Genomic DNA, 72089 nt, shown 5'->3' with positions numbered 1-72089 from the left:
TCTTTGGAAAGGGTCAGGGACTTTTCTTCCCTCAGCAGATTGCAACACGCCTAGGTGCAGGGGTGGACTGACCATTTGGAAACTCGGGCACTGCCCGAGGGCCCGGGGTAAGTAGGGGGCCCCATCTGCCCCTGGTACCTTTTTCATAGGCTTTTTTGAGTTTGGGCAAGGACATAGGGGCCCCATGATCCCCTATTGCCCAGGGGCCCCATTAGTTGTCAGTCCGCCCCTGGTAGGGGGCCCCATGAGATGCCCCTGGTACCTTTTTCATAGGCTTTTTTGAGTTTGGGCAAGGACACAGGGGCCCCATGATCCTCTATTGCCCAGGGGCCCCATGAGTTGTCAGTCCACCCCTGCCTAGGTGCAAACCAGACCTTAGGCCCCATTCACACCTGGGCATTTTGATTCATAGGCAGAAAATGAGCAGGAGCTTCTTTTGGACGTCAAGCCTCGCGCAATGCGGTTTGCCACAATTGCAGCTCGGCAGGACTGCACTGCGTTTTTAGGGGTCATTAAAATTCGCGTTGTGTAATTTGTCGTTTTAGCAGAGCATTTTGAAATTGCGGGCAGAGTCACGCCCAGATGGGAACGGGACCTTACTATCTATTACTATCTATTTGGGTTTGGGACCACACTATGAGGGCGAGCCTTTGGCCTCAACACCACCCACCTTTTTTTTTGCACTTCACCTATTGGCCAAGACTGGGACAATAAGCCCTGGTCTCGGTCAATGCCTAGCCATTGTATCATACACTGGCTTTTTATCTGTTTTTCTCCTCATGTGTACCACTTGCCCTTTTTCTACGTGTCTTTTCACTCCACTGGACGGTAGGGTGTGGGTCTTTGGGACTACCATGAAGTCTAAGGGAAGGATGTATGGCCCTTAGGTCCTTTCCACCCTACCTGGGGGTTTCTCTTTGGGAGAGTCCCTAACCTAGACCTAGTGATCAGTTTCTGCTAGCCACGAGAAGAGGGGTCCACTGGGTCTTTTAGTTAGGTGGACCAGAGTGTCCTTGTCCCTGTCAGGAGCCTTGTGCTCCAGGGGGTCAGAGAAGGTCCTCCTTCAGAAGGTCCATTTACACACCCAATGTTTTTTGCATGCTGCACCACAGGCTCGAGTACTAGAACCGGAGTTCAGCTTTAGCACTGATAAAAGTAGAAGAAAACTATTTCTGATCTTAAAACTTCACAGTGATGAAGCCATTTAGTTGGAACTACTTTTCGGCTATTACCCGGGCTGGAGAATCACAAGTAGGTTCCTCGGTGTTACCTGACAGCAGCACTTCACAAACCTGGCCGGTCAAATAGACTTCATCTGCATGTGATTGCAAAGGTTCCAGTGCCAGTTCTATCACCTCCTGCGTCATGTCAGCAGATTCCTCTCTACATAGAAAGTTTCACAGAGAAAGGCATTCTTCACTGCCGGTGCGGCCGATGGACCTGGACCAAGAGAACCATTGCCAGATAGACAAATTCTGGAGGAGAAGAGAGTGTGATTCCCGGAGCTGGCAGAACACCTGGAAATTCAGATTAGCAGCCAGCAGAGAAATATTTGGAGAGGATTCGGCTCTCCTAAATCTGCTACCGACTGCGTCGGGGCCACCAGGGTGGGCGCACAACATGAGAAGGTGGAGGCGAGCAGAACCTGGTGACTATCCCTATCTCCTATTAAAGAGTGAGAAAGAGAGATGGCCAACAAAACCCAGCTCTGTGGGGAATTCAGTGCGTGGGGTCCAAGTGTTGTTTATGACACCTCTATGTTTCTGGTCTTCAGAACCTCTGAAAAGGACACTAACATTTTCTGGTATCTGTACTATGGATAACGCCAAGCACTGCTGTCAGTAAATATATTTGCGAATCTGCAAAACTTGCAATATTTGGAGAGGATTCGGCTCTCCTAAATCTGCTACCGACTGCGTCGGGGCCACCAGGGTGGGCGCACAGCATGAGAAGGTGGAGGGGAGCAGAACCTGGTGACTATCCCTATCTCATATGAAAGAGTGAGAAAGAGTGATGGCCATCAGAACCTAGCTCTGTGGGGAATTAGGTGCGTGGGGTCCAAGTGTTGTTTATGACACCTCTATGTTTCTGGTCTTCAGAACCTCTGAAAAGGATAATAACCTAACTCTGTGGGGAATTCTGTATGTGGGGCCAAAGTGTTGTTTATGACACCTCTATGTGTCACGTACCTGGTTGGGGAACCTGACATGGAGAGAAGGCGTCCTCTTACGACTCCCGCTCGGAGCCCCTGATAGTGGGAACAGAGGGCGCAGAACCAGGAGCGGCACGAGTGCCGGGTGGATCTGGAGCTGGCGGCAGGTAGCTGAAGACCCAGGGAGATCCGGATGCAGGCCAGGTGCGGGTGCAGGAACGTAGGTGCAGCAGCAGGCAGGTATGGCGGCAATCAGAATGCAGATTGGGACTGGACACTGGAGCGTGGATGCAGTAGCAGGCAGGTATGGCAGTGACCAGGATGCAGGCCAGGTGCAGGACCGTGGGTGCAGTAGCAGGCAGGTATGGCGGTGACCAGGATGTAGGCCGGGTGCAGGACTGTGGGTGCAGCGGCAGGTAAGTATGGCAGCTGTCAGGATGTGAGCCAGATGCAGGTGCAGGTAAGTGGATGTAGCAGAGTCAGACAAGCCGGGTCAGTATTAAGTGGGCAGATCAAGTACAAGGGAGCAGGCAAGCGGATGGTCAGGGATAGCCGAGGTCGGTGCAGGCGGAGTTCTTTCTTAGCCAGGGTCAGATCAGAATACAACAACAGGATCAGGTATTATGTGCAGGAACGTTGTAGACCAGAAGGCATTGATTGTACTGTATTGCAGGTTTATATAGCCCGCCTAGCGGTGACGTGGACCCTACTGCGCATGTGAGCACTTCCGCACGCTCCCACACACGCGCACCGCCGCGACCTGAAAGGATCTGTCGCCGTTGCACGGCTGCACGGCGACAGTGTCCCTGACGCTATGTTTTTGGTCTTCAGAACCTCTAAAAAGGATACTAACCCAGCTCTGTGGGGAATTCAGTGCGTGGGGTCCAAGTGTTGTTTATGACACCTCTATGTTTCTGGTCTTCAGAACCTCTGAAAAGGATAATAACCTAGCTCTGTGGGGAATTCTGTGCTGCTTATCCTTGTTGCCTCATCAGTGCAGCCTATCAGTGCCCCTCAGTGCTGCCTATCCATGTTGCCTCATCAGTGCCCATCAGTCTAGCCTATCAGTGCCCATCAGGGCTGCCTATCAGTGCCGATCAGTGCAGTCTGTCAATGCCCATCAGTGCTGCCTATCCGTGTTGCCTCATCAGTGCAGCCTATCAGTGCCCACCAGTGCTGCCTATCCGTGTTGCCTCATCAGTGCCCATCAGTCTAGCCTATCAGTACCTATCAGTGCCCATCAGTGCTGTCTATCAGTGCCCATCGGTCTAGCCTATCATTGCCCATCAGTGCTGCCTATCCGTGTTGCCTCATCAATGCACATCGGTCTAGCCTATCAGTGCCCATCAGTGCTGCCTATCCGTGTTGCCTCATCAGTGCCCATCGGTCTAGCCTATCAGTGCCCATCAGTGCTGCCTATCCATGTTGCCTCATCAGTGCCCATCGGTCTAGCCTATCAGTGCCCATCAGTGCTGCCTATCCGTGTTGCCTCATCAGTGCAGCCTATCAGTGCCCACCAGTGCTGCCTATCCGTGTTGCCTCATCAGTGCCCATCAGTCTAGCCTATCAGTACCTATCAGTGCCTATCAGTGCCCATCGGTCTAGCCCAGGGGTGGGCAAACTTTTTGACTTGAGGGCCGCAATGGGTTCATATATTGGACCCGGGGGCCGGACCAAGAGTAGATGAATGATGTGTATGTGTCATCCATAGTAAGTATAGTAATATTCCCCCATAGTAAGCATAGTAATTCATCCCCCATATAGTAATTCATCCCCCATAGTAATTCATCCCCCATATAGTAATTAATCCCCCATATAGTAATTCATCCCCCATAGTAATTCATCCCCCATATAGTAATTCATCCCCCATATAGTAATTCATCCCCCATAGTAATTAATCCCCCATATAGTAATTCATCCCCCATAGTAATTCATCCCCCATATAGTAATTCATCCCCCATATAGTAATTCATCCCCCATAGTAATTCATCCCCCATATAGTAATTCATCCCCCATAGTAATTCATCCCCCATATAGTAATTCATCCCCCATATAGTAATTCATCCCCCATAGTAATTAATCCCCCATATAGTAATTCATCCCCCATAGTAATTCATCCCCCATATAGTAATTCATCCCCCATATAGTAATTCATCCCCCATAGTAATTCATCCCCCATATAGTAATTCATCCCCCATATAGTAATTCATCCCCCATAGTAATTCATCCCCCATATAGTAATTCATCCCCCATAGTAATTCATCCCCCATATAGTAATTCATCCCCCATATAGTAATTCATCCCCCATATAGTAATTCATCCCCCCTATAGTAATTCATCCCCCATAGTAATTCATCCCCCATAGTAATTCATCCCCCATATAGTAATTCATCCCCCATAGTAATTCATCCCCCATATAGTAATTCATCCCCCATATAGTAATTCATCCCCCATAGTAATTCATCCCCCATATAGTAATTCATCCCCCATAGTAATTCATCCCCCATATAGTAATTCATCCCCCATAGTAATTCATCCCCCATAGTAATTAATCCCCCATAGTAATTCATCCCCCCTATAGTAATTCATCCCCCATAGTAATTCATCCCCCATAGTAATTCATCCCCCATATAGTAATTCATCCCCCATAGTAATTCATCCCCCATATAGTAATTCATCCCCCATAGTAATTCATCCCCCATATAGTAATTCATCCCCCATATAGTAATTCATCCCCCATAGTAATTCATCCCCCATATAGTAATTCATCCCCCATAGTAATTCATCCCCCATAGTAATTAATTCCCCATAGTAATTCATCCCCCCTATAGTAATTCATCCCCCATAGTAATTCATCCCCCATAGTAATTCATCCCCCATATAGTAATTCATCCCCATAGTAATTCATCCCCCATAGTAATTCATCCCCCATATAGTAATTCATCCCCCATAGTAATTCATTTCCCATATAGCAATTCATCCCCCATAGTAATTCATCCCCCATATTAAGTCCCCAAGTCCCCCCTGTGTCAATTCACTTACCTTTGCTCCGCGCGTTCCTCTCGCCGTGTTCCCGCGCCGTTCCGGTGTAGCATGAAAATCTGTCTCCTATGAGGATCTGTCCCCCTCGACGTATCTGAGCATGTGCCAGTTTCAGGCATTAGCAGCCGATCGGCGATCTCCGGCACATGCGCAGATACGTCGAGGGGGACAGATCCTCATAGGAGACAGATTTTCATGCTACACCGGTCTTCAGGGCGGACTGTGAGAGGAGCCTAGTGGGAGCCTAGCTCCGCGGGCCGGATTAAAAGGTCCGCCGGGCCGTATACGGCCCGCGGGCCGTAGTTTGCCCATTGCTGGTCTAGCCTATCAGTGCCCATCAGTGCTGCCTATCCGTGTTGCCTCATCAATGCCCATCGGTCTAGCCTATCAGTGCCCATCAGTGCTGCCTATCCGTGTTGCCTCATCAATGCCCATCGGTCTAGCCTATCAGTGCCCATCAGTGCTGCCTATCCGTGTTGCCTCATCAATGCACATCTGTGAAGGAGAAAAAGTTAACTGTTTGCAAAATTGTATAATACAAACAAAGAAAACTTTTTTTTCTCTTTTTTAATTTATAGTGCAAAAAATAAAACACTCGGTGGGGATTAAATACCACCAAAAGAAAGCTCTATCTGTGTGAAAAAAATTCCATATGGGTACAGTGTTGCATGACCGCGCAATTGTCATTCAAAATGCGACAGTACTGAAAGTTAAAAATTGGCCTGGGCAGGAAGGGGCGACAGTGCCCGGTAGGCGAGGGGCTAATGTCACTGATGATGTCAGTGGCAGTTAGTCCCCCCCCCTCCCCAACATCAGTTAGTGTCAGATTGCCCGCCACACTATCACAGTCCCATTATAAGTCATTGATCTCCACCATTAGTAGTATAGTGACTCAGGAGCACTCAATACAGCGGAAGCGGCGGGATCTGTGAAAGATTCAGCCAGCAGGGAACTCTGCTGCAGACCCCTCTGCTGCACATCTGCAAATCAAAGAGGACCTGTCACCTCTTCACATAATTCACATTTCGTTTGGTGAGTACACAGCCACAAGGGAAAGCAGCGTGCGTCTTTATAACCCCATAAAGCGGCAGAATCAGAAGACGTCTTTTTTTTCTCTGTGCATAGCCGTGGCTCAAACGCACCTCTGATTCAGACGCCGCGCGCTGTCGCTGGTACACCCGTAGATCTGCACCCGCAGGTCAGAGGATGAGATGAGCGATAAGGTACTCTCTGATCTTCCATGTAGCCCCCCCTCGAGATATAATTTAATCAGCCATATGACATGAGAGGTAACGTCACATTCCTGCGCAAGACGCGCCGCGGGCTTTAATCCTCGCCGCCATCACGAGCCTCGTACTGGAATTAACAGCAGCTAAAAACTCCCTTGATGTCAACAGAATTCTCTGCCTGCAGCTTCTGCCGCTGGGATTAAGTAAAGACTCATAACCAGATTCTCCTCGCTGTGTGAAATGGAACGCGGCGTAACCATATTATGCCAAATAGACACTTCCAGGCGCAAAGACATTGAAAGAGCTCTGCCTATGGGGAAGGCTGGGGCGCCCTCACATGGACACTTTGAGAAACACACAACTCTCTACCGTACGCTATACAGTGTACATTCAGCTGACGCATCCGGGGTGATTTACTAAAACCGGAGACTGCAAAATATGATGCAGCCAGGGCCGCTGTTAGAATCCACGGGGCCCCATACAGAAAACTTGACAGAGCCCCCCCCCAAAAAAAAACAAAACAGTTTACAATGCTTTAGTTATGAATGAACACAGTGAATGATCAGTACTGAGCACTCATTGTATTCATGCAGGAAAGACACTTCCAGGTGCAAAGACATTTAAAGAGGTCTGCCTATGGGGAAGGCTGGGGCGCCCTCACATGGACACTTTGAGAAACACACAACCCTCTACAGCAGTGGTTCTCAACCTTTCTAATGCCGCGACCCCTTAATACAGTTCCTCATGTTGTGGTGACCCCCAACCATAAAATTATTTTCGTTGCTACTTTATAACTGTAATTTTGCAGTGGGAGGACAAGCGCCCCATCACTGATGTCAGTGGGATGAATAGTGTCCCATCGTTGGTATCAGTGGCAGGAATAGTACCCCATCATTGGTGTCAGTGGGAGGAATAGTGTCCCATCATTGGTGTCAGTGGGAGGAATAGTGCCCCATCATTGGTGTCAGTGGGAGGAATAGTGCCCCATCATTGGTATCAGTGGGAGGAATAGTGCCCCATCATTGGTGTCAGTGGGAGGAATAGTGCCCCATCATTGGTGTCAGTGGGAGGAATAGTGCTCCATCATTGGTGTCAGTGGGAGGAATAGTGCCCAATCATTGGCGTCAGTGGGAGGAATAGTGCCCAATCATTGGCGTCAGTGGGAGGAATAGTGCCTCATCATTGGCGTCAGTGGGAGGAATAGTGCCCCATCATTGGCGTCAGTGGGAGGAATAGTGTCCCATCATTGGTGTCAGTGGGAGGAATGGTGCCCCATCATTGGTGTCAGTGGGAGGAATAGTGCCCCATCATTGGTGTCAGTGGGAGGAATAGTGCCCCATCATTGGTGTCAGTGGGAGGAATAGTGCTCCATCATTGGTGTCAGTGGGAGGAATAGTGCCCAATCATTGGCGTCAGTGGGAGGAATAGTGCCTCATCATTGGCGTCAGTGGGAGGAATAGTGTCCCATCATTGGCGTCAGTGGGAGGAATAGTGTCCCATCATTGGTGTCAGTGGGAGGAATAGTGTCCCATCATTGGTGTCAGTGGGAGGAATAGTGTCCCATCATTGGTGTCAGTGGGGGGAATAGTGCCCCATCATTGGTGTCAGTGGGGGGAATAGTGCCCCATCATTAGTATCAGTGGGAGGAATAGTGCCCCATCATTGGTGTCAGTGGAAGGAATAGTGCCCCATCATTGGTATGAGTGGGAGGAATAGTGCCCCATCATTGGTATCAGTGGGAGGAATAGTGCCCCATCATTGGTATGAGTGGGAGGAATAGTGCCCCATCATTGGTGTCAGTGGGAGGAATAGTGCCCCATCATTGGTGTCAGTGGGAGGAATAGTGCCCCATCATTGGTATGAGTGGGAGGAATAGTGCCCCATCATTGGTGTCAGTGGGAGGAATAGTGCCCCATCATTGGTATCAGTGGGAGGAATAGTGCCCCATCATTGGCGTTAGTGGGAGGAATAGTGCCCCATCGTTGGTGTCAGTGGGGGGAGGAATAGTGCCCCATCGTTGGTGTCAGTGGGGGGAGGAATAGTGCCCCATCGTTGGTGTCAGTGGGGGGAGGAATAGTGCCCCATCGTTGGTGTCAGTGGGGGGAGGAATAGTGCCCCATCGTTGGTGTCAGTGGGGGGAGGAATAGTGCCCCATCGTTGGTGTCAGTGGGGGGAGGAATAGTGCCCCATCGTTGGTATTAGTGACACAAATGATGGGGCACTATCCCTTCCACTGACACCAATGATACTTACCTTGCTGACTCCTGCTCCAGCCTGGGCTCGCTCTCTCCCTCTCCCATCTACAGCCTGTATACCTGGCTGCAGCAGCAAAATTTGCACTTACCTGTCAGCTGTCTTCCTTCTCTGGCCTCTCTCTTCACTCGTTCCTGCAGCTCCCTCGATCTTCTTCGATCTCCGCGCGCTGCCGCTCGGCTCCTCCTCTCCAAGCTCCACCTTCTCGCCGGTGATTGGCCGCCTGTGTGCCTCTCCTGAGCTACAGTTCCGGTGGCCAATCAGCGGCGAGGAGGCGGTGACAGGGGCAGCATATCATCCCGCCCACACATCGCTGGAGACAGCAGCGGTGTCTCGGTTCCTAAGACCATCGGAAATATGTGTTTTCCGAAGGTCTTAGGCGACCCCTGGGAAATGGTCGTTCGACCCCCAAAGGGGTCACGACCCCCAGGTTGAGAACCGCTGCTCTACAGTATGCTATACAGTGTTCATTCAGTGGACGCATTGGGGGTGATTTACTAAAACTGGAGACTGCAAAATATGGTGCAGCCATAGCTGCTGTTAGAAACAATGGGGCTCCATAAAGCCAACTTGACAGCCCCCCCAAAAAACAGTTTTCTATGCTTTAGTTATGAATGAACACAGAGAGTGATCAGTACTGAGCACTCATGGTATTAATGCAGGAAAGACACTTCCAGGCGCAAAGACATTTAAAGAGCTCTGCCTATGGGGAAGGCTGGGGCGCCCTCACATGGACACTTTGAGAAACACACAACCCTCTACAGTACACTATACAGTGCACATTCAGCTGACGCATTGGGGGTGATTTACGAAAACTGGAGACTGCAAAATATGGTGCAGCCAGGGCTGCTGTTAGAAACCACGGGGCCCCATACAGACAACTATTCATTTTTATTTTTGTCTGGAGTTTTGCTTTAACCACACAGCTCCGGAAGACTTTACGCCCTTGACCAGGCCATCTTTTGCTCTTCGGCACTGCCCTACTTGCAACACTGTAATGAAATTTAGATTTTTTCACACAAATAGAGCTTTCTTTTGGTGAATGTTTTTTGCAATATAAACAAAAACAGACCCAAAATTTTGAAAAAACAAACAATTTTACTTTCTGCTATAATACATGTCCGATTCAAAAATTTCAAAAATCTACTTTCTTCTACATGTCTTTGGTAGGAAAAATCCCAATAAGTTTCTATTGATTGGTTTTTGTGAAAGTGATAGTCTACAAACTATGAGATAAAAACTGGAATTTGTATTTTTTTATACTAGTAATGGCAGCGATCAATGACTTATAATGGGACTGTGATAGTGCGGCGGGCAATCTGACACTAACTGACGCTGAAGGGGGGGGAGCACTGACTGACTGCCACTGATATCACCAGTGACATTAACCACTTCCCTACTGGGCACTTTTACCCCCTTCCTGCCAAGACCAATTTTCAGCTTTCAGCGCTGTCGCACTTTGAATCACGATTGCGCGGTCATGCAACACTGTACTTATGTGAAATTTTTTGCATTTTTTCCACACAAATAGAACTTTCTTTTTGTGGAATTTAATTACCACTAAGTTTTTCTTATTTTTTTTTCCGTTGATGAAGCTGCACTGATGGGCACTGATAGGCAGCACTGATGAGTACTGATAGGTAGCACTGATGGGCACTGATAGGCAGCACTGATGGGCACTGATAGGCAGCACTGATAGGCAGCACTGATGGGCACTGATAGGCAGCACTGATGGGCACTGATAGGCAGCACTGATGGGCACTGGTAGGCTGCCCTGATGAGCACTGATGAGGCAGCACTGATGGGAATTGATAGGCTGCCCTGATGGACACTGATGAGGAGGCACTGATGAAGCTGAACTATATGCGGCACTGATGGGCACTAATAGGTGGCATTGATGAGCACTGATAGGCAGCACAGATGTGCACTAATGAGCAGCACTGAAGAGCACTGATAGATGGCACTGACTAGCAGCACTGATGGGCACCGATTGCCAGCACTGCTTGGCCCTGATGGGCACTGTTGGGGCTGCACTGATAATCAGTGTAGATGTCTCCATTCACACTTGCCGGTTCTCGGCAGTCCTTTCCTGACGCTGTGACAGTGTGAGATAAGTACTGCTCATAACCGCAAAGTGTGTTGACATCGTGATCAGCTGTGATTGGCCCTTTACCTTGACATGTGATCAGCTGTGATTGGCCCTTTACCTTGACATGTGATCAGCTGTGATTGGTCCTTTACCTTGACATGTGATCAGCTGTGATTGGCCCTTTACCTTGACATGTGATCAGATGTGATTGGTCCTTTACCTTGACATGTGATCAGCTGTGATTGGCCCTTTACCTTGACATGTGATCAGCTGTGATTGGCCCTTTAACTTGACATGTGATCAGCTGTGATTGGCCCTTTACCTTGACATGTGATCAGCTGTGATTGGCCCTTTACCTTGACATGTGATTAGCTGTATCCGAAGGACACAGCAATCACAGAGAATGCCGGGTGCGTGCTGCAGTGAGTGCGGTTCTGGGAGGACGTCATATGACGAGCGGGAAGGTGGGTGAGCAGGCGATAGCGGGCAGGCGAGTGGGCTCTAAGTTGTAAAGGAAATGTAACCTCTAACTGGATGATGTTATGTACCCCATCGTTGGTGTCACTGGAAAGAATTGTGGCCCATCATTGGTGTCATTGGGAGGAATTGTGCCCCATCATTGATGTCATTGGGAAGAATTGTGCCCCATCATTGGTGTCATTGGGAAGAATTGTGCCCCATCGTTGGTGTCATTGGGAAGAATTGAGCTCCATTGTTAGTGTCATTGGGAAGAATTGTGCCCCATTGTTATTGTCATTGGGAAGAATTGTGCCTTATCATTGGTGTCATTGGGAAGAATTGTGCCCCATCGTTGGTGTCATTGGGAAGAATTGAGCTCCATTGTTAGTGTCATTGGGAAGAATTGTGCCCCATTGTTATTGTCATTGGGAAGAATTGTGCCCCATCCTTGGTGTCATTGGGAAGAATTGTGCCTGCACATTGGTATTAGGAGGGAGGACATATGCCCAACTGTTGGTGTCAGTGGATGGAATAGTATCCCAGGGGCCGTATAAAAGCAAGCAAAGAGCCACATCTGGCCCCCCGGGCCACAGTTTGGAGACCACTGCTCTAGAGCAACTGCTTTTGCAGAGTGCACAGTCTATTTGTCTTTAGTAAATCAACCCGGAAAGGTTTCATTGTCACCGCGGATTCCCTGAAAATGGAATTATGAATATAAAATGTTGTCACGTGGCTTCAGCTCACTCCTAGTGCGGGATCTTGCCTTGTTCTATGTGCACAGAACACTAAAGGGCCCCTTTACAAGCCAAGAGGACCATGGCCCGCTGGTGACACCTAATGGTCAGGCTGTACTGTCTGCACCTTTAACCTCTGACCCCGCTCTGTGCCCCTGGCCTATTGACCATGCCATGCACCTGGGGTCAGCAGCCATTTGTCTGGCATGTGCAGGACTCAGAACAAAGACATCACTGGCCTGGGGTGACAAAGTGACATCCCCCTTCCTGTGCAATCAATGACATTTACATCATGTTCTGCCTCAGCATACGGCTCAGATCCCGTTATATTATCACATCTTTATTACATCGATTAGATAATAAAAGTCGGGTTTAATTCTTCCCTTCACCATTGATTTACATACAAAAAAAAATGAACAAAAAAGGTATTCTATAAGATTTATGTGACTAACATAACTATATCTAAATGTAACATCAAACGTTGTATACAGTATCCCCCAGAAGTGAGTCCACCCCTCCCCCCACCTATATATATATATACATATATACAGTATCCCCCAGAAGTGAGTCCACCCCTCCCCCCACCTATATACATATATACAGTATCCCCCAGAAGTGAGTCCACCCCTCCCCCCACCTATATACATATATACAGTATCTCCCAGAAGTGAGTCCACCCCTCCCCCCACCTATATATATATATATATATATATATATACAGTATCTCCCAGAAGTGAGTCCACCCCTCCCCCCACCTATATATATATATATATATATATATATATATATATATATATATACAGTATCCCCCAGAAGTGAGTCCACCCCTCCCCCCACCTATATATATATATACATATATACAGTATCTCCCAGAAGTGAGTCCACCCCTCCCCCCACCTATATATATATATATATATATATATATACAGTATCTCCCAGAAGTGAGTCCACCCCTCCCCCCACCTATATATATATATATATATATATATATATATATACAGTATCCCCCAGAAGTGAGTCCACCCCTCCCCCCACCTATATATATATATACATATATACAGTATCTCCCAGAAGTGAGTCCACCCCTCCCCCCACCTATATATATATATATACATATATACAGCATCTCCCAGAAGTGAGTCCACCCCTCCCCCCACCTATATATATATATATATATACAGTATCTCCCAGAAGTGAGTCCACCCCTCCCCCCACCTATATATATATACAGTATCTCCCAGAAGTGAGTCCACCCCTCCCCCCACCTATATATATATACATATATACAGTATCTCCCAGAAGTGAGTCCACCCCTCCCCCCACCTATATATATATATATACATATATACAGTATCTCCCAGAAGTGAGTCCACCCCTCCCCCCACCTATATATATATATATATATATATATATATATATATATATACAGTATCCCCCAGAAGTGAGTCCACCCCTCCCCCCACCTATATATATATATATATATATATATATATATACAGTATCCCCCAGAAGTGAGTCCACCCCTCCCCCCACCTATATATATATATATATATATATATATATACAGTATCTCCCAGAAGTGAGTCCACCCCTCCCCCCACCTATATATATATATATATATATATATATATATATATATATACAGTATCCCCCAGAAGTGAGTCCACCCCTCCCCCCACCTATATATATATATACATATATACAGTATCTCCCAGAAGTGAGTCCACCCCTCCCCCCACCTATATATATATATATATATATATATATATATATATATACAGTATCTCCCAGAAGTGAGTCCACCCCTCCCCCCACCTATATATATATATATATATATATATATATATATATATACAGTATCCCCCAGAAGTGAGTCCACCCCTCCCCCCACCTATATATATATATACATATATACAGTATCTCCCAGAAGTGAGTCCACCCCTCCCCCCACCTATATATATATATATACATATATACAGCATCTCCCAGAAGTGAGTCCACCCCTCCCCCCACCTATATATATATATATATATATATACAGTATCTCCCAGAAGTGAGTCCACCCCTCCCCCCACCTATATATATATATACAGTATCTCCCAGAAGTGAGTCCACCCCTCCCCCCACCTATATATATATACATATATACAGTATCTCCCAGAAGTGAGTCCACCCCTCCCCCCACCTATATATATATATATACATATATACAGTATCTCCCAGAAGTGAGTCCACCCCTCCCCCCACCTATATATATATATATATATATATATATATACAGTATCCCCCAGAAGTGAGTCCACCCCTCCCCCCACCTATATATATATATATATATATATATACAGTATCCCCCAGAAGTGAGTCCACCCCTCCCCCCACCTATATATATATATATATATATATATATATACAGTATCTCCCAGAAGTGAGTCCACCCCTCCCCCCACCTATATATATATATATATATATATACAGTATCTCCCAGAAGTGAGTCCACCCCTCCCCCCACCTATATATATATATACAGTATCTCCCAGAAGTGAGTCCACCCCTCCCCCCACCTATATATATACAGTATCTCCCAGAAGTGAGTCCACCCCTCCCCCCACCTATATATATATATACAGTATCTCCCAGAAGTGAGTCCACCCCTCACATGTTCGTAAATATTTGATTCTCTTTTTCATGTGACAACACTGAAGAAATGACACTTTGCTACAATGTGACGTAGTCAGTGTACAGCTTGTATAACATGTAAATTTGTAGTCCCCTCAAAATGACTCAACACTCCGCCATTAATGTCTACACCGCTGGCAACAAAAGTGAGTCCACCCCTAAGTGACAAGGTCCAAATTGGGCCCAAAGTGTCAATATTTTGTGTGGCCGCCATTATTTTCCAGCACTGCCTTAACCCTCTTGGGCATGGAGGTCACCAGAGCTTCACAGGTTGCCACTGGAGTCCTCTTCCACTCCTCCACCCTGCCATCCATCCGTCCATCCATCCTGCACGGATCCAGTCACTGCTGCCCAGGTATATCCGCCTCTTCACATCAGGCTCTGTTCCAGTACATCCCTCTACCACGGGCAGGTGCACTCAGGGGCCACGACTTGGTCACAGCCTGTTCCAAGTCCATCCCCACCATCAGGGGCTCTGGTGAAAAAGCAGACTGGGACTTAGACCCCGCGCCCTGGGGAGTCCTGTCCTGTGGGTTGCTAGAGATACCGCCAGGCGGTACATGACACATGTTGAACTTCCAGTGACCAGTATGAGAGAGTGAGAGCGATAACACCAAATGTAACCCCCCCCCCCCCATTCACACCTGAGACCTTGTAACACCAACGAGTCACATGACACCAGGGAGGGAAAATGGATAATTGGGCCCAATTTGGACCTTGTCACTTAGGAGTGGACTCACTTTTGACAGTGCTATAAGTGCCTGTAATATTAATGATGGGGGGGGGCTATTAACATCTCATGTAAGGGGGGGGGTTGCTCTGGACATCTAGTCTAACAGATACAACCACCCTTTGGGGCAACCATAATTCTGATGAGGCCCGTGATTATGTTGACTTTGACCACCCTGCCCTACAGGTACCGACATCCCAAGGATGCACCACATAGGAGCACCATCAAAAATCTGGACTTTCATGGCACTGGAAAACCAAGACCCTAAAATCCAAGACCATGAAAGTCCCAATTCCAGATGTCATTCTTTTTTTTTGAAAGGTTGGGTGTAGAGAATCCCATCCAGGACTCTGTATGACACCATCCATGACAAGGCACACTGGGGAATGCTGCATACAATCCAGGAGATGACAATCAATAATTTCCCTCTCTGTGTCCATTAAGTGTGGTGGCTTGTCTTCTAATCAAGGAGGACATCAGTCACATTGGTACATAAGTTTCTGTAATAATAATGATTGGGGGGGCTATTAACATCTGATGTAAGGGGGGGTGCTCTGGACATCTAGTCCTACAGATACAACTGCCCTTTGAGAGCAACCATAATGCTGGTGAGCCCCGTGATGATGTTGACTTTGACCCCCTGCTCTACAGGTATCGATACCCCAATAAGGCACCACAAAGAAGCACAATCAACAATCGGGACTTTCATGGCACCGGAAAACCAAGACCCTAAAATCCAAGACCATGAAAGTCCCGATTCCGGATGCCATTCATTTTTTTGAAAGGTTGGGTGTAGAGAATCCCATCCAGGACTCTGTATGACACCATCCATGACAGGGCACACTGGGGAATGCTGCATACAATCCAGGAGATGACAATCAATAATTTCCCTCTTTGTGTCCAGTAAGTTTGGTGGCTTCTCTTCTAATCAAGGAGGACATCAGTCACATTGGTCACGGTTCTCCATCCTATGGCTGGTCCCATCTGCACCCCCCCCCCCCCCAGTTAATGGCGAAGGTACATTACCATATGATCAGAGGGCCACCTGCAGAAAGACGCAGGAGGCAAGACGGGACAATGGAGGAGCACAGGGAACCTTCACTGTTATCTGCCAGAGTATTGATCGTGTATTGATAGGAGGTCACCACCACATCTGCTCTCCAGAATACACCGTACTTCCAGAAAAATGAAAATGTGTGAAACCTTAAATCTATTTTCCAGTATATTCGACTGATCGAGCTTAGGGTTGTGTTCAGACTGAACCTTGGTGGTCCGGACCAGGGGCGGACTGACAACTCATGGGGCCCCCGGGCAATAGGGGATCATGGGGCCCCTGTGTCCTTGCCCAAACTCAAAAAAGCCTTTGAAAAAGGTATCAGGGACATCTCAAGGGGCCCCCTACTGACCCCGGGCCCTCGGGCAGTGCCCAAGTTTCCAAATGGTCAGTCCGCCCCTGGTCCGGACACTTGGTATGACTTCTCCCATCATACATGAGACCTTCCTTATGTCAGGGACTGCTGAAGCAGTATGAACCCCGTCGCTGCCAGAGCCGTTTTTTCCTTTTTTTTGTTTTCACACACGTTTAAAAAATAATTTTAGACCCGAAGATGACACAAAAACCCCCAAAACGTGATATATTGTCTGAAAGCAGACACCCTAGAGAAGAAAATAGCGATTTTTTTATGTCACAAAGGTCGAAATGCCAGTCAAAAACACACTAAAGTTGAATTCAGTCCTCTGTAGGTCGATCATTTCCATCAAACGATGGGGTGTCCTTATGATCCTAACACATCACCCCATCCATGTCAGTATAGAGATCCAGCAGGAGATTCCTCCCCATTGAGATCTGATGGGTTTTCAAAGTGTTCCTTTCATTTTCTTGAGCAGTATGTATATATATATATGTGTGTGTATTGTACCCAGTCCTGGGAGGATTTGTGCAATGTGATTTGTTAGGTTTTCTCCTTCGATACGACCCGCAAGTCTCAGGATTCCCCATGGCTGAGGCTAAAGCTTGTGTGTTCCATTAACATTGTAGAGGTTTGAGTTAACGGTGTCTTACCAATATCTGCCAGCAGAGGGCAGGCTAAGCCCACTATTGAGTGCTGATTGCCTATCCTACCCTTGGCTGGCTCAGGTGCATTGTTATATTTGCAGTGATCGCTCGCTATAATGTGGCTTTTTGGTTTTATTCATTTTCGGTGGAATCTTAACACACTCATATTCCTTCCGACTTAATTAAATGTCATTTTGCTGCCTCCTCCCCCTCCCTCTCTAACATATGGATACACATTTCTTTTTTGAAGTTAATGGATTTTTTTTGCACCAGGGGCGGACTGACCATTTGGAAACTCGGGCACTGCCCGAGGGCCCGGGGTCAGTAGGGGGCCCCATGAGATGCCCCTGGTACCTTTTTCATAGGCTTTTTTTAAATTTGGGCAAGGCCACAGGGGCCCCATGATCCCCTATTGCCCGGGGGCCCCATGAGTTGCCAGTCCACCCCTGCTTTGCACCTAAGTGAGAATGACATTGGTGGACACCCCTCCCCGGACTTCAGGTATCAGCACAGCCCTGCGACAGATCTCCGCACATATGGGTTTCCCGCACATCTGTGCATGCGCAAAGATGGGCTGCTATGGGAGTTCCCCGAAGGCTGAGCAGAGCCCTTCAGTACATCTACACACGTGACACGCATCACATTTATACGCAAATGGCGACCCTGGAGGGGGTGGAGCCAAATGAAAGGGTACTGAAGTTACTCTTTAAAGTGTTCCTAAACCCACAACAGTACAATCAGTCTGTAGATGCAGTAAAGCATGCTTGTTATACTCACTGTAGAACCTAAGGGGTTAATCCTCTGCATTGTGTAAAAAGGCTGTTTGATCCTGTCTTCTCTGATCCTCCCTTTCTTTCACTGTCCCAAATCCATCTGCTGCTCTAGTACAGAACTCTAGGAGTCACTCTGCACATGCTCAGTTTGGTGTGTATTGCTAGAGAGCTCTTTTATTCTTTGGGAGGGGGCATGTGATCAGCACAGGGCCAAACAGAACTGTCTAGACAGCTCTGGGGTTCTGCATCCTCCAAGAGCAGAATGGAAACTCCTGCTACAAGCTGTTACCAGTGCTCTGCTGGACACTGATAGAGGTCACAAGACTGCTAAATACGTCTGATGAGAAAAGAGATTTAGTAGTTTATATTTACTAAAATAATTGATTTTCCATGTTCTGTGTACTGTAGGAGACCAGATATAGTGAATGCGGGGTCCGGGGGGAGAGCGGATATAATGAATGCCGGGTCCGGGGAGAGCGGATATAGTGAATGCGGGGTCCGAGGAGACCAGATATAGTGAATGCGGGGTCCGGGGAGAGCGGATATAGTGAATGCATGGTCCGGGGAGAGCGGATATAGTGATAGCGGGGTCCAGGGAGAGCGGATATAGTGAATGCCGGGTCCGGGGAGAGCGGATATAGTGAATGCGGGGTCTGGGGAGACCGGATATAGTGAATGCAGGGTCCGGGGAGAGCGGATATAGTGAATGCGGGGTCCGGGGAGAGCGGATATAGTGAATGCGGGGTCCGGGGAGACCAGATATAGTGAATGCGGGGTCCGGGGAGAGCGGAGATAGTGAATGCGGGGTCCGGGGAGAGCGAATATAGTGAATGCGGGGTCCGGGGAGAGCGGATATAGTGAATGCAGGGTCCGGGGAGAGCGGATATAGTGAATGCAGGGTCCGGGGAGACCGGATATAGTGAATGCAGGGTCCGGGGAGACCAGATATAGTAAATGCGGGGTCCGGGGAGACCGGATATACTGAATGCAGGGTCCGGGGAGAGCGGATATAGTGAATGCGGGGTCCGGGGAGAGCGTATATAGTGAATGCGGGGTCCGGGGAGAGCGGATATAGTGAATGCAGGGTCCGGGGAGACCAGATATAGTGAATGCAGGGTCCGGGGAGACCAGATATAGTGAATGCGGGGTCCGGGGAGACTGGATATAGTGAATGCAGGGTCCGGGGAGAGCGGATATAGTGAATGCAGGGTCCGGGGAGACCAGATATAGTGAATGCAGGGTCCGGGGAGACCAGATATAGTGAATGCGGGGTCCGGGGAGAGCGGATATAGTGAATGAAGGGTCCGGGGAGACCGGATATAGTGAATGCAGGGTCCGGGGAGACCAGATATAGTGAATGCGGGGTCCGGGGAGACTGGATATAGTGAATGCAGGGTCCGGGGAGAGCGGATATAGTGAATGCAGGGTCCGGGGAGACCAGATATAGTGAATGCAGGGTCCGGGGAGACCAGATATAGTGAATGCGGGGTCCGGGGAGACTGGATATAGTGAATGCGGGGTCCGGGAGACCAGATATAGTGAATGCAGGGTCCGGGGAGAGCGGATATAGTGAATGCGGGGTCCGGGGAGACCGGATATAGTGAATGCGGGGTCCGGGGAGACTGGATATAGTGAATGCAGGGTCCGGGGAGACCGGATATAGTGAATGCGGGGTCCGGGGAGAGCGGATATAGTGAATGCGGGGTCCGGGGAGAGCAGATATAGTGAATGCGGGGTCCGGGGAGAGCGGATATACTGAATGCGGGGTCCGGGGAGAGCGGATATAGTGAATGCAGGGTCCGGGGAGAGCAGATATAGTGAATGCGGGGTCCGGGGAGAGCAGATATAGTGAATGCAGGGTCTGGGGAGAGCGGATATAGTGAATGCAGGGTCCGGGGAGACCGGATATAGTGGGGCATTATTCCTCCCACTGACACCAATGATGGGGCACTATTCCCCCCACTGATACTAATGATGGGGCACTATTCCTCCCACCGACACCAATGATGGGGCACTGTCTATTCCCACTGGTATACTCCCAATAGCCAAGGTTCGTCCCCCCCCCCCTAAAGTCTGAAGGACAGTAAACTGACCCTTTGTTTAGACAGTTAGGAGACCCCTGATCTCTCCGGATTACACCTTTGGACTTTTCCAACGATCTCCGAGGACTTATGCTTGCCACGTTTCTATGGTCAGTTCTGGATTGTTTCTAACAAGTACCTGCTCTGACTCGACCAGCTTTGCGCCATTATTCCGTTTGCGGTCATTTCATTGCGTTTTCACCACAATTATTTATTTATTTAAGGTACTTATATAACGTCATCAATTTACGCAGCACTTTACATATATATTGTACATTCACATCAGTCCCCACCCCCGAGGAGCGTACAGTCCACAGCCCACAGTACTTTGGTGTAGTTTCAGTGCAACAACAAAAAAAAAACATTGGCATTTTTGAATGTTGACCCTCCCTCTGCGCCAGCCTCATTGCCCATCCTGCTTGGGCATGCCATTGCTATACCCCTCCCCCCCAATAGGAGTCCTGGACAGGCCTGTTTCCTCTCTCTTGTAATGGGCCTGGGGGGCTCTCAACTGCTCCGGAGTCTTTCGCCTTTCGCCACCGTGAGCCTCTCTCTAAATTCAAGCGGCGGCGGCCGTTTCCTACCCATTGTCACCTCAGGTAGCTGAAATCATCTCCGTATGTATGAGCAGGGGGGACAAGGACTCATCAAGACTGCTTTGGTATGGTACGTGAATTTGGTAATTTTTTTGGGTGTGTTGTCCACATTCACATCAGTCCCCGCCCCCAAGGAGCGTACAATCTAAGGTCCCTAACCCTCAAGGAGCGTACAATCTAAGGTCCCTAACTCACATTCATACATACACATACTAGGACCAATTTAGACAGGATCCAATTCACATACCAGCATGTCCTTGGAGTGTGGGAGGAAACCGGAGTACCCAGAGGAAACCCACGCAGGCACAGGGAGAACATGCAAACTCCAGGCAGGTGGTGCTGTGGTTGGGATTCGAACCAATGACCCGAGTACTGCCAGGGGGAAGTGCTAACCATTTAGCCACTGTGCTGCCCAATCAACTGTGATTGGCCCCTTACCCCCATCTGTAATCAGTCATGATTGGCCCCTTACCCCCCATCTGTAATCAGCCATGATTTGCCCCTTACCCCCATCTGTAATCAGTCATGATTGGCCCCTTACCCCCCATCTGTAATCAGCCGTGATTGGCCCCTTACCCCAATCTGTGATCAGCTGTGATTGGCCCCTTACCCCTACCTGTGATCAAACAATCACACTCGCGCCTCCTTATTCCCCTTCGCCCCGTCCAATCAAAACACAGCACGCGGTAAAACACGTCACGAAAACTTCCGAGCAGCCCTGTTATTTTTTTTTCTTTTTTATTAAATATTCACATAGACCTCACTTTAGAACTAGACAGGAAATTCAACGGTTTTATTTGGAAAAAAACAAAAAAACAAAACAAAAAAAACAAAAGAGACAGAAAACTAACGACAAAAAAGAACTGTTACTGGGTCAGAAATGACGTCACTGTTAAAATGTAAGGAATGGTCCAAACGTTTTTTTTTTTTGTTTTTTTTTGTTTTTTGTTTTTTTTAATCATAGCACCACTTGGTTTTTCTTACGTTTTAGTCTACACAGTGAGAAACTACTTCTTAATTTTTTTTTTTGTCAGTCAGATTTCAGAAATATAAGTCGATTATTTTTTTTTTAATTTGAATTTTTTTTTTTTTTCCGGGAAAAGGGATGTTCGGTAAACAGGTTTCGGCTACCTTGTTCAATAATAGATATATTTCTATACGTATAATACATGCATATTGGTTAAAATAACAAAAAATATACACATATACTGCAAATCTCCTTCAGAATGACTAGGAGTTCTCCGTTTAGGAACTCGGCGTATGTTCTGTTGGTACAGTCCCTCTCACTTTCTGGTGCTGCAAACAACAAAAAAATTCACTAGCTCCGCTGGCCATAGAGAGTCACTGAATTAAAAAAAAAAAGCGCGAGAAAGCGGAAACGCAGCACCAAAAAAAAAAAATGAACGTTTGGCGCTGCCTCCACCTCAAGGTGGTCTCGACGCTTTCTCCTAAATGCCCGCAAAAAAATTTTCTTGCAATCTCCAAATGAAAAAAAAAATCTTTTGGATTTTTTTTTTTTCCCCCACAGTACTTTGGTGTAGTTTCAGTGCAACAACAAAAAAAACTGGCATTTTTGAATGTTGACCCTCCCTCTGCGTCAGCCTCATTGCCCATCCTGCTTGGGCATGCCATTGCTATACCCCTCCCCCCCCAATAGGAGTCCCAGACAGGCCCGTTTCCTCTCTCTCGTAATGGGCCTGGAGGGCTCTCAACTGCTCTGGAGTCTTTCGCCTTTCGCCGCCGCGAGCCTCTCTCTAAATTCAAGCGGCGGCGGCCGTTTCCTACCCGTTGTCACCTCAGGTAGCTGAAATCATCTCCGTATGTATGAGCAGGGGGGACAAGGACTCATCAAGACTGCTTTGGTACGGTACGCAAATTTGGTAATTTTTTGGGTGTGTTGTCCGCGTACAAAAAATTTTTTATTTTTGTAGCGGAATCGAATACAATTTTTTTATTTTTTTTATACCTTTTGGTTTTTTTTAGCTTACGGAAGCTAGGAGGTCAAAATAAGCAAACGATACTATGTACATATATGTAAAAAGTGTTATAAATAGGTTTTTAAACCACAGATACTATTTACATCTTCAATGAACACAGGAACCTCCCCCACCGTCCTCTCTCATTTTAGGTGTGGGGAGGTTGAAATGTTTTGGTTTTTATTCGATACTTTTAGGATCCCCTTTAGACTTTGTATTTCAGCGTTTTTCTTTTTTCTTTTTCTTTTTTCCTCTCTCTCGTTCCTTCCCGGCGTTGGCGGCGGGCCGGGCATCCTATTCGCGTTTCCTCAGGATGACGTAGATGATGCCGCTGATGACGGCCAACGGGAAGGCCACCCACGCCAGGATGTAGGCGAATCCGAAGCTGGCCGGGTCCTTATGCCAATCCGTGTGCCGCACGGTGAAGATGGACGCTCCGGCTACTATGCACAGCGCTAAAAAAAAAAATACGGAAGCGTTGTTAGGGGAGATATAGTCAATGCAAAAAAAAATTTTCAAAACAGCTAAATGATACATGGAGTAGACATGTGCGGCTCGATTCGTTCAGATCCAAAATTCAAATGAAATTTTCAGTATTCAGAGATTTGAAAGTATCCAAATTTCTGCATTACAATAGTAACAAATTTAAATGAATCAGAAATAACGAAATGAAATTTCATCCAAAATTCAAAATGAATCAAATTCCAATCGGATTCTAAAACAAATTCAAAATATAAACATATTGCTGAGTGTTGCTGATTTCCTTCAAAGACTGTGTGTATTAGCATCTTTCAAAATTCAAATTTCCAAAAGAATAGAAAAGAAAAAATAGAATAGAAAATAAAAGAGAAGAATAAAATAGAATATAAAATAAAGGAAAAAAACTGAAAAGAATAGAATAGAATATAGCTGCCTTCCAAAATTCAAATTTCGATAACAACAGAATAGAATAAGGGGGGATATGATCTCCATGTATAATACATAAGGGGGGATATGATCTCCATGTATAATACATAAGGGGGGATATGATCTCCATGTATAATACATAAGGGGGGGATATGATCTCCATGTATAATACATAAGGGGGGGGGATATGATCTCCATGTATAATACATAAGGGGGGGATATGATCTCCATGTATAATACATAAGGGGGATATGATCACCATGTATAATACATAAGGGGGGATATGATCTCCATGTATAATACATAAGGGGGATATGATCTCCATGTATAATACATAAGGGGGGATATGATCTCCATGTATAATACATAAGGGGGGGATATGATCTCCATGTATAATACATAAGGGGGATATGATCTCCATGTATAATACATAAGGGGGGATATGATCTCCATGTATAATACATAAGGGGGGATATGATCTCCATGTATAATACATAAGGGGGGATATGATCTCCATGTATAATACATAAGGGGGGATATGATCTCCATGTATAATACATAAGGGGGGGGATATGATCTCCATGTATAATACATAAGGGGGGGATATGATCTCCATGTATAATACATAAGGGGGATATGATCACCATGTATAATACATAAGGGGGGATATGATCTCCATGTATAATACATAAGGGGGATATGATCTCCATGTATAATACATAAGGGGGGATATGATCTCCATGTATAATACATAAGGGGGGGATATGATCTCCATGTATAATACATAAGGGGGATATGATCTCCATGTATAATACATAAGGGGGGATATGATCTCCATGTATAATACATAAGGGGGGATATGATCTCCATGTATAATACATAAGGGGGGATATGATCTCCATGTATAATACATAAGGGGGGATATGATCTCCATGTATAATACATAAGGGGGGATATGATCTCCATGTATAATACATAAGGGGGGGGATATGATCTCCATGTATAATACATAAGGGGGGGATATGATCTCCATGTATAATACATAAGGGGGGATATGATCTCCATGTATAATACATAAGGGGGATATGATCTCCATGTATAATACATAAGGGGGGGGGGATATGATCTCCATGTATAATACATAAGGGGGGGGGATATGATCTCCATGTATAATACATAAGGGGGGGATATGATCTCCATGTATAATACATAAGGGGGGGATATGATCTCCATGTATAATACATAAGGGGGGATATGATCTCCATGTATAATACATAAGGGGGGATATGATCACCATGTATAATACATAAGGGGGGATATGATCTCCATGTATAATACATAAGGGGGGGATATGATCTCCATGTATAATACATAAGGGGGGGATATGATCTCCATGTATAATACATAAGGGGGGATATGATCACCATGTATAATACATAAGGGGGATATGATCTCCATGTATAATACATAAGGGGGATATGATCTCCATGTATAATACATAAGGGGGGATATGATCTCCATGGATAATACATAAGGGGGGGTATGATCTCCATGTATAATACATAAGGGGGGATATGATCTCCATGTATAATACATAAGGGGGGATATGATCTCCATGTATAATACATTCGGGGGGGGGGGGTATAATGGTATTTTTAACATTTCACTTGCACTGGATGATGTCCATAGCAGGATCACCGGGATTGTTTTTAATGAAAGCTGCACATTTAAAGCAGAACTCCAGCCAATAACAACAGGATATAAATAAATAGCCCCTGCTGCAATATTCTGCATCAGTACTTTTTTTCTGCCATTAGATGGCCAGCATCATGTTGCACAATTCCTCTGAGTCCAGGTCATCCTGAACCCACCTCCAGACTGTGACTGAACAGTGAAAGGAGAAGCAGCACAGTAAAGAGCGCATCTCTCTGTCACTCTGCTCTCTCCTCCTATCAGCATGTCCCTTGTCAATGCATGAACTGATTGTAATGGACATTCTTCCCACTGATCATCAATGTAAGGGACATTCTTCCCACTGACCACCAATGTAAGGAGCATTCTTCCCACTGACCACCAATGTAAGGGACATTCTTCCCACTTACCCCCCAATGTAAATAACATTATTCCCACTGACCCCCAATGTAAGGGACATTCTTCCCACTGATCACCAATGTAAGGGACATTCTTCCTACTGGTCACCAATGTAATGGACATTCTTCCCCCTGACCCCCAATGTAAGGGACATTCTTCCCACTGATCACCAATGTAAGGGACATTCTTCCCCCTGACCCCCAATGTAAGGGACATTCTTCCCACTGATCACCAATGTAAGGGACATTCTTCCTACTGGTCACCAATGTAAGGGGCATTCTTCCCACTGATCACCAATGTAAGGGACATTCTTCCTACTGGTCACCAATGTAAGGGACATTCTTCCCCCTGACCCCCAATGTAAGGGACATTCTTCCCACTGATCACCAATGTTAGGGACATTCTTCCTCCTGACCCCCAATGTAAGGGACATTCTTCCCACTGATCACCAATGTAAGGAGCATTCTTCCCACTGATCCCCAATGTAAGGGACATTCCTCCCACTGACCACCAATGTAAGGGGCATTCTTCCCACTGATCACCAATGTAAGGGACATTCTTCCCACTGACCACCAATGTAAGGGACATTCTTCCCACTGACCCCCAATGTAAGGAACATTCTTCCCACTGACCCCCAATGTAAGGGGCATTCTTCCCACTGACCACCAATGTAAGGGACATTCTTCCCACTGACCACCAATGTAAGGGACATTCTTCCCACTGACCACCAATGTAAGGGACATTCTTCCCACTGACCACCAATGTAAGGGACATTCTTCCCACTGACCACCAATGTAAGGAGCATTCTTCCCACTGATCACGAATGTAAGGAGAATATTTCCCACCGACCATCAATGTAAGCTGATTTTCTTCCAAAGACCCCCAGGTTTCCTCTGGGTTGAAAATCCTGAGAAGGTCCAGTCTATACATTTCCGAATTCTGAACTGTGTAGGATTTGAATTTTGGAAGACCTTTAAGTTTCTCATCTCACTCACACTGTGTTTCCATGACCACCATTGTCCCATTGAATGGATTTTGCCCCTGTAGTCATTCCTCTATAATTGTGTACAGAACGGTCCACCAGACACCTACAGTGATCTCCGCTTACACTGTTCACTTTGTTCGAGAAAATGCAGCGGTGGGCATTCTCCAAACGTGCCAATTGTCTCCACCGGGCCAAACCTCCTACTCGCAGTGCAACGACATTTAAAGACAAGGAAGACCATGTGAGCGCCTTTTTGTCAGAAACAACAATATCTGAAGGCCGTGCCAAGACTGCAGCTGTGGAGACACGACCAACAATTCTAAGTGTGGCATTTCAATCAGCGTGTCTTCTATCCAGGAGCCTGAACACTCTGAGTCTGGCTTCACAATGGGTTCTTGTTTGGTCCCACCAGTCTCAGCTTGTCAGGTAAGATTTAAAATATACAAAGAACCTAAATCTATCTTTCACTATGTTCGGCATCAGAGGTTTCTTCAGCAAATCAAGCATTGTGAACCTGTTGCAAAGTTTCTGATGTGGAGATGCAGCTATTAATAGCACTTCCTGTTGCAAACCGACAACGTTGACAGGCGGCTCAGTGGCCAACCACCGTGGACTTTCCACTTTCCTACTCCTAGAGAGACCTTCACTATGGACTTTCCACACTTCTACATCTGGAGAGACCTCCACCATGGACTTTCCACACTTCTACATCTGGAGAGACCTCCACCATGGACTTTCCACACTCTTACTTCTTCTGGAGAGACCTCCACTATGGACTTTCCACACTCTTACTCCTTCTGGAGAGACCTCCACTATTGACTTTCCACACTCCAACTCTGTCTGGAGAGACCCCACCATGGACTTTCCACATTCTTATTCCTTCTGGAGAGACCTCCACTATGGACTTTCCACACTCCTAATACATCTGGAGAGACCTCCACCATGGACTTTCTTCACTTACTCCTTTTGGAGAGACCTCCACCATGGACTTTCCACACTCCTACTCCCTCTGGAGAGATACCCACCATGGACTTCCAAACCCCTACCACTCCTGGAGATAGGAGCACATGGCAGGCCGACAACGCTGCCACTATGGACTTTCCACACTCTTACTACATCTGGAGTGACCTCCACCATGGACTTTCTACACTCTCACTCCTTCTGGAGAGACCTCCATTATTGACTTTCCACACTCTTACTCTCTCTGCAGAGACCCCCACCATGGAGTTTCCACACTCTTACTCCTTCTGGAGAGACCTCCACTATTGACTTTCCACACTCCAACTCTGTCTGGAGAGACCCCACCATGGACTTTCCACATTCTTATTCCTTCTGGAGAGACCTCCACTATGGACTTTCCACACTCCTAATACATCTGGAGAGACCTCCACCATGGACTTTCTACACTTACTCCTTTTGGAGAGACCTCCACCATGGACTTTCCACACTCCTACTTCCTCTGGAGAGATACCCATCATGGACTTCCAAACCCCTACCACTCCTGGAGATAGGAGCACATGGCAGGCCGACAACGCTGCCACTATGGACTTTCCACACTCTTACTACATCTGGAGTGACCTCCACCATGGACTTTCTACACTCTCACTCCTTCTGGAGAGACCTCCATTATTGACTTTCCACACTCTTACTCTCTCTGCAGAGACCCCCACCATGGAGTTTCCACACTCTTACTCCTTCTGGAGAGACCTCCACTATGGACTTTCCACACTCCTACTACATCTGGAGAGACCTCCACCATGGATTTTCCACACTCTTATTCCTTTCTGGAGAGACCTCAACCATGGACTTTCCACACTCCTACTGCCTCTGGAGAGACCTTCCACCATGGACTTCCAAACTCCTACCACTCCTGGAGATAGGAGCACATGGCAGGCCGACAACACTGCCGCTTATTTCGAGGCAGTGACTTAGCGTTGTCAGTCTATGTTTCGTAAACCTGCTGCAAAGTTTCTTACTTGGGGATCCAGCCAGTAACTGTGTTTCCTTTTTCAGACTGACAACACTAATAAGCACCCCAAAAGGCCAACCAATGAAGTGCCTATGGCAGGCCGACAACACGGCTGGTAAATACAGGCTCAGTGTTGCCAACCTGAAACATAAAATGAGGTTACTGGTAGGATCTCCAGGTAAGAAATTTTGCAACAGATTCACAAAACCACTGACATCACTGCCTCATAATTAGCAGCGACATTGCCAGCCTGCTGTGTGCACTTTTTCAGTTGGTCGTTGGCCTGCCTAGCAGCGTTATGGGCCTTAAACAGGAACTGCCAATATTGGCGGGATCTCCAGGTCAGGAACTTTGCAACAGGATCAAAATATATGCATTTATAAACACAACTAGTGTAATCAGTATCTGTTTGCTGTAATCAGTAACATGAGCGGACAGCCCCCCTCCCCCCCTGCTCCATCCGACAACGCAGCAAGCATAGAGAATGCTGCATTGATAGCTGCCACTTATCTCTAAACATTTGCATCAGATATCCATAGGCAAGAGGAAGGCAGTGCGATGAGGATGGGAGGATAACCCCCCTCCCCCACTCTGCATTCCTCTTGCCGTTGCTTGTCTGGAGAGTACATGTACTTGGTACCAGAGATATCAACACAGCCATCTCCTTGATAGCTGCATTGTTGGGTGGCCATGGAAGCCAAGGAGAAGCACCAGCTATCCGCACAGGCATATTTTGCTAGCTGCTTTGTCAGGTGGCCATGGAAGCCAGGGAGAAGCGCCAACTATCAACACAGCCATCTTCTTGCTAGCTGCGTTGTTGGGTGGCCGTGGAAACTGAGCAGTAGCACCAACTATTAACACAGCCATCTCCTTGGTAGAAGTGTTGTCTATTGGCCATGGAAGCCAAGGAGAAGCACCAACTATCAACACAGCCATCTCTTTGTTAGCTGCGTTGTCTGGTGGCCATGGAAGCCAAGGAGAAGCACCAACTATCAACACAGGCATCTCTTTGCTAGCTGCATTGTCTGGTGGCCATGGAAGCCAAGGAGAACCACCAACTATAAACACAACCATCTCTTTGCTAGCTGCCTTGTCTGGTGGCCATGGAAGCCAAGGAGAAGCACCAACTATCAACACAGCCATCTCTTTGCTAGCTTCCTTGTCTGGTGGCCATGGAAGCCAAGGAGAAGCACCAACTATCGGCACAGGCATCTCCTTGCTAGCTGAGTTGTTGAGTGGCCACAGAAGCCAAGCAGTAGCACCAACTATTAACACAGCCATCTCCTTGCTAGCTGCATTGTTGGGTGGCCATGGAAGCTGAGCAGTAGCACCAACTATTAACACAGCCATCTCCTTGGTAGAAGTGTTGTCTGGTGGCCATGCAAGCCAAGGAGACAGATCAACTATTAACACAGGCATCTCTCTGCTAGCTGTGTTGTCAGGCGGCCATGGAAGCCAGGGAGAAGCACCTGCTATCAACACAGCCATCTCCTTGCTAGCTGCATTGTCAGATGGCCATGGAAGTCAAGGAGAAGCACCAACTATCAACACAGCCATCTCTTTGCTAGCTGTGTTGTCGGGTGGCCATGGAAGTCAAGGAGAAGCACCAACTATCAACACAGCCATCTCTTTGCTAGCTGCCTTGTCTGGTGGCCATGGAAGCCAAGGAGAAGCACCAACTATCAGCACAGGCATCTCTTTGCTAGCTGTGTTGTCGGGTGGCCTTGGGAGGAGTGGAGTCTCGTGTCTGATCACTTCTGATCAGGGGTCTTGTGTCTGATCGCGCTAGCTTTCCGCACCACGTAGGAAGACAGGATGAAGTACTGAATATACTTTGTCCCCTGGGTAACATAACACATTCATAAAAGAGGAAAGGAGTCTTCTTTAATTGGGAGCGGGTGTGCTGCTTGCTCATGTGCTGACCCTGAATATGCTGACAGGAGAGGGTTGAGCTGATTAATGTGCCGCTGCCGCTCCTTTACTATCCTATTATAGGTTGGATGGGGGGTGGAGAGGTGACCTATCTTTATTACCCAAATGCAGTAGAGAAAAGCCAGGTCACCTCCCCAGCAGGCTATGTACATCTAATAACTTGATAAACAGAGATATAAATCTGTTAGCATGTTAATCAGCTACTACATATACAAGTCAATGGTGTGTGTAGCTGTTTGCCTGGATTTCAGCTTTAAAGGTCGTTCCCGGAGAACAGTTGCAGTAACAAAAAAGGATACAATGAAAATACCGATTGAACACGTACTAAATAAATATAACCAACGTCTTCCCTGTGAGGTTTTTACAATGGAGAGGCCATGTAACATTGCACCGTGGTTGGAGCTGTCAGAATACAAATGACAATCCAGGAGCGGTCGTTCCGGGGGAACAGTTGTCCAATTAATAACTCAGTATGAGTCAGCGGCCAGCTATGCCGCAGCACACAGAACTGGTAATCCTCGGCTCAGCCCGCCGGGCCGCTCTGAATGGGACACTGAATGAGCACTAATCTCCACCCTACCGGGGCAGACTCTGCAAATTTTAGCTCAGCTGCTTCATTTTGGCCAGGCGCTGGGGAGGCCCCATGCTGTGGTTCAGAAAATGTTCTCGTTTAGACCTGGTGCCGATAGAACACATATGGGGATGTGTTTGTAGGAAAAAAAAAATCTGCATAGAAATTTGCCCAGTAAATGTGAATGTACATTCATTCTGTGTGAATCAGGAAAAAAAAAAAACCCGAATGTTATTAGGCTATAGCCTGTGCTGATCGAATGTTTTTTTTCCGCTGAAATAAAATATAAAATATTGCTTTCAGCTCCAGATGCTGCTAAGTATGATAGACATTTTCTATGAGACGTAGAGCCATTTAGTGGCCAAATGTGGTATTTTCTATTTTAAATCAATTAAAACATTCGTCCTACACAGGAAATAACCTAATAACATTTTTTTAATGAATGTACATGCGCTTTCCCTGGACAAATTACTATGCAATTTTGATTTACTAATTACAGTACATTTGCTCTTTTCGGCCTCTCTCAATGAACACACATCAGCTGTGCGCCCAGGTTATAAGCCATTTTTTGGGGAACTTTGATCATTTTTTAAAAAGTTTCAGACAAAGTGGGGGTGGAGCTAGAACCTCTGCCAGGTTTTTCCTGCAGTAAATGTCCCCACATTGGAGGTCCACCCTTGCTTCCTGTGCAATCACCGGGGTCAGAAGTGAGCGGAACCTCTACTACAGGAATACAGAGAGCAACAAGGACCTGGAAGAGGGTCTAACCCTTCTCCATTCAAAACTCCAAAACTAAGACGGAGTTGGGGTTCTACATAAAAATATCATGTTGTGTGTTTTGGGCACCTTACCTGCAAGAAGCTGGAAGATTCCAGTTAGGTAGAAGCGTCCACCCTTTGTAAGCGTGAACAGCTGGCAGAAGAAGAGAAACAAGGACAGGACGCTGAAGATGATCGACAATATCATCATAGCCTGGACGGACTGGAGCCATTCTGTCAATGAAATAAAATTTACAAAAAAAAAATCAGAACCATCATCGTTAATTATTCATAATCTCTGAAGAGGAAGCACTTAACTGGCCTGTGCAAAGTTTTATAGATGCCGCTGGGTGTGAGAGGCTGGAGCATAGTGTACATCGGATGCATCACTCTGAATGTTCATTGATTCAGTGCAATAAGACATTCGGATGGGGCTTGGCTGGGACAGAGAACATTAATCTAAATCTAAGATCTGGGAACTTAGCCCATTCATTAACTGAAGACCAGTGACATCACCGAGACCCTTCATATTCATGAGAACGCAGCCTATCCAATCACTAGAGACCAGTGACATCACCGAGACCCTTCATATTCATGAGAACGCAGCCTATCCAATCACTAGAGACCAGTGACATCACCGAGACCCTTCATATTCATGAGAACACAGCCTATCCATCACTAGAGACCAGTGACATCACCGAGACCCTTCATATTCATGAGAACACAGCCTATAAAATTCACTAGAGACCAGTGACATCACCAAGTACCTTCATATTCATGAGAACGCAGCCTATCCATCACTAGAGACCAGTGACATCACCGAGACCCTTCATATTCATGAGAACACAGCCTATAAAATTCACTAGAGACCAGTGACATCACCAAGTACCTTCATATTCTTGAGAACACAGCCTATCTGATCACTAGAGACCAGTGACATCACCGAGACCTTTCATAGCTATGAGAACGCAGCCTATCCAACAGCTATAGACCAGTGACATCACCGAGACCCTTCATATTCATGAGAACACAGCCTATCCATTCGATAGAGACTAGTGACATCACCAAGACCCTTCATATTCATGAGAACACAGCCTGTCCATTCACTAGAGACCAGTGACATCACCGAGACCCTTCATATTCATGAGAACGCAGCCTATCCATTCACTAGAGACCAGTGACATCACCGAGACCCTTCATATTCATGAGAACGCAGCCTATCCATTCACTAGAGACCAGTGACATCACCGAGACCCTTCATATTCATGAGAACGCAGCCTATCCAATCACTAGAGACCAGTGACATCACCGAGACCCTTCATATTCATGAGAACGCAGCCTATCCATTCACTAGAGACCAGTGACATCAACAAGACGCTTAATATTTATGAATTAGTCAACCTAAACCATCAGTTGGTGGTAAGCTGAGCTCCTGGGTCTGAACACCTGCTCTCTCCTTCTTGAATTCTTCCCTTTATTTTAAGCTATGAGGAATATATCAGGAGAAGTGGGAACACCAGAAGGGCAGGAACTGTAAAGGTTTACAGTTCCTGCCCTTCTGGTGCCAGAACTCCATGAAGCACTTAAATCAGACTTGCAACATTTATTTGTACATAAGACATTGCAACCTACAGTTGGTTCACAAGTGCATTGCGGGGAGTTGAGTCGCGGTAATGAATGGCACCACTCCTCACTGTTTTTCACACATTTCTGTGCTTTCATTACCTTGTGGTGCTGGAATGCATTTATATGAAGTAGCCTGAAATATCCAAGATGTGTGAGAACAGAGCTGGCCTCTATGGCAGTGTGATCTGGCGGATAGATTGTCCAAGAGATGTAAGAGGCCCATGGGTGGTGTAGCCCACAAGCCTCTGCCTCTAACTAAAATATCAGCTTAGGTGCACAAAACCTTGAAAAAAAACCTTTAAACCTAAAAAATAGATTGTCTTCTCGGCACTCTGTATGTTCTCCATGTACAAGTAATAATTCTTTCTCAATGACCCTTCAATAATTCAATCTTACAATCTGCTATCTTGATACAATATCAGCATTCCATGTTTTATGAATAACATAACCTTCTCATCTCCATTCATGGAGATTTTTTTAATACAGCCAAGGCCAATGTGCGAAGCAGGCCTCGCTGATCTGTCCCGGATACGCTGACATCCGGTTGGCTGCTAGGGGGTTACAGAACAGTCACTTTTGGATCACCCTGAGTAAACCCCAAAGTGTCTGCACAGCTGTAGAATTCCACGTCTGTGATCAGTCCTAGAAGAGTTTCTGAAGAGCAACCAAATGACTCAGAAGTAATTTTCCACCAAATGAAACAATCTGGGACCAAGTGAGACTTGTATTTAGGGACCTGTAGCTCCATCAGGTGCAGTTATACACAATGGCCAAAAGAGGGAGCCCAAAGCTAAGGCTTCTCCCCAACCTTACGCTCCATGGGGCTCCTCTGAAACGGGAGAAGAAGGGCCCATAGGAGCCCGACTATAACTCTATTTTTATCCGGGTTATATCCAAACTATTTGAGAACCCAAAAGGGCACGAGGCAGAAATAACCTCCAAAGCGATTCACATATTACAGTTTTGGCGCCCAACTTTCGTCTTCATTGAGGGGCAACAGCCAAACACATTCAGTTCAGATTTTGTGACGCATGTGCTACTATTATTGCTGTCAATGTGTTCCCTTTTAAATCCAGTTTTTTCTGCCTTGCAGGGGTCTCCAAACTATGGCCCTCCAGCTGTTGAAGTACTATAAGTCCCATCATGCCTCTGCCTCTTGGAGCCTTGCCTGTGGCTATCAGAGTCTTGCAAGGCCTCATTGGACTTGCAGTTCCTCATCACCTGTAGGGTCATAGTTTGGAGACCCCTGCCTTAAAGGGTCAACGGTTGGGCAAACCCCGGCTCTCCAGCTGTTGCAGAACTACAAGTCCCATGAGGCATTGCAAGATTCTGTCAGCCACAAGCATGACTCCAAGAGAAAGAGGCATAATGGGACTTGTAGATCCACAACAGCTGGAGGGCCATAGATTGTCCACCCTGACTGTTTCCTAGATAAATCAGCCCAAGGTAGCAGAAGTTGACTGTCTCTGTTTACTTCTTATACACAGCACATAGATCCCCAACTGTCACTGCTGTAGTCCAGTGTTCTCCAAACTGTGGCCCAGAGGCCGGATGTGGCCCTTTGCTTGCTTTTACCTGGACCTTGGGGCACTATTTCATTCACCAACACCAATGATGGGGCACAGTTCCTCCCAATGACACCAACAATGTGGAACATTTCCTGCCATTGACACCAACAATGGAGCCCATGATACCAGTGATGGGGTACAATGCCTCCCAATGGCACCAGTGATAGGGTACAATTCTTCCCAATGACGCCAATGATGGAACACAATTCCTTACAATTACACCAGTGATGAGACACAATTCCTCCCAATGACAACAATGATGGGGCGCAGTTCCTCCCAATGACACCAATGATGGAGCACAGTTCCTCCAAATGACACCAACAATTCCTGCCAACGATACCAACAATGAGGTCCATAATACCAGTGATAGGGTACAATTCTTCCCAATGACACCAATGATGGGACACAAATCCTCCCAATGATGCCAATGATGGGACACAAATCCTCCCAATGAAAACAATGATGGGGCATGGTTCCTCCCAATGACACTAATGATTGGGCACAATTCCTCCCAATGACACCAGTGATGGGGCATTATTCCTTCCAATGACACCAATGATGAGGCATAATTCCTTCCAAAGGCACAAGTGATACGGCACTATTCCTCCCAATGACAAAAATAATGGGGCACAATTCCTCCCAATCACACCACAATGATGGGACACGATTCCTACCAATCACACCAATAATGGGGCACTATTCCTCTCAATGACAACAACAATGGGACACAATTCCTCCCAATGACACCAATGATGGGTACTATTTCTCCCAATGACAATGATGGGGCACAATTTCTCCCAATGATACCAATGATGGGACACTATTCCTACCAATGGCAACAATGATGGGGCACTATTCCTCCCACTGATACCAATGATGGGGCACTATTCCTCCCACTGATACCAATGATGGGACACTATTCCTACCAATGGCAACAATGATAGAGCACTATTTCTACCAATGACACCAACAATAGGGACAGAATTCCTCATAATCATACCAATGATGGGGCACTATTCATATCAATGACACCAAAGATGGGGCATTGTTTACTCCAACTGATGCCGGGACATTTTCTACTCCTGATGTCTACACTGGGTCCCCCCTAAATTCTGAAGGACAGTAAACTGGCCCTTTCTTTAAAAAGTTTTGAGACCCCTGGTATAGATGTAAATGAAAACTCAGCTAAGATAGCATATTTAAGCCTTTTTATGTCCAAATAAATGGTAGAGATGCAGCTTCTAGAGTCTGAGACTGGATCACGATGAAGGCATGACTAATATCAGTGCTTAGTTCCTCCGTCTCATTTTCCAGGAGTACATTGGCACCTCCTTTGTTTTTGTTTTTTCTCTCCTCTTCTCCCTATAACATAGGTGGCCTTTTTATGAGCTTCTAGAGTTTATTTTTTGTAATATTTGGAAAGGATCCCAAACCATTGAAAGAAAAAATCTCCAAGCTGCCTTAGATATGACCTTGCAGACCTCAACCCAGGAGGACTTACCGCTGCTGGAGGCGTTGAGGCAGTTCCATGTATTGGCGGCGCCCTCGGTGCAGTTCTGCCACAAGTCCGCCGAATAGTTGTTGCCGACCAGCCAGCTCTGGAGAAAGAATAAAATCCAAAGCGTTAGTATGAAGATGGAGATGTAAGGCCCTTTAATGTTGTTGATCGCTTCTTGATTGACTCGAACCATGTCAACTGGTTTTACTGCCAAAAAAAATCCATCAAATAGATCTCTTGAGGACGCCTTACTTACCAAACGATTTTGCACACGGGCATTTTTTCTAAAGGCCAGGAGGTGGCGCTATAAATCTGCAGTCGTCACACCCGTGGCCTACACCCACGTCCAACGCCCATCAGGCAAGGAAAACTCTTTCCAAGCCGTTATAATGACTTCAGGTTACCCGTTATCTGGAGCGGACTAACCACTCGAGCACTCGGGCACTGCCCGAGGGCCCGGGGTCAGTAGGGGGCGCCATGAGATGCCCCTGGCACCTTTTTCATAGGCTTTTTTGAGTTTGGCCAAGGACACAGGGGCCCCATGATAACCCTATTGCCCGGGGGCCCCAGGAGTTGTCAGTCCGCCCCTGCGGGCCGTTATAATGACTTCAGGTTACCCGTTATGATGACTTCAGGTTACCCGGCACATCTTTCTTTTTTTTTTTCTGTCCTGCCAATCCCTCCTTTTGTTTCCTCTGTGATCTACAGCAATGAAGTCCGAGACTCCCATTTTCTAACGCCTCAATATCCTCCCTTAGAAATGTACCCACTGACCTTGGTGTGAGCCCCAAGGCTGCCTAAACAACCCACCCCTTCACACCTATGCAGGTTGCGTTTGAGCCGTTTCTGAATTGTGTTTTTGCAACTGCATTTTTGCCGCCTTTTTGATGCGTTTTGTGGGGTTTTTGTCATTTTTTAATTTTTCTTGTTGCTGGGCAGATTTAAAAAGCAAAACGCATCAAAACCGCTGCAAAAACACATCATAACCGCAGCAAAGACGAACTACATGCTTTTCTGCAGCATTTCCATTGAAGTCTATTGATCCAAAAATGCAACTTTTTGCGTTCAAAAAAGTCCCTGAACCTTTTCAAAAAACGCACCGGGGTGAAAACGCGGAGATGTGAACATGTCCTGTAGGAAATCATGTGAAACGGTTGTGAGCCCCAAGGCTGCCTAAACAACCCACCCCTTCACACCTATGCAGGTTGCGTTTGAGCAGTTTCTGCATTGCGTTCTGCTTGCATTTTGCAGCTGCATTTTTGCCGCCTTTTTGACGCATTTTGTGTTTTTTTTTTAATTTTTTAAATTTTTCTTGCTGCTGGGCAGAATTAAAATACAAAACGCATCAAAACTGTAGCAAAGATGCACTACATGCTTTTCTGCAGCATTTCCATTGAAGTCTATTGATCCAAAAATGCAACTTTTTGCATTCAAAAAAGTCCGACCAAAAAATGCACCGGGTGAAAACGCGGAGATGTGAACCTGTCCCGTAGGAAATCATGTGAAACAGTTCTGAACCCCAAGGCTGCCTAAACAACCCACTCCTTCACACCTATGCAGGTTGCGTTTGAGCAGTTTCTGCATTGCGTTCTGCTTGCATTTTGCGGCTGCATTTTTGCCGCCTTTTTGACGCATTTTGTGGGTTTTTTAAATTTTTTACATTTTTCTTTTTGCTGGGCAGATTTAAAAAGCAAAACACATCAAAACTGCTGCAAAAACGCATCAAAAACACAGCAAAGACGCACTCCATGCTTTTCTGCAGAGTTTCCATTGAAGTCTATTGAAAAACGCAACTTTTTGCGTTCAAAAAAAGTCCCTGACCCTTTCCAAAAAAACGCACCGGGTGAAATCGCTGAGATGTGAACCTGTCCCACAGGAAATCATGTTTAATGGACTGTACTGCATTTCTGCAAAACGCTGCGGAAAACGCTTAGGTGTGAACCCGGGGTAATCGCATGCAATATGGGGTTGCTTCAGCTGCAGAAAGGAAGCCATTGCCCTTTGCCATTTTCAGAATGCCTTAAAGGGCATATCGACAAAACGTATTTTTCTTTAGTTTTGGATAGAGCAGGGAAGGCTCAGAACCCCCCTTCAGTTCTAAGTGCCGCCCTGGGGCTCTATGTGAAAGAATTCCCTCCCAATTCTACTTCCTGTCCCGGTGACAACGGTTTTATCAGACAGGAAGTGAGAATCTGCAACGAGGGTACAGAAAACTGTCGGAGGTTCTAGCCTTCCTCTACTTTACTAAAAAGGGGTTTTGTTTTTTTCAATCTCTGTCTGAGGCTGTTGGAGAGTTCCTCTCAACGTTGTCAGCAGGACAGGAAGTAAGGGGAAATCTCTCTAGGGGCCGCGTCATATGAGTGATTTTGTAGCAGAGATTAATTGCTAATCCCTGGGATTGCATCTGGTTTGTAATTAGGGATTTCATTACTACAGAAGCAATTTGCCGCTGCTACGGTATTAAACCCCAAACCAAAAATGTCATATATTGCAGATTACTAATTATCAGATGCGGTGGCTGCATTCGTTTTCTTTTTTTTCTTTCCTTCTGCTTTCACCTGGTGATCTGGCCAGTAGCACACCTCCTGTATTAGAGTGCCCCCACTCTGGATGAAGGAGCATAGGGGGCACCTTTGGACAGCAGCATTGTCAGTCTGGGGGAGGGGAGATTTAGCAGATTTAAATACACTAGCAAATCATTATTATTACAGGTACTTATATAGCACCATCAATTTTTGCAGCGCTTTACACATACACACATTTTATATATATATATTACATTCACATCAGTCCCCGCCCCCGAGGAGCATACAATCTAAGGTCCCCAACCCTCAAGGGGTGTACAATCTAAGGTCCCTAACCCTCAAGGGGTGTACAATCTAAGGTCCCCAACCCTCAAGGGGCGTACAATCTAAGGTCCCCAACCCTCAAGGGGCATACAATCTAAGGTCCCCAACCCTCAAGGGGTGTACAATCTAAGGTCCCCAACCCTCAAGGGGTGTACAATCTAAGGTCCCTAACTCACATTCATACATACACATACTAGGGACAATTTATACAGGAGCCAATTTACATACCAGCATGTCTGTGGAGCAGGGGCGGACTGACCAATTGGAAACTCGGGCACTGCCCGAGGGCCCGGGGTTAGTAGGGGGCCCCATGAGATACCCCTGGTACCTTTTTCATAGGCTTTTTCGAGTTTGGGCAAGGATACAGGGGCCCCATGATCCCCTATTGCCCAGGGGCCCCATGAGTTGTCAGTCCGCCCCTGCTGTGGAGTGTGGGAGGAAACTGGAGTACCCAGAGGAAACCACGCAGGCACAGGGAGTACAAGCAAACTCCAGGCAGGTGGTGCTGTGGTTGAACTCTAGCTCACACTTTATCAGCAGTTACAGCAACATTTTGTTCCTTTTAGGATAAAGGATTTACCCAAATAAATCTGATCATTGTGAGCACCCCTGTCAGTGGTAAATGGTTTGTCTCCTCCCTGTAACTGACACATCTGCAGGAGAGCTTGTCATTTTGAAAAGCAAAAGACTCAATGGCTGGATCACCAGGTGAAAATAGAAGAAAGAAAGGCTAAAAAAAAAAAAAGAAAACAAATGCAGCCGTCACTTCTAAGACTTGGTAAGCTTCAGTATAATAAATGTTTGCTTTTGGGTTAACCCTGCCAGCCACATTTTCCATTTCAGCTGGTGTGTTGGTAATGAGGATGATACAGGGTTAAACCAGGACTAAGTAGTCAGAAGGAGGGACCTTTTATTTTTACTTTGGGTTCTGGTGGCCTTATCACAGAAGAAATTTAATTCTATGGTGGCCACCTAAATCAAAAACAACTTCCATAATAACGAAATAATAATATATAATATAAATATCTTCTATAAAAATAATACCTATAAATATCTTCTATAAATCTAATATCTGGAAATATCTTCTAGAAATATAATATATTTAAATATCTTCTATAAATATAAATCTAATACCTATAAATATCTTCTATAAATATAAAAATAATATCTGTAAATATCTTCTATAAATATAAATCTAATACCAATAAATATCTTCTATAAATGTAAATATAATACCTATAAATATCTTCTATCAATGTAAATATAATACCTATAAATATCTTCTATAAATATAAAAATAATATCTGTAAATATCTTTTATAAATATAAATCTAATACCAATAAATATCTTCTATAAATGTAAATCTAATATCTGTAAATATCTTCTATAAATGTAAATATAATATCTATAAATATCTTCTATAAATATAATATCTGTAAATATCTTCTGTAAATGTAAATATAATATCTATAAACATTTTCTATAAATATAATATCTATAAATATATTGTATAAATGTAAATATAATACTTATAAATATCTTCTATAAATATAATAACTATAAATATCTTCTATAAATGTAAATCTAATATCTATAAATATCTTCTATAAATCTAATATCTATAAATATCTTCTCTCTCTATAAATGTTTAGAGATGGAATCTGAATGTGGGGGTAGAACTTTGATTTTGCTCAGTCTGCGCTGTTCCTGCTTTGATTCCACTTGCAGTGAGATCCATCTGGAGGACTTTCAGTCCATGATGAATAAGTGAGCCGAGGTCGGCCGTCCTCCGAGGACTGTGACTGTCAGTGTGCGGAGCTCAGTTGCTACAAATGGATACTTTTAATACTCCACAAGCCTGTTATTGATCCTATAGTATGGAAGTGACTGAGTTTGTAGCAAATAGGTGATACCTGGCACAAACAATGGCTCCATGGTGGCGAATGCGGAGGTCCTGCGTTTGGATGCACAGGTGCCGTTGCAAGAAAGCATTGGCATTTCCAAGAGCGCGGCCACGTATGGCCCATGAGCGTACCATTCCCTCGTATGGCAGGCTGTATATGGCACATGCGGCTCCGCGGGAGCAGAAACGCGCCGGTAAAGCACGTTAAGGCATACCAAACGCCTTTTCATGTGCGTGAACCCTTAACTATCAAGTCTAAAGGGTTCATTTTTTAAAGGCAAATAGACCGGGCACTTTGCAAGGGCGGTTACTCCAAGGCTTAGTAAATGAGGGGGAGCTCTGCTGACTTCCATCATCCAATCATGTGCAAGAAAAAAATGCTGTTTTTTTTTTTTTTTTGTAGTTTCATTTTCCTTTCATGGTATTGGGTATTCTTTGTAAAGAGACGTTTGACCTCGTTTACTCTCTGGAGCAACTGCACTTCCAAAGTGCACAGTCTATTTGCCTTTAGTAAATTCAGCCCTGACTAAAGACAACCGTGCTTCATCACAAGAAGTGCATGTTGTGTTATGGAGCGATTACCAGGAACAAGTGACACCAAGCAGCTCCGTCTGACACCCAGCAAACCTGCAGCTGGAACTGGAACTGCAGCTTCTCCATGGGCTTAGCGAAGAGGCCGTGTGGCCTCAGCACTGGATCTCACTGCATCGCAGATGGGTGCTGATAACACCAGGAAGGGAGTTTTTTAACAATAAGGGTCACTGCGCCAAATGTACCCTTTAAGGTATAACTAAAGGCAAAACTTTATTTTTTTGTTTTGGACGGAGTGGAGAGGGAACGGAACCCCTGCCGGGTCTTTATGCCATCTGTGTCCCCATTAGGGAGATTTGCCTCTCTATTTGCTCTGGTGACTGTTATCAGAAAATCCCAGATTTTGGGTTGTCACCAGAACAGGAATAGAGGGGAAATCTTCCAATAGGGACACTAGTTCTGGTGACAACCAGGGATCCACTCACTTCCTGATGCGGCTATGGGACAGGATGTGAAGGGAAAACTCCCCCCCAAAAAAAAAACTGACAGGGGTGCTAACTCCGCCAAAATGTAAAAAGTTTGGGCTTTAAGTAGCTGATTTCACTTAAAGTGAACTTCACCCAAAAGCAGAAGTTCTTCTTCTCCACCTCCTCCCCCCTCCTTGACCATTTTTGGATTTTTTTTTCTCTGGGGGAGGGGGGCAAGTACCCAGTTTTGATAGGTAACCTCTCCAAATTTCACTACCTAGGCGATCTGCGTGGAAGTCCCCCCCCCTCTTCTTGTAGCCTTCTGGGACACGTGGCAGGTCCCAGAAGGCTGCGTGACCATTCACACAAGTGCAGTGCGGCTTACGCATGCGCAGTGGGAGGTCGGCTGCAAAGCCGCAAAAAAAGTTACCATGCCAGCAAGGCCGTCTTAATGGCATCATGGGCCCCTGGGCAAAGTAATGCACTGGGGCCCCTACCAGCCTGCCCCAATTTATGTGCCTGCTCCCAAGAATTAAAGTAGAAATAGCTGAGAGAATTAAATATATAATAAATAGTACTTTCAATAAAATCGATTTTAAACAATGAGAAAACATGCCAGAAATCAAAGACCAATCAACACAAAGGGCACAGCATGGGGTGGATCAGGAGGGCACAATACTGCAATCAGGAGGGCACAGCACGGGGTGGATCAGGAGGGCACAATACTGCGATCAGGAGGGCACAATACTGGGATCAGGAGGGCACAGCACAGGGTGGATCAGGAGGGCACAATACTGTGATCAGGAGGGCACAATACTGCGATCAGGAGGGCACAGCACAGGGTGGATCAGGAGGGCACAATACTGTGATCAGGAGGGCACAGCACGGGGTGGATCAGGAGAGCACAATACTGCGATCAGGAGGGCACAATACTGTGATCAGGAGGGCACAATACTGCGATCAGGAGGGCACAGCACAGGGTGGATCAGGAGGGCACAATACTGTGATCAGGAGGGCACAGCACGGGGTGGATCAGGAGAGCACAATACTGCGATCAGGAGGGTCCAGCACAGGTTCTAGGACACTCCCCGGGCCATCCCGGGACAGCTTAGTAAAAAATCATGACTGTCCCCGCAGATCCGGGACAGTTGGCAAATATGATGTACTGCAAGATTATCATGGGGCCCCCATGCACTTGGGCCCCTGTGCAGTGCCCATGCATTGCGACAGCCTTGCATGCCCGGTGACGGGGACCCGAAAAACCAGCCCAGGTGAGGGAGGCGCCAGATCCTTGGACGGGTAAGTGTCCTTTTATCAAAGGTCAGCAGCTGCAGCATTTGTTGATGCTGACTTTTATTTATTTTTTTAATGCAGCCTGCAGATCCTCCTTCAGGCTCGGTTCACACCTACGCAGGTTGCGTTTGAGCCGTTTCTGCATTGCGTTGCATTTTTTCTGCTTTGTAATGCTTTTTTTCCCTTTTTTAATTTTTCTTGTTGCTAGGCAGATTTAAAATGCAAAACGCATCAATAACAGTGCAAACACACATCAAAAACACTTAAAAATGCATCAAAAACATGACAAAAATGCATCAAAAAGGCTGCTTTTCTGTGTATGTTAACAACACCCCAACATCGGTGCGCAAAACGCGGTGAGATGTACAGCATAGGTGTGAATACCCATGCGATCCGATTCTAGTGCGGACCCAAAAAAGGGGGTGCGGTGCGACTAGAGCCATGCTAAATGTATGGCTCCGATCGCACCGCACACAAATCGCATGTGATTTGCACAGGAATGCAGTGCGGTTCCTGCGCGAATCAAATGCGATGTACCACACCGCATATATAAGAACCCAGGCTCAAAGTGGGTCTAAATCTGATTGGTGGATGTAACAAACTAATAAACAAACACCCCGACATCAGTCTGCAAAACGCGGTGCGATGTGCAGAATCGGATCGCATAGGTGTGAATACCCATGCAATCCGATTCTAGTGAGGATCCAAAAAAGGGGGTGCGGGTGCAGTGCAAATAGAGCCATGCTAAATGTATGTCTCCGATCGCTCCGCACACAAATTTCATGTGATTCGCACAGGAATGCGGTTCCTGTGCGAATCGCATGCGATGTACCGCACTGCACGTATGTGAACCCAGGCTCAAGGTGGGTCTGAATCTGATTGGTGGATGTAACAAACTAATTGATTCTGGTTTTGCAACAAGCTTTCTATAGAGAAGGGACAGCAAGGAGCCAGCAGTGGGTGTGTTTGGGATCACCTGCATCGCAGAAAGGTGTTCCCAGACCAACAGAAGGCCAAGTGAGTATTCTGACAAGTATTACAAAGACTGCAGATCATCAATGTATCGGGACCGGCACGCCACTGTGCGGAACGCAACTCTTTTCCTCATTCCACATTATTATTATTATACAGGATTTATATCGCTCCAACAGTGCTTTACAATATAACGGGAGACAATACAGCAACAATACAGTTCAATACAAGAGGGATAGGAGGGCCCTGATCCTGGGAGCTTACAATCTAACATGATGCCTTATTCCCGCTAAACCGATCGGCCCAGGCATGGGTCAGGCAATCAAGATGGCCATCTTATATACAAAAGACGCAAACAGCCGGATCGAAAATCTTTCTGGAAATGACTCTGCATGCGAGGCACAATAAAAGGTTCATTTTCTCAAACCTTTCCCATTCGAGCAAAATAAACACCATCCGCTTGGCAACCAGAGTACACGAAAGCCAGGTACGGCCCCGGGGCTGTTTATAAACTGAGCGCACATTCCCTGCCAACTATACTACGGATGATGCGCATGTCATTGGCGGATGTAATCCCTGGAATACCAAAGAGTCCAGCGAGGAAATTCTCCATCATCACTGTCTGAATGGCTGGTAACCCTTCTACCCCCGGCATCTCGACGTTCCACGGTGGGGAGGGATAGCTGGGGAAGCATGGCCCTTGTAAGAGTACAGATACATAACGAATCTTAGCAGGCAATCAAATTCGATCACTTACGCAGGCCATACCTCCTAGATTGTAAGCTCCCAGGATCAGGGCCCTCCTATCCCTCTTGTATTGAACTGTATTGTCGCTGTATTGTCTCCCGTTATATTGTAAAGCGCTGAGCAAACTGTTGGAGCGATATAAATCCTGTATAATAACACATGGGGCGAATTCCGAATGATTTTTCGTCCGAAAACGTTGTTCGCTCGGTAATCCGATGGCGTCATTAATGATTTCGAAAATTGGCCAAACCAAATTATAAAGTTCACCCCATATAACAGGCGAAACTTCTGTTTCTTCCAGGTCACGGCTCATGCGCATATTCTATTCGGAAAAACGATCGTACGATTTGACCATTATTGAGTTGAAAATCGGTCGTTTTTCCCGAATTTTCCAACATGCCCGATCACCGAAATGGGGAGGAACCACGAAAATCATCCGGTGCCATTGACCCACTAAAAGAGCGAAAATCGGCCGATTATTCTTAGGTCCGATTTTCGGACGAAAAAACGGTCAAATCGGCCGGCATTAGGGTTCATGTACACTGCAGCTGATAAACTCACGTTTAGGAGCTGTTCTGCGTTTTTTTCAGCAGCCCCTGAACTCCCCCTAATGTTTTCCTATGTGTCCGTGTACACATCGTCCTTTACAGTCGTTTACAGGCAGTTGAGTTTACATTCGTTTTTTTTTAATGCACCAAACTTGCGTTCAGGAGATTTTATCAGCGTTTCAAACGCCAAACGCTTGTAAACGCGACTAACCGCGTTTATAAGCGTTTGCGTTTAGAAGCGTTTTTTAACTGTTCCATATCCAGATGCTGTCCGGAGCCTTTTTTCATCATCAGAAATGCATGCAAAGTGTTTTCCATGTATTGAAATGGACCCGGTACACCAGCGCAGTCAGTTCCAGTTCGCGTGAAGGACAAAATGGTAGAACGCGCCGCATTATACTCATGATGGGATCCATAGTGAATACAACCAGAAAAGACCGGTCATCTCCACACATACTGCTCTCTCTGCTTCTACTCTCTCTATTCCTCTCAAAATGTCTGAAATAGTTAATTTTTTACTGTTTTCAGTGCATTCTGGGCATTTTGGAAGGTCTCCTGAGGTTATCTTTAAAAAATGCTTCTAAACGCAAACGCACATAAACACGGCTAAACTGATGTTTTTTTACCCTACATTTTCCAGCAGTCAGTTTCCATCGTTCAGAAGAGTTTTTTAAACACCCTGTATACATGATCCCTTAGTGTCTCCTGAGGTTATCTTTAAAAAATGCTTCTAAACGCAAACGTGCATAAACGCGGTATGCAAACGCGGCTAAACATCCGTTTTTTTAACCTACGTTTTCCAGAAGTCAGTTTCCATCATTCAGAAGTGTCCCGCGTACATGGAGCCTTAAAGCTGCAATATTATAGATGGGACTTAGGGCTGCTGTTTGAGCCAATGGCGTCCTGGAGACTGCAAGCAAACACGCCCTGATTTATTAGACATGACCGATCCTTCCACCTAGCTTTGAGGATAAATACATAAAGAACATAAGGCAAAGTCTAACATTTCCTAAGAGCGATTTTTTTTTTATTGCCTCTAGGCAGGAGCCAAGTGTGCCACCGCTAGAGACCTAGGCCTGGGCTGGGCTTCAGTCTGGGCTAAAAGCGACGACGTCATGTCGTAACAAACTCTCAACCTGGAAAAGGCATCAGCAGAATTTTCCTAAACGGTTTTCCAAAATTTCCTCGTCACGAGGGACGGAAAGTCTAGTTATGATTTTGGTGGGGGGTTTTTTAGACTCCTAATGCCAAATTTAGCATTGCAGCCCTTGAATGGCACAATATAAAAATGTATTTTATTTATTTCAGGTACTTATATAGCACCATCAATTTACGCAGCACTTTACATATATATTGTACATTCACATCAGTCCCTGACCCTCAAGGGGTGTACAATCTAAGGTCCCTAACCCTCAAGGGGCGTACAATCTAAGGTCCCTGACCCTCAAGGGGTGTACAATCTAAGGTCCCTAACCCTCAAGGGGCGTACAATCTAAGGTCCCTGACCCTCAAGGGGCGTACAATCTAAGGTCCCTAACCCTCAAGGGGTGTACAATCTAAGGTCCCTAACCCTCAAGGGGCGTACAATCTAAGGTCCCTAACTCACATTCATACATACACATACTAGGGACAATTTAGACAGGAGCCAATTACCTACCAGCATGTCTTTGGAGTGTGGGAGGAAACTGGAGTACCCGGAGGAAACCTGCTCAGGCACAGGGAGAACATGCAAACTCCAGGCAGGTGGTGCCGTGGTTGGGATTCAAACCAATGACCTGAGTAATGTCAGGTGGAAGTGCTAACCATTTAGCCGCTGTGCTGCCCATATATATCTCATTAATATATCCTCCCTCTCAGATTGTAAGCTCTGAGGGCCAGGGCCCTCTGAATCCTCCTGTATTCATTTGTATTGTAATTGTACTGACTGCCCTTATGTTGTAAAGCGCTGCGTTGGCACTAGTGCTAACCATTTAGCCACTGTGCTAAATGAGGCCAAAGGAATATGCTACATTTATGGCACCTTCCAAAAACACAATTTGCTCTTATTGAGGGGGGGGGGGGGGGGTAGAAAAAAAAATGGTTTCAAAATCTGGATACATTTTAGACTTAAAGTTTCAAATGTAAGAAAACGAGACACAAAATATAAAATGTGTCGTTATCATTTATTTTACAACTGTACTTGTACTGGAGGAGGTTGCATTATTAAAAAAAATATATATATATATATATATCATTTTTATTACAAGTACCGCATTCGGCCCTCGGGCCGCAGTTTGGAGACCACTGTCATAGATGTAGCTTGTAATTCTATAAAAATGGCAGCTCAAGATAGAAGTCATATCTGCAGGTAATAAAAGAAACAACAGGGGGCGCCAACTGAGTGTAGTAGTCCTAGTACTACAACAGTGGGGGGCGTGGCTACACGTTTCAGATCATCAAGCTTCTTTCCCAAGCCATCTTGGTAATTATTATGAGATGATTGATCTGTTTATGATCACAATGGGGTTGATTTACTAACACTGGAGAGTGCAAAATCTGGTGCAGCTGTGTACAGAAACCAATCGGCTTCCAGGTTTTATTTATTTCAGGTACTTATATAGCACCGTCAATTTACGCAGCACTTTACATATATATTGTACAGTTACATCAGTCCCCGCCCCTGAGGAGCATACAATTTAAGGTCCCTAAATCACATTCATACATACACATACTAGGGCCAGATTAGACAGGATCCAATTAACCTACCAGCATGTCTTTGGATTGTGGGAGGAAACCGGAGTACCCGGAGGAAACCTGCGCAGGCACAGGGAGAACATGCAAACCAGGCAGGTGGTGCCGTGGTTTGGATTCGAACCAACAACCCGAGTACTGCCAGGCAGAAGTGTGAACAATTTAGCCGCTGTGCCTCTCAGATTGTATGCTCTGTCTTTGGAGTGTGGAAGGAAACCCACGCAGGCACATACAAGCTCCAGGCAGGTGGTGCCTTGGTTGGGATTGGAAGCTCTGAGGACCAGGGCCCTCTGAATCCTCCTGTATTCATTTGTATTGTAATTGTAATCTGCCCTTATGTTGTAAAGCGCTGCGTTGGCACTATATAATTCCTGTATCATATTAACAATAATAATAATAGGCAGTAGACCCCCTCGAAAAACATGATTTGGAATTATTGAGGGGGGGGGTTGTTTAAAAAAAATCTGGATTTAAAATCTGGATACATTTAAGACTTAAGCTCCAAAAATAAAGTTGTTGTAAAGCAGAATATGAAAAAAATCATCATCACCCATTTTAATACTGTACTTGTAGTGGAGGAGGTTGCATTATTTAAAAAAAAATCTCATTCATGGGCAGTAGGCACCTTCCAAAATCACAATTTGTTCTTATTGGGGGAGGTGGAAAAAAATCTGGATACAGTTTAGATGTAATTGTCTCGCTTCCACAATGGGGGGCATAGAGAGAGAGATCTGATTAAAGGAGTACTCACTGGGTGCTGAAAGAGGAGAGGTAAGTGGCCTCCTACCTTCTCCTGATAGCAGGAGTAGATCCAGGGATGTGACTTTGACCCTATACTGAGTTATCTGAGTTCCAAACTTAAAAACGTGAGAAGCAGAATACAAAAAAGTATAATTTCCTCATTTTAAAACTGTACTTGTAGCAGAGGGGGTTACAGTGTTAAAAAAAATGGGCAGTAGGCAGCTTCCAAAAACATAATTTGGTCTTATTGGGGGGGAGGTAAAAAAAAATTTGGCTTCAAAATCTGGATACATTTTAGACTTAGGTTCCAAACTTAAATACTTGAAAGGCAGAATATAAAACGTGCAATCAGCACTTGTTTTAAAACTGTATTTGTAGCGAAGGCAGTTGCATCATTAAAAAAAAAAAAAACTCTCCATCTCATTCATAGGCAGAAGGCTCCCTCTAAAAACACAACTTGGTCTTATTAAGGGGGGTAAAAAAAAAAACCTGCCTTCGAAATCTGGATACATTTTAGACTTAAATGTTTCAAACTTAAGTACTTGAAAAGCAGAATATAAAAAGTGTTTTAAAACTGTACTTGTAGGGGAAGCAGTTACATTATTAAAAAAAAAAAAACAAATCTCCATCTCATTCATAGGCAGAAGTCTCCTTCTAAAAACACAATTTGGTCTTATTGAGGGGGGGGGTAAAAAAAAAATCTGGATACATTTTAGTACTTAAGTACTGGAAAAGCAGAATAAAAAAATATGTCTATCACTTATTTAAAAAAAAACTGTACTTGTAGTGGAAGAGGTTGTATTGTAAAAAAAAAGAAAAAAGAAAAAAAAAAAAAGAACCTCTCCATCTCATTCATAGAGTTCATTGTTTTTGTAGCTAGCAGAGTTCCCTCCAGCTGCATCTCGCCGTGCATTTTGGGTATCATATTTCACAGAGCCCTCCAAACTCACACACTGCAGATCAGACACACCAGTCCCCTCCTAACCACACATCTGGGAAACATATTGCGCCCAGACCAACCGACCTAACCTCCTATATTATTGTCTCTTTGTGCACCGAAAACAAGTGCTTATTTTTCTTTCCATACTTTGTTATAAATAATATATTTCAATATTGTTCTGATCGCATGTTGCAAATGCATGCCTCGCTCATAACCTATTAATACGTTGTTCACTTTAGGTTATTATATAGCATATGTACACCCCACCAACTTTCTAAAGAATAGAAAAAAAAACTCCTTTAAAAAAAAATCGACAATATTTGAGAGACTGGATAAACCTGCTTCTATTTTATGCATTCAAAAAATAATAAAATATGAAGAAATATAAAAATACGTCGTCAATGTATCTTACTGGAGTATACTAGACATAGATGCATGCAAAACAAACCCTGAGGTCCAAGGAAAGCGTACATTTATGAGCAGTAAGTCCCATTAGGTCTCCAGCCGTCCTGCTCAGGGACACATATGTTTAAATTTATCATTTTTAGGAAGAGTTATGTGTACTTACACTGACAATCGTAGACACAAAAAGCAGTACCAGCACTGCCACATGCAGAATTATGATCCCAAGCAATAAGAGAAGCATTTTCAGTCAAGTATTTGGATTCCTAGGAGGAAAAAAAAAGAGAAAAACTTTGGTTTAAATCCCTCTCTTGGCTTCCTTCTTGTCCCTCTATGAGCAGAGATCTGAGTGAAGTCACAGGCTGGGAGAGGCAGGACACAAGGTTGAAGAATGGGTGTGTCGTTTTTGCATCTATGCAGCCATTGGCCAGTAGGGGGAGCCTGGGGATCACAAGTTAACTTTTTTTTTTTTTTTTTTTAAAGGGGGGCGCAATTTATTATATTCACTGAGGAATTCCCCCCCATTGCCCCCTCCCTATCAGTCAGGCAAATTGGGAGTAGCTGAAGTTTAACTTTTTTATGTTTGCTTTAAGTTTGTAGCATTGGGTGACAAAAAGTGGTTTATTCATCAAAACGTTTCTCATGTGTTTTAACCACCTTAGAATTTAACTCTTTCCTAAGCCCTGGTTTAGGCAAGCAATGCAAGTGATAAGTTAAATCTGAGTGTTTTGTTTTTTTTTTTTAATTCTCACTCCAGCTTACACACCCAGAATTCCAGCTTTTCCACATCTGTTTTTTATAAGTTTTTGCAACTTTTTTTGGCACGACTGACATATGGGATTAATAAGGTTATGTGAATCTGAATTTTTTTTTTTTTTTTTTTTTTAAACCCAGGCTGAGTTCCTGAAAAGATTTGCATCCCTGGCAACAGTCCTGTGCACAAATTTCAAGGGTAATTTGAGTGGAAACATGCTCTTTTCGAGGGTAACCATCTACTTTCCAAAAAGAAAAAAAAAAAAAAAGGGGTTGCACATGTGTTTTTCTTCTATTCACACCTCCCCCAAAATCTACTAGCACAGGATTCCATCTCATTCTATGGCTACAGGGGAGGGGAGGGGAGGGGGGACCTGCCAGAAAACAGCGGTTGCTGCTACACAAACTATACATGAGCTACAAATAACCACCACAACATTGCAACGTAAAAGAAATACTTGTTATCACTCTGGATAGTTGATCTTCTAAAACACAGAATACTCTAAAGTTATAATCTGCATTCAAACCATTAAAAAAAAATTTTAATCACTTACATTATTATACAAAATCAATTGGTAGCTTATTTTTTATATTTAGAAAATTAAAAAAAATTTTTTATCATGAATATTATTGTAGACAATCAATTAGTGACTTATATTTCATTCTATTTTTATACTTGGAAATTTAGATTTTTTTTAAATCTATTAGTTCCTTTTGTTTATTTTGGCTTGATTGACTTTGTTCAACCTGACTATGTAAATATGCTTAAAAAAACAACAACAACAAAAGAAACAGTTTTCCAAGTATAAAAATACAAAGAAAAAAGAAGTTACTAATTGATTCTGTATAATATATATCTTATTTTTTTTTTTTGCCTTTTTCTGGATCAACTGTGGGTATAAGGTTCTGTAGATAAACGTTTTCTATTAGTTCCTTTTTTTTTTGGCTTGATTAACTGTGTTCGACCTGAGTATGTAATTATGTTAACAAAAAACTACCAAAAAATACAGTTTTCCAAGTATAAAATTATAAAGAAAAATAAGCTACTAATTGATTCTGTATAATATACATATAATAGTTTTTTTGCATTTTTCTGGATTAACTGTGGGTATAAGTTCTGTAGATAAAGGTTTTCTATCTAGTAGTATACAAAAACTAGTAGTTCCTGATTTTGCTTTTGGAATGATTGACTTTGTTCAACCTGACTATGTAATTATATGGAAAAAAAAAAAAACAACCAAAAAACCCCAGTTTTCCAAGTATAAAAATACCAAGAAAAATAAACTACTAACTGATTCTGTCTAATGATATACCAATTAAAAAAATAAAAAAAAAACTCTCTCTATATATATATTATATGTGTGTGTATATATAATATATATATATAATATATATATACACATTTATAAGTAAAATATGTGTGGGTGTGTATATGTACATATACACACACATATATTTTATATATATATATATATATATATATATATATATATATAATAATGTTATTCTTTTATTTTTTTTTGTTTGGTACATCATCATACAGAATCAGCTAGAATAAGCTACTAATTGATTCTGTATCATGATATACCAAACAAAAAAATAATAATAAAAAAATTATATATGTGTGTGTATATATATGTATATATGTATAAAAAATTATATACCAAAATTATATACAATATAATAAAATAATTAAAAAAATTATATATATATATATATATATATATATATATATACATATATATATATATTTATTTTTTTATATATATATATATAATATATATATATATTATTATATTGTTTGGTATATCGTTATACAAATAAATTAGTATATATATATATATATATATATATATATATATATATATATATATATATACATTTATAAGTAAAATATGAGTGTTTGTATTTCTATGTAGCCGTGTAATTTTTTTTTTTAATAATTAAAATCTGCCAAATTTATTTGGAGACCTGTATAGAGAGAGCAGATTTTTGGGAAAGCACAGCATTGGCTGGGTGCTTCTTCTGCTATCTGCAGTCCAGCCTGACCACAGTCACACCCAGTATCCTCACCCAGCCATCCAGAATATTCAGCAGCAAGAAAGAAATTTAAAAAAAAATATTAATCACCAAAATAAAAACAGCAAGCAGGTAAAAATCTGCCTAAACACAGCAACATTATTGCAACATTGTAATAAAAAACCCATTCTAAAATGATAGAATGTAGGATGAATAGTTGCAGAAATGCAGAATGAAGAGCAGCCCATGCAATGCACAATGAATGGCTCCCAGCTCCCACTTCTGGAACAGGGAATAGATGCAAGGAGTACTTACTGGGTGCTGGAAGAGGAGAGGTAAGTGTCCTCCTTGCCTGTCCTGATGGCAGGAGTAGATCCAGGGATGTGCCTTGGCCCCCACACTGAGTTATCTGAGGTTAGATGCTGTCAGCAATGAACATATAAGTTTTCCTTTTCAGCAGGAATGACGCCCTATGACGCCTGCTGCTGCCTGGGTGGGGCGCTCACAACCCTCTCCACTGCTAGAAATAAGAGGAGGAGGGGAGGGGGTTAATCCCTCCGTGTGACGTCACCCAGGAATGTGGCAGATGTCACCAGCAGTGGCTGTGCTGTGCCTGGTTAGGGTGGCATCCCCTCCCCCCCCCGCTGAGCCTTGTAGTTCTACAGCAGGTGGAGGACACCTGACTGTGGGTTAAAGGGGCACTCTAGGACTTTTTATTTCAACAAGTGGCAGAGGTGGTAGTACCTGATTTGCCTGTGTGGGCATGCTGGGAGTTGTAGTACTACAAGAGATGGGTGTAGTTTGGAACGGATGTCTAGATCAGGCTGTATCTGCAGTGTGTAGCAAGGGTAAGAAGGAATGATTTGCATGACTCCGCCCACTATCCTATAATTAAATGTAAATGCCCAATGGTGGCCATGCACGGTGCCATAACACGCGATCGATGTCCGATCAGACAAAGGGATGAACAAGACACAAATGGCATGATTGACCGATAGGAAGAGTTTTGATTGGACCAAGACAATTAGTGGCAGAAAAAAATCCTTCGTACAGAATCAATCGTTAGCGTTTTTTCACTCCCTTGTGAATCACGATCGATCTACATGGACAGTTTGCTATTAAACATGTCCAGTAAAAAAAAAATCGTCATAAAGTTCAGCCAAAATGTATTCTGCTCCGTGTCTTTGCTAAAAAAAATTCCCAATACGTGTAAATTAATCGGTTTACGTGAAAGTTATCGTGTTTACAAATGGCGGTATAGATAATGGGATTTTTTCTTTTTTTTTACTAGTAATGGCGGCGATCAGCGACTGCAGCGGGTATTCTGACACTGGGTGGAACTGACTTGGTGTCACTGACATCCCCAGTGACAGCAATACAGTGCCGGCAATCAGCGACTCATTGCGGGACTGTGACGGGCATTCTGACACTGGGGGAGGGAACTGACTTGGCGTCACTGACATCTCCAGTGACACCAATACAGTGCCGGCAATCAGCGACTCATTGCGGGACTGCGACGGGCATTCTGACACTGGGGGAGGGAACTGACTTGGCGTCACTGACATCTCCAGTGACACCAATACAGTGCCGGCAATCAGCGACTCATTGCGGGACTGTGACGGGCATTCTGACACTGGGGGAGGGAACTGACATGGTGTCACTGAATCTCCAGTGACACCAATACAGTGCCGGCAATCAGCGACTCATTGCGGTACTGCGATGGGCATTCTGACACTGGGGGGAACTGACTTGGTGTCACTGAATCTCCAGTGACACCAATACAGTGCCGGCAATCAGCGACTCATTGCGGGACTGCGATGGGCATTCTGACACTGGGGGGAACTGACTTGGTGTCACTGACATCCCCAGTGACACCAATACAGTGATCAGTGCTAATAAGAAGCACTGATACTGTACTAATGGCACTGGGCAGGAAGGGGTTAACATCTGCGTCAGTCAAAGGGTTAACTGTGTGCTGTATTACTAGGGAGACATGCTGTGCAGAGAGATACAAAGCAGCATGTCCTTGCTGACAGGAGAGAGACCCCTGTTGTGTACACTCAGATCTCTTCCCTGTCAGTTTTGCCCGACGATCTCCAAACCAGGAATCACATCCCCAGCCGCCAATAGCGGTGTGCGTAGGGCAGTGTGTGGCCCCTATCCAGAAATGCAATATCACGTATATATACACATGATTTTCGGCTGTTTTTAAAAAAAAAAACGGAAAATCGGTCGTTCAATAGGCCGACGTTACCACCAATGGTAAAAAAAAATCGGTCGATTTTCGTCCCGTCTACAGCCGACATTTTTACTTCTGTCCCTGCAGAGAGCTCCACTATTATATTTGACATGAAAAAGTCTTGCGGTTGCAACAATGTATCTATTTGTATATATTTGTATCCATTTCAGATACAGATGGTTTTATTCGGATACAAATGGATACATTGTTGCAACAGCAAGACTTTTCATATAAAATATAATAGCGGACTGGAATTCTTCTCTTTCTTCTTCTTTTTCTTCTTCTTGCAGGTCACGGCTCATGCGCAGATTTTTTATCGGTAAAACGACTTTACCGATTAAAAAAATGTGCCAAAACCCCATAAAAACGGCCAACTGATTAACCCATTAACGGTGCAAAAATCGGCCGATTTTTTTTTCAACCGAAAACTTGGCCGATTTTCGACCCGTCTATGGCCTGCATAAGTCACCGGTGACACCGCTGCGATTCAATATCATACGATTTGTATGCATGATTTGTATGCAATCGCACATGTTAAGACACTGACATTCACGTTCATTAAATGCGATTCCTGAAGACTTTATTGCAACTTGTGAATATTTTCAACGATTTCTTGCCATTTGAGGTGCGATTTCCATGATTTCTCTGTATGTGAAATCACAACAAAACTGCAGAAAAAGTCATGTCAGAACTACTTTATAAAATCGCGCTGCAGCAAATCGCATGTGTTAAGACACAGACATTCACATTCATTAGATGCGATTTCTGAAGACTTTATTGCGACTTGTTAAGATTTTCAATGATTTCTTGCCATTTGAGGTATGATTTCCATGATATTATATGCAGGTGAAATCGCAAAAAAAAAGTCATGCCGAAACTACTTTAGAAATTGCGCTGCAGCAAATCGCACGTGTTAAGACACTGACATTCACATTCATTAAATGCGATTTCTGAAGACTTTAGTGCAACTTGTGAAGATTTTCAACAATTTCTTGCCATTTGCAGTGCGATTTCCATGATATTCTCTGTATGTGAAATCGCAACAAAACTGCAGAAAAAGTCATGCCGGAACTACTTTAGAAATGGCACTGCAGCCAATCGCACGTGTTAAGACACTGTCATTCACATTCATTAGATGCGATTTCAGGTGCGATTTCTGAAGACTTTACTGTGACTTGTGAACATTTTCAATGATTTCTTGCCATTTGCGGTGTGGTTTCCATGATATTCTCTGTATGTGAAATTGCAACAAAACTGCAGAAAAAATCAAACTACTGCTTTAGAAATCGCTTTGCAGCAAATCGCACATGTTAAGACACTGGCATTCACTAGATGCGATTTCAGGTGCGATTTCAATTCCCAAATTGCACCTGAAATCACACCGGTGTGACACCCCAGTCACACCAGACCTGACTTTGAAATCGTGCAACTTACAGTGATGACATGCAGATCGCATCCAGTGTGACTGGGGACCAGGGGCGGACTGACAACTCATGGGGCCCCTGGGCAATAGGAGATCATGGGGCCCCTGTGTCCTTGCCCAAACTCAAAAAAGCCTATGAAAAAGGTACCAGGGGCATCTCATGGGGCCCCCTACTGACCCCGGGCCCTCGGGCAGTGCCCGAGTTTCCAAATGGTCAGTCCACCCCTGGTGGGGACTAAGTGCCCCGGTCACACTGGTGCGATTTCAGGTGCAATTTGGGAATTGAAATGGCATCTAATGAATGTGAATGTCGGTGTCTTAACACATGCGATTTGCTGCAGCGCCATTTCTAAAGTAGTTCTGGCATGACTTTTTCTGCAGTTTTGTTGCGATTTCACATACAGAGAATATCATGGAAACGGGGCGGACTGACAACTCATGGGGCCCCCGGGCAATAAGGGATCATGGGGCCCCTGTGTTCTTGCCCAAACTCAAAAAAGCCTATGAAAAAGGTACCAGGGGCATCTCATGGGGCCCCCTACTGACCCCGGGCCCTCGGGCAGTGCACGAGTTTCCATATGGTCAGTCCACCCCTGCATAGAAACCGCACCGCAAATGGCAAGAAATCTCTGAAAATCTTCACAAGTCGCAATAAAGTCTCCAGAAATTGCACCTGAAATGACGGTGAAATTACACACAAATCACGCAATTTTATATCGCAGCGGTGTGACCGGTGACTATCGCTCACTTTTTCTGTTGGTATTTGGAGTGTTTCCCAAATATTAAAAAAAATTGCCTTTGTTTCCTAACAAAGGCAGCAGAAATGGGGTTGCTCGAGGTGCTCATTGTGTCTTCAGTACAGGGTGTCCTATGCGGTTGGTTCTATAACTTGGTGTTTCTTTGTGGGATTCTGGAAGAGTCTCTTCACCCCCCTTCCAGGCTGGTAACTCCTCTGATGGGAAGGCCGGAGGATCTCGGAGTTGCCCCGGTTTCCTTTGGATCTTGGCTGGGGCCCCTTTGTCACCGGAGAACAATAATCAGGTCATTGTGATGGATTTGGGAACTGGGGGCCCAGCGAGGGGTTCCTGGCTCCCGTGTGCACTATACAGTCCTATAGATATGGCAGGGAAGTGTATGTGTTCCTATATACTGTGCCTGTCCCTTTAATGCTGATATCTAGTACAATGGGGCCCAACTTAGGGGCCCCTCCACTCAAAGACACCCCATGAAGAATGTAAAAAAACTGATTATATTAGTTAAACACGATAAATAAAAAGTCTGATTGCCTCATCAGTCCCCGGGTATCAAGTATGTTGGATGTCCGTCGCGGGCCCCCAGCGCCATGACCGCACTGCCACTGACAGCTCCGAGTCACACAGTAGGGTGGGCTCCAGATCATGTGATCACTGTGACAGCTAATCACATGATCAGTGATCAGTCATGTAACATCTTCAGTGTCTCAGGATGCTGTAACGTGGGACCCTTGCTCTCTGTGTGGAAGCAGTGGTCTCTCTGCAGAGGTCTGACATGCACCTTGTTGAATCAGAGTTCCTTCATCAGCAGAAAGTGTGAGCTTTTCTGATTGAAGATCTCTGGCTCTGATTCTGATTGGGGAGCAGAAAAGCCTGTCCTCTGCCAGCATGCTGCAGAGTAGGACCCTTGCTCTCTGTGTGGAAGCAGTGGTCTCTCTGTAGAGGTCTGACATGCACCTTGTTGTGTCAGAGCTCCTTAACCAACAGGAAGTGTGAGCTTTTCTGATTGAAGATCTCTAGCGCTGATTCTGTTTGGAGAGTAGGAAAGCCTGTCCTCTGCCAGCATGCTGTAACGTGGGACCCTTGCTCTCTGTTTGGAAGCAGTGGTCTCTCTGCAGAGATCTGACATGCACCTTGTTGTGTCAGAGCTCCTTAACCTGCAGGAAGTGTGAGCTTTTATGATTGATGATCTCTGGCTCTGATTCTGATTGGGGAGCAGAAAAGCCTGTCCCCTGCCAGCATGCTGTAGAGAAGGACCCTTGCTCTCTGTGTGGAAGCAGTGGTCTCTCTGCAGAGGTCTGACATGCACCTTGTTGAACCAGAGCTCCTTAACCAGCAGGAAGTGTGAGTTATTATGATTGATAATCTCTGGCTCTGATACTGATTGGGGAGCAGAAAAGCCTGTCCCCTGCCAGCATGCTGTAGAGAAGGACCCTTGCTCTCTGTGTGGAAGCAGTGGTCTCTCTGCAGAGGTCTAACAAGTCCGTTGCTGTGTCAGAGCTCCTTAATCAGCAGGACTTGTGAACTTTTTTGATTGGAGATCTCTAGCACTGATTCTGTTTAGAGAGTAGAAAATCCTACCCTCTGCCAGCATGCTATAGAGAAGGGCCCTTGCTCACTGTGTGGAAGCAGTGGTCTCTCTGCAGAGGTTCCTTGCTTGATGAGATCTAGATTTCTCCAGTCAGTAGGGGGCATGAGCTAGCTAATTGTGGAACTATAGGTATGATTCAGTAGGGGGCATGTCAAACCTGTGCAGAGAGACCACTGCTTCTGGACAGAGAGCAAGGGTCCTTCTCTACAGCATGCTGGCAGGGGACAGGCTTTTCTACTCCCCAATCTGAATCAGAGCCAGAGATCTTCAATCAGAAAAGCCAACACTTTCTGCTGGTTAAGGAGCTTTGATTCAACAAGGTGCATGTCAGACCCTTGCAGAGAGACCACTGCTTCCACACAGAGAGCAAGAGACCTTCTCAACAGCATGCTGGCAGAGGACAGGCTTTTCTATGTGGCTGTGGCTGCTTTAGAAAGAAACTGATCCACGTGTTACTGGTCACATATCAGTGTGACATCTTGCCCAAATGAGCTTGCAATCTAAACGAATGTTTGGTATTTCGGTGAGTCTGTGGCTGTCCATTGGACACGGGGTTCTGGTCCCAGCATGCAAAGCAGCCCAAGCATTTACGGCATGGAGAGCAGAAAATCGGCAGTGTCAGCCGTGATTATTGGAGGCTTTCATGACAACGTGTGCCTTGTAGGGGAAACAACGTCTATTATATCCTATGGAGGATTAAAGGGAAAGTTCTCCCCTTGGAGATACGCGGAAACATTCCGCCAATTTCCACAGCCGCCTACTCAATGGACGGCTCTGTTTCTTTGGAATCTGCTGAGTATTTCTCGGGATGTATTGATCAAGCAGGGAATGTGACGTCCACCAAACATTCACTACAATTGAGCCAATGTAAAAAAAGACAAACATGGCCCAGGAAGATTCACCTGCAGTGAATGTTTAACGAATGTCGCATTTACTGTCCCTGAACGCATGGCAGGACCTATACTTTGTGATGGCGGCCATGTTTAATCCTGTACCGGCACTCAGCGCGGAACCTCCTAGTAACTTGTGTTACATTGTTATTGGTACATCTAAGGTTTAGGCGTGGCTCATTTCAGAGGGCAGCGCATTTCTGTGGGAAATTTCTGTTCTGAAATGCATAGATATGAACCTAGCCTTAGTTTACACTCCCAGCCAAGGGGCGGTAAAAACAGGTGCATGAGCAGCTTAACCAAACTCAGTGGCTGAGGGAGGGGGGGGGGGGGGTTGTACAGATGCCGCAGCAGCAATGTTCAGTGGCTAGAGGGGGTTGTGCACATGCCATGGCTGTGATACTTAGTAGCTGGAGGGGGTTGTGCACATGCCATGGCTTCAATGCTCAGTGGCTGGAGGGAGTTGTACACATGCCATGGCTTCAACGTTCAGTGGCTGGAGGGGGTTGTACACATGTCAAGGCTTCAATGCTCAGTGGCTGGAGCGGGTTGTACACATGCCACGGCTTCAGTGCTCAGTGGCTGGAGGGGGTTGTACACATGCCATGGCTTCAATGCTCAGTGGCTGGAGGGAGTTGTACACATGTCATGGCTTCAATGCTCAGTGGCTGGAGGGAGTTGTACACATGTCATGGCTTCAATGCTCAGTGGCTGGAGGGGGTTGTACACATGTCATGGCTTCAATGCTCAGTGGCTGGAGGGGGTTGTACACATGTCATGGCTTCAATGCTCAGTGGCTGGAGGGGGTTGTACACATGCCATGGCTTCAGTGCTCAGTGGCTGGAGGGGGTTGTACACATGCCATGGCTTCAGTGCTCAGTGGCTGGAGGGGGTTGTACACATGCCATGGCTTCAATGCTCAGTGGCTGGAGGGGGTTGTACACATGCCACTGCTTCAGTGCTCAGTGGCTTGGGACAGGGGCGGACTGAAACTCATGGGGCCCCTGGGCAATAGGGAATCATGGGGCCCCTGTGTCCTTGCCCAAACTCAAAAAAGCCTATGAAAGGTACCAGGGGCATCTCATGGGGCCCCCTACTGACCCCGGGCCCTTGGGCAGTGCCCGAGTTCCCAAATGGTCAGTCCGCCCCTGGCTGGGTGTGATTGTACACATGCCGCAAACGCAATGCTCAGTGGCTGGGGGGGGGGTTGTACACATGCCGTAGCAGCTATGCTCAGTGGCTGGGGGGGGGGGTTGTACACATGCCATGGCTGTGATGCTCAGTGGCTGGAGGGGGTTGTACACATGTCATGGCTTCAACTCAGCGTGGAACCTCCTAGTAACTTGTGTTACATTGTTATTGGTACACCTAAGGTTTAGGCGTGGCTCATTTCAGTGGGCTGCTCCATGTGGGAAGAACGCAGAAAAGAAGTTCCCAACGCTATTCCAACGATTGCAAATCCGCTGCGACCCCATGCTGCTTGGTGTGCGTGAAAACGCATGTGTTTGCAGATGCATGGGGGTGCCGTTAAAAAAAGAATGACATCACCACGCATCGACTAAAGGGCAGCGCATTTCTGTGGGAAATTTCTGTTCTGAAATGCATAGATATGAACCTAGCCTTAGTTTACACTCCCAGCCAAGGGGCGGTAAAAACAGGTGCATGAGCAGCTTAACCAAACTCAGTGGCTGAGGGAGGGGGGGGGGGGGGGTTGTACAGATGCCGCAGCAGCAATGTTCAGTGGCTAGAGGGGATTGTGCACATGCCATGGCTGTGATACTTAGTAGCTGGAGGGGGTTGTGCACATGCCATGGCTTCAATGTTCACTGGCTGGAGGGGGTTGTGCACATGTCAGGGCTTCAATGCTCAGTGACTGGAGGGGGTTGTACACATGCCACGGCTTCAGTGCTCAGTGGCTGGAGGGGGTTGTACACATGCCATGGCTTCAATGCTCAGTGACTGGAGGGGGTTGTACACATGCCACGGCTTCAGTGCTCAGTGGCTGGAGGGGGTTGTACACATGCCATGGCTTCAATGCTCAGTGGCTGGAGGGAGTTGTACACATGCCATGGCTTCAACGTTCAGTGGCTGGAGGGGGTTGTACACATGTCATGGCTTCAATGCTCAGTGGCTGGAGGGGGTTGTACACATGCCATGGCTTCAATGCTCAGTGGCTGGAGGGGGTTGTACACATGCCACTGCTTCAGTGCTCAGTGGCTTGGGACAGGGGCGGACTGACAACTCATGGGGCCCCTGGGCAATAGGGAATCATGGGGCCCCTGTGTCCTTGCCCAAACTCAAAAAAGCCTATGAAAGGTACCAGGGGCATCTCATGGGGCCCCCTACTGACCCCGGGCCCTTGGGCAGTGCCCGAGTTCCCAAATGGTCAGTCCGCCCCTGGCTGGGTGTGATTGTACACATGCCGCAAACGCAATGCTCAGTGGCTGGGGGGGGGGGGTTGTACACATGCCGTAGCAGCTATGCTCAGTGGCTGGGGGGGGGGGGGGGTTGTACACATGCCATGGCTGTGATGCTCAGTGGCTGGAGGGGGTTGTACACATGCCATGGCTTCAATGCTCAGTGGCTGGAGGGGGTTGTACACATGCCATGGCTTCAATGCTCAGTGGCTGGAGGGGGTTGTACACATGCCGTAGCAGCTATGCTCAGTGGCTGGGGGGGGGGGGGGGTTGTACACATGTCATGGCTTCAATGATCAGTGGCTGGAGGGGGTTGTACACATGTCATGGCTTCAATAATCAGTGGCTGGAGGGGGTTGTACACATGTCATGGCTTCAATAATCAGTGGCTGGAGGGGGTTGTACACATGTCATGGCTTCAGTACTCAGTGACTGGAGGGGGTTGTACACATGTCATGGCTTCAGTGCTCAGTGACTGGAGGGGATTGTACACATGCTGTGGCTGCGATGCTCACTGGCTGGAGGGGGTTGTACACATGCTGTGGCTTCAATGCTCAGTGGCTGGAGGGGGTGTACACATGCTGTGGCTTCAATGCTCAGTGGCTGGAGGGGGTCGTACACATGCTGTGGCTTCCATGCTCAGTGGCTGGAGGGGGTTGTACACATGCTGTGGCTGCAATGCTCAGTGGCTGGAGGGGGTTGTACACATGCTGTGGCTTCAATGCTCAGTGGCTGGAGGGGGTCGTACACATGCTGTGGCTTCCATGCTCAGTGGCTGGAGGGGGTTGTACACATGCTGTGACTGTGATGCTCAGTGGCCAGAGGGCGTCGTGCACATGCAGCGGAGAGCAGTACTACCATTGAACGTGACCCATTCATGCATCCGCCCTCCAATTGGCAGGTAGAATGGGATTTGTAGGGTTAAAAGAAGTGGTGAGGAGTCAACATATCCCCACCTGCCACCTGTCAAATGCCCTCTGCAAAGTGATCTGATTGGCTACAGCCACTGATCGCCAAACATTTTCCAGCTAGTCCATTTGACAGCTGGAAAACATGTATGGCCACCTCGAATAATCGACTTCTGGGGAAACCCACACACGGAATCGAAAATCAGCCGTTCCCTGCTGAACCGGCAGAATTTTGATCCACCCATGGCTACCTTTAGAAATGACACACTCATATAAATCCCGTTGCCTGTGCAGTTTTTGTGTTCACAAACGTCTAACACAGATCAGCCCCTACTGCAGCCTCCCACTTTGTGAATTGCTACAAAGACACCATGTACAGTCTAATCACTGGGGGGAGACTGAGGAAATGCTTCCTCCTGCCTGCAGCAGACTGATGAAATCATCTCAACCTAGGCAAAGTCACCGACTGAAGCTCAAGGATGACGTTTCTGAACAATGATCCTTTATAGTGACAAGTCAGGGGATCAATTTAAACAAACCTTTCCAATTTTGAGACCAGCAGAGATTATGGTGGAGCAATTTTTTTTTTTGGTTTTGGAAGGCGGATGAGCCAATAAATGCGTTACGATGATCTCAGATAGAATTATAGATAATGTTACCTAAGAGGAAGCGATGTGACACACTGAACGAACGTTAGTCATTGTTTTGTGTTGTTATGGATGGGGGAGGGGTGACCATGCTGCAGTGTGACTGAGTCACATGGAATCCCAATGTCAGTGTGATTTGTGTGAATCACCTACCATATAGTATGATGTGGGAACGCGGCCCATGTGACCGCCGGCTGCGCCTCCCTGCCTCGCAGAGCGGAGAAGCTGCGGTTTTGCCGCTGATCTGAGGTTTGCTTTTCGACGAGCCGCATAACTTCATATTTCTGACACCAGGGTCGCTTGTGGGAAAAAAAAGAGCAGTTCCTCGAAAACGTTCTTTTTCTTGTTTAATGACTCGGTCAGCTGGCACATCGGAAAAATGCCGTTAATTAAAGGGAAACTCCATTTTCATGGGAAAACAATAGCAAAAAAATAATAATTATAATATAGAGTATTGAAATGCTACATATATTGTATATTGTAATTGGAGGTTATTAAACATTCCCGTTCCTTTTCAATCTGCAGATCTGTCATTTTCTGTGAAATCCAATATGCCTCCCTGGAGGCGTTCTGTACACACATGGTATAGAGAGCGCACCCCAGAAATGTCATTTCCTGTTTGTGTGATTGGCTCAATGATTTTCCCAGAAGTCTGCACTAAGATACAAGTCAGATTTTGGGCATCTCCTGCAACAAAAATGTCATTTTTGGTGAGATATTCCCAATGCAAAATCACGTCTAAAGGGATGCAGACCCCGCCACTTTCCTCATTAGAGCCCTGCAGGTGCAGCAGCTGATTGACAATGATAAAGTCATTCCCAGGGGCGGACTGACCATTTGGAAACTCGGGCACTGCCCAAGGGCCCTGGGTCAGTAGGGGGCCCCATGAGATGCCCCTGGTACCTTTTACATAGGCTTTTTTGAGTTTGGGCAAGGACACAGGGGCCCCATGATCCCTTATTGCCCGGGGGCCCCATGAGTTGTCAGTCCGCCTCTGGTCATTCCCATTGACATTCGTTCTGCACATGGACACAGAGAAACAAACAGCTATTTCGTCAGAACAACAAAAGGTAGGAATCTGCAACAAAGTTTATTAAACTTCCTACAATATACACTATATTGCCAAATATACACACATGACCTTCAATGGCCTCCCAGTCTAATGCAGACCATAGACGGTTTGTTTATCGGCCGATTTTTCATCCGAAAAACTAAACATCAGTCGTTCTGTTTCCACCAATGATTGCGAAAATTGTCCGTTTTGCACAAATTTTCCAACATGACTGATAAAAGAAAGAAGGAGGAACCACAAAAATTGGCCGATGCCATTGCCCCACTAACCGATTATTCTTTCGGATAAAAAATATTGAGTTGGCCCCACCCTTTCCACACACATGACCTTTAATGGCCCCCCAGTCTTAGTCGTAGGGTTCAATATTGGGTTGGCTCCGCCCTTTCCCCACACATGACCTTTAATGGCCCCCCAGTCTTGGTCCGTAGGGTTCAATATGGAGTTGGCCCCGCCCTTTGCAGCTATAACAGCTTCAACTCTTCTGGGAAGGCCGTCCACAAGGTTTAGGAGGGTGTCTATGGGAAGGTTGGACCATTCTTCCAGAAGCACATTTGTCAGGTCAGGCACGGATGTCGGGGGAGGGGGCCTGGCTCACAGTCTCCGCTCTAATTCATCCCAAAGGTGTTCTATGGGGTTGAGGTCAGGACTCTGTGCAGGACAGTCAAGTTCCTCCACCCCAAACTGGCTCCTCCATGTCTTTATGGACCTTGCTTTGTGCACTGGTGTGCAGTCATGTTGGAACAGGAAGGGGCCATCCCCAAACTCTTCCCACAAAGTTGGGAGCATGATATTGTCCAAAATGTCTTGGTATGCTGGCGCCTTAGGAGTTTCCTTCACTGGAACTAGGGGGCCAAGCCCAACCCCTGAAAAACAACCCCACACCATAATCCTCCTTCCACCAAACCTTACACTTGGCACAATGCAGTCAGGCAAGTACCGTTCCACTGCCAAACCCAGACACATCTATCGGATTGCCAGACAGAGAAGCGTGATTGGTCACTCCAGAGAACACGTCTCCACTTCTCTAGAGTCCAGTGGCGGCGTGCTTTACACCACAGCATCCGACGCTTTGCATTGCACTTGGTGATGTGATGAAGGCTTGGATGCAGCTGCTCGGCCATGGAAACCCATTCCATGAAGCTCTCTACGCACTGTTGTTGGGCTCATCTGAAGGCCACACCAAGTTTGGAGGTCTTTAGCTATTGACTCTGCAGACAGTTGGCGACTTCTGCGCACTGTGCGCTTCAGCATGCGCTGACCCCGCCCTGTCATGTGACGTGGCCTACCACTTGGTGGCTGAGTGGCTGTTGTTCCCAGTTGCTTCCACTTTGTTATAATCCCACTAACAGTTGAGCGTGGAATATTTAGTAGCCAGGAAATGTCACGGATGGACTTATTGCCCAGGTGACCACCTATCACGGGACCACGCTTGGAGTCACTGAGCTCCTGAGAGCGACCCATTCTTTCACCAATGTTTGTAGAAGCCGTCTGCATGCCTGGGGGATGACTGTATACACCTGTGTCCATGGAGGGGATTGGAACACCCGAATCACATGATTGGGAGGGCGGGGCCAATACTTTTGGCAATATAGTGTATTTCGAACACCCGGAGGGGGAGGGTTTTTTTTCTCAATTCTTTAGAAATAAGAGTAGATGTGACAGCCTTGTGTGGTCTGGACCCAGGAATCAACAAACTTTAGAGTGCCATCAGATAGAGAGGACAATCATCAGATTTAGCTCGGGTTCACTCTGATGCGGTGCGTAATTTGCAGCGTTTTCTGTGAGAATTCCGCATCACAATCGCACCCCGTTCATGCGAACCGCTGCGGGTGTGTATGTTAAGTTAACAAGACCCAAAAAGCGGTCTGTAATACACAGTGCGATGTGCAGAATCGGATCGCATAGGTGTGAATACCCATGCAATCCGATTCTAGTGCAGACCAAAAAAAGGGTCCTGAACCTTTTTTGGTGCGAGTGTAGTGCAATTAGAGCCATACAAAATGTACAGCTGCGATCGCACCGCACACAAATCGCATGTGATCTGCACAGGAATGCGGTGCGGTTCCTGTGCGCATCACATGCGATATACCCAGGGGCGTCCCTAGGGTTGGTGTCACCCGGTGCGATAACACTTGGTGACACCCCCTCTGACGATCCCCGCAGGATGGTTTGGATCTGCAGATTGAGCATAATGGATCAGACTCTGATCCATTATGCTCCCCAATCCCCAGATCCCATCCATCCTGCGGGGATCATCGGCTTTCATTACAACTTACCTTTTTGCGGGTCTGGTGTCACCCTGTATAGGTTGCATGCCGACGATCCCCGCAGGATGGTTCAGATCTGCGGACTGAGCATAATGGATCACAGTCCGATCCATTATGCTCCCCAATCCGCAGATCCGAACCATCCTGCGGGGATCGTCGGCATGCAACCTATACCGGGTGACACCAGACCAGGGGTGGACTGACAACTCATGGGGCCCCTGAGCAATAGGGGATCATGGGGCCCCTGCAGGGGCGGACTGACCATTTGGAAACTCGGGCACTGCCCGAGGGCCCGGGGTCAGTAGGGGGCCCCATGAGATGCCCCTGGTACCTATTTCATAGGCTTTTTTAAGTTTGGGCAAGGACACAGGGGCCCCATGATCCCCTATTGCCCGGGGGCCCCATGAGTTGTCAGTCCACCCCTGGGCCCCTGTATCCTTGCCCAAACTCAAAAAAGCCTATGAAAAAGGAACCAGGGGCATCTCATGGGGCCCCCTACTGACCCCAGGCCCTCGGGCGGTGCCCGAGTTTCCAAATAGTCAGTCTGCCCCTGCTCCATACCCGCTGCACGAAAAGGTAAGTTGTAAAGCAAGCCGACGATCCCCGCAGGATGGATGGGATCTGCGGATTGGGGAGCATAATGGGTTGGAGTCCGATCCATTATACTCAATCTGCAGATCTGATCCATCCTGCGGGGATCGTCGGCTTGCTTTACAACTTACCTTTTCGTAGAGCGGGTCCGGTGTCACCCCGTGCGGTAGGTGTCACCCGATGTGGTGCTCACCCCCACCACTGGATATACCACACCGCATATATGTGAACCCAGGCTTAAAGATGGCTTATCTGCTTATATTTTGCTCTCCCTGGTTCCAGCCATCACTGCAGTGCATGCGGACTGTAAGTGGCTGCAAAGAGCCTGCGGGAGATCAGCAGCACCAATATGTAACAATTTAAAGGAAAAAAAAGGTGTTTTATTTAAATAAAATGGCGGTTGCTGATGACGCACAGCGCACAGAGCAAACGTAATGTTGGCTTTCTGACAAATGGCGACTTTCCATGGCGGATATTATTGTCTGCTCGCTGTGGTTCCCCCAGTCTGGCCGGTCTGAGCAGACGTTGTCCTGGCGGTGGATTGCGCCCTGCGGCCGGCCGGTGGAGGCCTCCCAGTGACTCAGCTCAGGATACCAACCTCACTTAAACTCATTAAGAGCGGATCATGGCTGAAAGGTCATTTGTGTCTTATCAGCATTTATCCTGATAGCCGGCTGCATTATTTGTAATTATTCCTTTTAAGAGTCTATTTCGGATAAAGCCTGTGAGTGGATCCTGGAAATGGGTCATTGATACGGGGAACGCCCAGCCGGGCGGGTGAGGAGGATTTCAGTGACAGGAGAAGAACGCCCCATTGCATGGTGATTGTTGTGTTCAGAGGAGCAATTGTATGAAATGGGATTCAAACCTCATCAGATACATTGTAGCTGTGCAGACAATGGCGGAGTATGGAGGAAAATATATATACTTTGTATCGGAGCCGCACTCTCATCCAATCAGGCAGCAGCCAGGATCCGCAATACAAACATTTCTACAAATATGAAGACGTTGAAAAACATCCTCCGCTACAAAATACGGGGAGGAATTCCTCATGTAATAGAGGGGAGGACTCCAAACGTTTCAGTATGAGGGCCACATGTGTATTTTGCAAATATTTGTGTGCCAAAAACAAAGATCCCCATCACAGTCCCCCCTTACATCAGAGTTTTCATCAGAGTCCCCCTTACATCAGGGTCTCCATCTGTGTCCCCCTTAAATCAGGGTCTCTATCAGAGTCCGTCTTGCATCAGGGTCCCCACCAGATTCCCCCTCAGCATCAGGGTCCCTAATCGATTCCCCCATCAAAGCACCTTACATCAGGGTCCCCATCAGAGTCCTTTTTACATCAGGGTCCCTAATAAAGCTCCAATTATATCAGGATCCCAATCAGTCTCCCCCCTTACATCCGGGTCCCCATCAGAGTCCTTATTACATCAGGGTCCCTAATATAGCTCCAATTATATCAGGAAACCAATTAGTCTCCCCCTTACATTAGGGTCCCCAGTAGATTCCTCCTTATATAAGAGTCCTCATAAGAGTCTCCCCTTACATCAGGGTCCCCATAGGAGTCCCTCATTACATCATCAGAGTCCCACTCACAGTCCTCCCTTAATTCAGGGTCCCCATCAGAGTCCCCCTTTTTTCAGGGTTCCCATCAGATTCCCATCTTACATCAGTGTCCCCATCAGAGTCCCCACCCTTACACCAGGGTCCCAATCAGAGTTCCCCCTTTTTTCCAGGTCCCCATCAGAGTTCCCCTTTAATTAGGGTTTCCATCCAATTCCCCCCCCCCCTTACATCAGGGTCCTCATCAGAGTCCCTCCTTACATCAGTGCCCCATTCATCTCTCCCCATACATCAAGGTCCCCATCAGAGTCCCCCTTACATCAGGGCCCCTATCAGATTACCCCCCCCCCTCCATACATCAGGGTCCCCATCAGAGTTCCCCTTACATTAAGGTCCCCATCAGAGTCCCCCATTACATCAAGTTCCCCATTAGAGTCCCCCTGCAATCAGGGTTCCCATCAGATTCCCCCCTTACATCAGGGTTCCTTCAGAGTACCCCCTTACATCAGGGTCCCTATCAAATTCTAAATCAGAGTCCCCCTTTAATCAGCATAACCATCAGGTTTCCTCCTTACATCAGGGTCCCCTTCAGAGTACCCCCTTACATCAGGGTCCCTATCAGAGCCCCCCCATCAGAGTCCCCCTTACATCAGGGTCCCTATCCTGGCCCCCATTATATCAGGGTCCCCCTTACGTGGGTAAGGGGCTGGAATTAAAGCAGAAACAACAGGCAGCTTCTGCTGACCTTAAAGCCCAACCCCAGGCAAATAAAATAATTAGCCCTTACAGTGGGGCTGTGCCTGCAGAATCATTTTTCAGAAAATCTCCATTCTGGTGACTTTGCCTAGGCTGAGATGATGTTATCAGTCTGCTGCAGGCAGGAGGAAGCATTTCCTCAGTCTCCTCTCCTCCAGTGATCAGACTGTACATTGTAACTTTGTAGAAGGAGGAGGAGGCATTTCCTCAGTCTCCCCTCCCCCACTGATCAGACTGTACATTGTAACTATGGAGAAGGAGGAGGAGGCATTTCCTCAGTCTCCCGTCCCATCAATCTTCTCTGTGCATGCAGATCAGGGGTTCCGATTCCACACGCAGGTATACTTGTTCCAGATCAGCCACTGATTACCATGACAGCCAGACAGCTAGCATTTTCTGAAGGAGAGGACAGCAGCGGCAGGCCTGGTATTTCTCTCGGAGTCGGTTTCATGTAATGCAGCACAGCAGTGGCAGGGGCTCAGTAAGCAGACCCCAGCTCCGCTGAGTGACACATACTTTCCACACACCAAAATAACGCAGTGAACACGCTGCTCCTGTAATAGGCCAGACGCCCTATTATTGGCTGCAAAAATCCCGCTTCTAATCTTTGTCCCCCCACTGAGTTATTTCGTGTTTTAATTTTCCATAAACGCAGGAGGCGGCGCAAAGTCTAGGTATGTCTGTCCCAGGGGAACTGCACATCAGAACAATTCTGTCACTGGCAGCAGGGGGCGACACTGATCAGGTGTAGGGATGTGGCTAAGGCAGGCAGGGCTATCACTGATTGGGTGGAGGGACATGGATAAGGCAGGCAGGGCTATCACCGATTGGGTGGAGGGATGTGGATAAGGCAGGCAGGGCTATCATTGTTTGGGTGGAGGGATGTGGATAGGGCAGGCAGGCTATCACCGATTGGGTGGAGGGATGTGGATAGGGCAGGCAGGGCTATCACCGATTGGGTGTAGGGATGTGGATAGGGCAGGCAGGGCTATAACCGATTGGGCAGAGGGATGTGGACAAGGCAGGCAGGGCTATCACTGATTGGGTGGAGGGACATGGATAAGGCAGGCAGGGCTATCACAGATTGGGTGTAGGGATGTGGACAAGGCAGGCAGGGCTATCACTGATTGGGTGTAGGGATGTGGATAAGGCAGGCAGGGCTATCACTGATTGGGTGGAGGGATGTGGATAGGGCAGGCAGGGCTATCACCGATTGGGTGGAGGGATGTGGATAGGGCAGGCAGGGCTGTCACCAATTGGGTGGAGGGATGTGGATAGGGCAGGCAGGGCTATCACCAATTGGGTGAAGGGATGTGGATAGGGC

The 72089-nt window shown here is 46.1% G+C and overlaps 1 protein-coding gene across 2 annotated transcripts; it reads right to left on the bottom strand.

Annotated features, from left to right (window-relative positions):
* Window positions 1-21591: 21591 nt before the first annotated feature.
* PMP22 (peripheral myelin protein 22) lies at window positions 21592-54117 on the bottom strand. Of its 2 annotated transcripts, XM_089663867.1 has the most exons (5): window positions 53962-54117; window positions 51041-51140; window positions 36754-36850; window positions 32152-32292; window positions 21592-23301 (listed from the first exon to the last, which is right to left on the bottom strand). In XM_089663867.1, exons 2-5 carry the CDS (start codon window positions 51116-51118, stop codon window positions 23141-23143), a joined length of 477 nt encoding a protein of 158 aa, XP_089519993.1. In that variant the 5' UTR covers window positions 51119-51140; window positions 53962-54117; the 3' UTR covers window positions 21592-23140. The 2 variants fall into 2 exon arrangements, with proteins under 2 accessions (XP_089519993.1, XP_089519994.1); XM_089663868.1 differs by lacking the exon at window positions 53962-54117 and having other exon boundaries at window positions 51041-51232.
* Window positions 54118-72089: the final 17972 nt, after the last annotated feature.

The sequence above is a fragment of the Staurois parvus genome, unplaced genomic scaffold, assembly GCF_062004578.1.
Source record: "Staurois parvus isolate SC_StPar_1 unplaced genomic scaffold, SC_StPar_1.0 ptg001792l, whole genome shotgun sequence".
Taxonomy (NCBI): domain Eukaryota; kingdom Metazoa; phylum Chordata; class Amphibia; order Anura; family Ranidae; genus Staurois; species Staurois parvus.
The sequence above is the reverse complement of the archived record's forward strand: the minus strand, read 5'-3'. Positions and strand labels throughout refer to the sequence as shown.

Bases quoted from the DNA above. Each gene is read 5' to 3' on its own strand.
- PMP22 (XM_089663867.1), bottom strand. From the start codon at position 51,118: ATGCTTCTCTTATTGCTTGGGATCATAATTCTGCATGTGGCAGTGCTG. The intron at 36,851-51,040 runs GTAAGTACACAT...TTCTTTCTCCAG, and splicing joins TTGTGTCTACGATTGTCAGT to AGCTGGCTGGTCGGCAACAA. The intron at 32,293-36,753 runs GTAAGTCCTCCT...TTTCATTGACAG, and splicing joins CCTCAACGCCTCCAGCAGCG to AATGGCTCCAGTCCGTCCAG.